Here is a 71,080-nt window from a genome sequence, read left to right on the forward strand (position 1 = left end):
TCAAGGCCCTGCAACAGACTGGTGTCCTGTCCAGGGGGTGTACCTGTGCATCAGCCCCCCCCCCCCCCTGCAACAGACTGGTGTCCTGTCCAGGGTGTACCTGTGCATCACCCCCCCGCAACAGACTGGTGTCCCTGTCCAGGGGGTGTACCTGTGCATCACCCCCCTGCAACAGACTCCTGTCCACCCCCCCCCCTGCAACAGACTGGTGTCCTGTCCAGGGGTGTACCTGTCATCACCCCCCCCCCTGCAACAGACTGGTGTCCTGTCCAGGGGGTGTACATGTGCATCATCACCCCCTGCAACAGACTGGTGTCCTGTCCAGGGGTGTACCTGTGCATCACCCCCCCTGCAACAGACTGGTGTCCTGTCCAGGGGTGTACCTGTGCATCATCACCCCCTGCAACAGACTGGTGTCCTGTCCAGGGGGTGTACCTGTGCATCATCACCCCCCCCCCCTGCAACAGACTGGTGTCCTGTCCAGGGGGTGTACTTGCCTCATGCAGGTAGTGCAGATACTGCAATATACATGGGACTACTGCACTCCTCTCTGCATCTTCTGCCAGCTGGATCATCTCCTGCTCTTCAAGGCTTATGTTCTCTGCAATTAAACACATTCCTTGGTCACCAGTAAATCAAGGTTTCATATTAATCCAGGTTTCGGAGATGTGTGAACATTTGTTCCAGCCAAGCAGTTACACCTGACTAAGTTTGTCCAGTGTGGCAGTGATCAGCTAGAATTCAAATGCCCCCCCTCACACACACACACACACACACCTCCCCAACCCTCTCTCCACACACTCACCCTTTCTTTTCCCCGCTTTCACTTTGGTAATGAAAATTAGGGCAAGATTTATGACTACACTGGTGAGAAATTCCATATTTTATATTAGCACCATAAGATATCATTTCTTGAACGCTCTATACCTGGTTGCGCAAGTCTTGTAGTACAGCCCAGAATGTTTGGGTGAAGGTACAGGTGAAGAATATATGGTAAGAATATATGTAGGCTTTATCTCTGCTTATTGTTGTTCCATACAGTCCTTTGTTATTATTGTCGTTAATAGCGGGCGCTCCGCACCACGTGTCTTGCTTTGAGCACAGCTGAAAGGAGCGATAACTGGGGTGGGTTAGAGTGTTGAGGTGGAGTCTGTGATGCACGCAGTTTAGTGCGACGCAGTCCCAGTGGCAAGCTCGAGACTGAGGAGACGCTGTCTATCCTTTTGAGTTTTGATGGTGAGTTTTTACCAGATAAAGTCATGCTAGGATATGTCAGGTATCCCATAAGAGCTTTTGTTTCAAACCCACTATGGTGTTTCAGGTACTAAGCTTATGGTAATATTGCAGCCGTATGTAGGAGGGAGATTTGGAAGTGTGAGAGGTGTACAGGAGGGCATGGGACAAAGGAGTGTGCAGTTTTGGTGGAAAAAGTGGTGTGTTTCTATTGTGGGGTTGCCCATGTTGCTTGGGATCAGACATGTCCTGTGCGAATGAGACAGGTTGAGGTTACCAGGGTTAGAGCAATGCAGAAAATGTCATATGCTGAGGCAGATCTTACCACATAGGTCGAGGACCTGAAAAACAATTTGCATTTCTCCCAGGGAGCACTTGATGTGATGAAAACAGGACAGCAGCAAGATGGCAACTAACTGTAAGTCCACGAGAAATGACATCTATGTTAACAATGACAGGGAAACAGGGTTATCTAGAAGGCTAATCAAGGCAAAATAACATTGTTGTGGATGAAATCCCAGCGTTTCCACATGAGACCTGGACGGAGTCTGTTATTTTCTTGCTTTGTTCTATTTTCTTCTTCTCAATATTATGTTCTCTCTGATAAGCTACCCAGTAAAGGGATAAAGATATCCCATATGAATATATAGCCTTAGAAATAAGGTTAGTGAAATCAATAACTGGCTTACATCAGATAATATTCATATATTGACTATCTCTGAGATTCACTTAGATAATTCCTTTGATAATAGAGTAGTAGCAATACAGGGATATAACATCTATAGAAGAGACAGGAATACTTGTGGGGGAGGTGTTGGTATATATATTCAGAGCCATATTCCTGTCAAGAGACGATCTCATGTCAAATGTTTTTGAAGTGCTGCGGTCGAAGGTTCACCTGCCTCATCTCAAGCCTATTCTTGTGGGGTGTTGCTATAAACCACCAAGTGCTAGCAGGCTGTATCTGGATAATATGTGTGAAATGCTTGATAGTGTATGTGATGTTAATGGAGAGGTCTATTTTCTTGGTGACCTGAATATAGATTGGTCTTGAGCGGACAGCTTGATGAAAACAAGGCTTCTTACTGTAACCAGTGCCTGTAATCTGGTTGAGGTTATCAACCAACCAGGGTGTTTACAAACACTACAGGAAATATATCATCCATGTGTATTGATTACATTTTTACTAATGCTGCAGAATGCTTTGTTCTAAAACTGTATCCACATCCATTGGACATAGTGACCATACTATACTGTAGTGGGCTATATCCAGAAACGCCAAAGTTCCAAAGGCTGGGCCTAAAATAGTGTATAGGAGATCATACAAAATGTTTTGTAGTGATTCCTAAGTTGAAGATGTAAAAAAGATTTGTTGGTCTGATGTGTGTAATGAGGAGTATCCAGACTGTAATAGGTCTGGGTGTAGCTGGTGCAGAGGAGTCAGGCGCAGGACAACAGAGATGAGTAATACATGTAAATTTACTCAAGACTTTCAAATACAAGTCGATAATACCGAGCCCACAATACAATAAACAAACACGCACAAAAATCATGGGGAAAACAGAGGGTTAAATAATGAACATATAATTGGGGAATTGAAACCAGGTGTGTAAAACAAATGAAAGTGGATCGGCGATGGCTAGAAGGCCGGTGACGTCGACCGCCGAACGTCGCCCGAACAAGGAGAGGGACCGACTTCGGCAGAAGTCGTGACACAGTGTAACGGTTTTTTTCCGTTGAAGAAGAGGACCGAAATGCAGCGTTGTTAGTGTTCAACATGTTTAATAAGGACAATAAACGTGAACACTACAAAATACAAAAAAAACAAATGTGACAAAACCGAAACAGTCCTATCTGGTGCATAAACAAAGACAGAAGACAACCACCCACAAAACCCAACAGAAAACAGGCTACCTAAATATGGTTCCCAATCAGAGACAATGACAAAGACCTGCCTCTGATTGAGAACCATATCAGGCCAAACAACAAACCCAACATAGAAACACAAAACATAGAATGCCCACTCAGCTCACGTCCTGACCAGCACTAAAACAAAGAAAACACAAAAGAACTATGGTCAGAACGTGACACACAGACACTGCACTTGATGCATTTATGACATTGTTTCTTCCAGCTATTGATAAGTATGCACCTGTAAAGAAAATGACTGTTAGAACTGTTAATGCTCCATGGATTGATGAGGAATTGAAAAACTGTGTGGTTGAGAGAGATGAAGCAGAATGAGTAGGCTAATAAGTCTGTGTGCACATCTGATTGGCAAACTTACTGTAAATTGAGAAATTATGTGACTAAGCTGAAACAAAAAGAAAAAGAAAATTAATCATGAAACTAAGATAAATATTATGAAGTATGAAGGAAAAAAAGTACTTTAAATGAAATAATGGACAGAAAGACATTCAACTCCATATATCATTGAATCAGAAGGCTCATTCATCACAAAACCTTTTGATATTGCCACTTATTTTAATGACTATTTCATAGGCAAAGTGGGCAAACTCAGGCATGAAATGCATAAAATACTTAATAATGAAAGGAAAGCATTGTCATTTTTTATTCTGTCAAGTTAGTGTGAAAATGTATTGTTGTCCATCAATAATGAGAAACCGCCTGGTATTGACAATTTAGATGGAAATCTACTGAGGATGGTAGCGAACTATATTGCCACTCCTGTTTGTCATACAGTGCATTCTGAAAATATTCAGTAACACAGTGGCCTCCATCATTCTTAAATGGATTAAGTTTGGAACCACCAAGACTCTTCTTAGAGTTGGCCGTCCGGCCTGACTGAGCAATCGGGGTAGAAGAGCCTTGGTCAGGGATGTGACCAAGAACCCGATGGTCACTCTGAAAGTCCTCCAGAGTTCCTCTGTGGTGATGGGAGAACGTTCCAGAAGGACAACCATCTCTGTAGCACCAATCCACCAATCAAGCCTTTATGGAAGAGTGGCCAGACGGAAGCCACTCCTCAGTAAAAGGCACATGACAGCCCTCTTGGAGTTTGCCAAAAGGCACCTAAAGACTCTCAGACCATAAGAAACAAGATTATCTGGTCTGAAGAAACCAAGATTGAACTCTTTGTCCTGAATGCCAAGCGTCACATCTGGAGGAAACCTGGCACCACCCCTACGGTGAAGCATGGTGGTGGCAGCATCATGGTGTGGGGATGTTTTTTAGCGACAGGGACTGAGAGACTAGTCAGGATCGAGGCAAAGATGAACGGAGCAAAGTACAGAGAAATCCTTAGTGAAAACCTGCTCCAGAGCGCTCAGGACCTCAGACTGGGGCGAAGGTTCACATTCCAACAGGACAACGACCCTAAGAACACAGCCAAGACAACTTAAGAGTGGCTTTGGGACAAGTGTCTGAATGTCCTTGAGTGGCCCAGCCAAAGACTGGACTTGAACCCGATCGAACATCTCTGGAGAGACATGAAAATCGATTTGCAGCGACGATTTGCATTAACTGTCAGTAGGACCTTTTTTTTGTTCTATTGCTCTTATTTTAAATGTGTGTAGTTCAGTCCTTGAGCTGTTCTTGTCTATTGATGTTATGTATTATGTAATGTTTTGTGTGGACCCCAGGAAGAGTAGCTGCCTCTTCAGCAACAGCTAATGGGGATCCTAATAAAATACCACAACAAAAAACAGTGAGGAAAGTAGAGGATGGTGAGAAAGGGTGAGGGAGCCTGAGAGGATCCCTGTGAATATTGGGACAGTACAGAGTAAACCAAACAGTTTGTGCTTTAGTAAGGTTGACTTCTTGGCATTTATTGCTATGGTCATTACTGCACAGATGGAAAGGAAATCCCAGAAGACTGATTTAGTGGTAGAAGCAGCAGAGACATTTTGGGTGTTGAGATTTTAGTGCAGAAGAACTATAGGGGGATTTGAGAGAAGGGGTTCCAGCTTCCCAGGGTGATGGCCTGGTGTAGGATGTTAGGGCCAAAGTAGTGTGAAGGGTGGTGGGTTTGTTGGGGATAGTGGTGTATATCTAGGGGTAGATGGTGGTGCAATAATTTTCTTTCTCCCAATTTCACTTTTTTTGAACAAAATGTGCAATTCACACTCCGACCTGTGAAAGGCAGCAATATGCCACAAAGCTTACAGTCTGCCGGAAACAACTCTTTACAGTACTTTTCCACTTCCTTTTTGTACGGCGCTTTTAGAAGAAAATTGTGACTCGGCTGATTGACCGAATAAAAGCTGCCGTTTGGTCGTCACCATCTCAAAGGTGAGATTCAAATAAGACATATAAAGATGTATGAACATGTCATGTTTAAAATGACGTTTAGGGTAAACATAATGTGAGATGTACTCGAGTGGATGTTACTGCCACCGCCGTTAGCTTAGCAGATTCCTATCTGCCACCTGGCTAACGAGCATGCTGGTTAGCTTGCCATAATGTCCATATGGAAACAGAACGTAGTTGCGCTCACTTGTTGATGTCCCCGATTAATGTCCCCTTACTAGATTTGGGTGTTGTGACATTTTTGGTTAGCTAAGTTATCTAACTTGGTCGCCCGTTAATATAATGCTAGCTGGCTAACGTTAGCAAGCTTAGGCTAGGGTATTGTAGATAACGACGTTAGCTATAACTTGTACATTGCAAAAGAAATCATCATGCAGAGAATCCAATATTCAAATAGTCTATCGTTGGCAGTTTCTTACTAATCCAAGAGTTATGTGTCCTGGGTCCGTGATGACTAGGCCACTGCGCAAACTGAAATGCCTATCTAATGTTAGTGCATTGCTGAGTGAAAACAGTGCTGTTCATTGTCTGAGACCCTGCGGCCTAGGTTACTAATCTTATCATCCACTTGCGTATATACATCAAATTTCTATCTAATATACATAGTATAAGGTAACTAGATATTGTTCAAATCTGCATTTCATTTGAAATGTTTGCAACATCTGCCCTAACCTCAGACCATGGCGAAGTTCCATGCCCCTGAGATCCAGGACAATCCCTCTGGGTGGGGTCCCTGTGCTGTCCCTGAGAAGTTTAAGGACATGCCCTACCAGCCCTTTAGCAAAGGAGACCGTCTGGGAAAGGTTGGTCTTCCTCTGCTGCCTCTCACCTTTAATTATAAACAGCAGTTTGCCCTGCGTCAAGAGGAGGAACTTAGGCTGACTGATTTACTTTTCTGTCCAGGTGGCTGATTGGACAGGAGCAACCTACCAGGACAAGAGATACACAAGTGTGTTAAATTGTGTTGTAGGATTCACGATAATAACATATGGTGTAAACATAATCCAGAATATATTGCCTATTCTAGATGTCTATATTCAATATTGATTTTGAGGTATTTCAGACCATGGATGCCATCATTTGACATTTGGTTGAATGTTTTGACAGACAAGTATTCATCTCAGTTTGGGGGTGGTAGTCAGTATGCCTACTTCCATGAGGAGGACGAGACGAGCTTCCAGCTGGTGGACACTGCCAAGACGCAGAAGACTGCCTACCAGAGGAACCGCATGAGGTTTGCACAGGTACAATACTAACCTGCTCGACCACACAGACAGTAAAGTATTTTCTGTGTCACCTTTTCTATAACAGGATGTTTTGTTCTGTTTTTACAGAGGAATCTGCGCAGGGACAAGGACCGCAGGAACCTGACCCAGTTCAATATGCAGACCCTCCCGAAGAGTGCCAAGCAGAAGGAGAGGTGAGCTGCCTGCAGTTGTTTAGCCAATCCACTGCTAATGTGGCTTTCTAAAACACATGTTGTTCTCTGGTTCTCTCTATAACTCTGTCTAATCTCACGTGGCTCTGTCCAGGGATCGCATGCGCCTACAGAAAAAGTTCCAGAAGCAGTTTGGCGTCCGTCAGAAGTGGGACCAGAAATCCCAGGTATGGGAAGATCAACAACATCAGTGCACCTCCGGACATCTGAACCGTATTGTGATACCCCTCAGATAATATCTGATGTAGTCGTATGAAGTTTCTGGCAACAGTCTTCCCAAACACCTGCTAATGCTACCATACGTGCGTGCCTGTCTCTCCTCCCTCCCCTTTCCCTTTCCCCCCTCATACCTTTCATTTCAAGGCCCAGTTGAAACCCCGAGACTCGTCGGTGGAGGTCCGGAGTGACTGGGAGGTGAAGGAGGAGATGGACTTCCCCAGGCTGATGAAGATGAGATACATGGAGGTGGAGGACCCCACTGACATGTGAGTGACTTATCAACACTGCATCTGTGCTCAATCCATGGGAGAATGAGTGCCCCCTCGCATTGAGTTCAGTCAGTTGATTTCCTTTCTCCCTCAGTGAGTGCTGTGGTGCGTTGGAGTACTACGACAAGGCCTTCGACCGTGTCACCACTCGCAACGAGAAGCCTCTCAAGAGCATCAAGAGGATCTTTCACACAGTCACCACCACCGACGACCCTGTCATCCGCAAGGTACACCCTCTCAATTCCACACTTACAGCACTGTGCCAGGTACAATAAGCCAGAGCAACATATTATTGATTCAGTCCTGTTGTTGTTTTGTCTGAACATTCTTGTCCAGAACTAATGGTTTCACACATTTCAGAAACAAAAACATGATTATTACAATGTCTACTGCCCTGTAGAGTGTGTTCTCTGCTCTGATGTAAATCCTTCCCTATACCTTCCTCTCTGCAGTTGGCTAAGACCCAGGGCAATGTGTTTGCCACCGATGCCATCCTGGCCACCCTGATGTGCTGCACGCGCTCAGTCAACTCCTGGGACATTATCGTGCAGAGAGTGGGCAACAAGCTCTTCTTTGACAAGAGAGACAACTCTGATTTTGGTGAGGCTTTCTCAAGTTAATCTATTCAGCTGTTGGTCCAACTCTGACTGAACAAGGAGGTTTTGTTTACTAGTGAATCAGTAGTTTACCTTATATCAAACTCTCTAATATTTAAGTCTTCTTGTCATAATGCCAATGTTTAGGGGTGCGTTTGGTTTTTGTGCATTCGGCTCATCTAATCATCTGTAACTGTACATGTCAGATCTGTTGACGGTGAGTGAGACTGCCAACGAGCCACCACAGGATGAGGGCAACTCCTTCAACTCGCCCCGTAACCTGGCCATGGAGGCTACCTACATCAACCATAACTTCAGCCAGCAGTGTCTGCGCATGGTAAGACCACTACGACTATACACCAATGTCTAGTGACATTCCTTCAATGTGAGTGTGATGTGGAAGAAGTCCAAGCATTTCTGCCATTGTAAAGAATACATTTAAATTGGATGTTAATTCTTTCAGTTCTAATAGGATGCCGTGTCTTTGTTTCCCCTCAGGGCGGGGAGAGGCACAAGTTCCCTAACCCCAACCCATTTGTAGAGGAGGACATAGACAAGAGTGAGGTGGCCTCTGTTGCCTACAGGTGGGTACTGACCCGTGCTGCTCTCACTACTGCAGACCATCTAATCACAGTTAGTTAATTCTCATCTGTAAGAAGTCTCTTACATTTGTTTGGGTACTCCTGTTTTTAAAAGGATCCATGTGATGTGTCCTGCTGGACTCTGGGTTAGTGTTGAGGGGTGTAGCCCTGTAAACTCACCTGTTTCTGTCTCAGGTACCGCCGCTGGAAGCTGGGGGAGGACATTGACCTGATTGTACGCTGTGAGCACGATGGAGTGATGACCGGGGCCAACGGAGAGGTGTCCTTCATCAACGTCAAGACCCTCAACGAGTGGGACTCCCGGGTAAGAGAAGGAACGAGTGATGACAGAAAATACAGTATCAAATATCTAGTACTATCTCTGGGGATGAAATGTAGTGTTAACTTCCCCTCTAATGCTTAATGTTGTTGAATGTTTTGTTCTTGTCTTAAGCACTGTAATGGAGTGGACTGGCGTCAGAAGCTGGACTCTCAGAGAGGAGCTGTTCTGGCCACCGAGCTGAAGAACAACAGCTACAAACTGGCCCGCTGGACCTGCTGTGCCATGCTGGCTGGCTCAGAGTACCTCAAGCTAGGGTCAGTGCCCCCCCCCCCCCCCCAAAAAACCCACACACAGGTCAAGTGCGACTATACTGTTCACAGCAAGCATTTTCCCCCTTCAAATTGTCCATAAATTCACCTGGTTATGACCTCCATCAGTTAAATCCCCTGCCCTCCCCTGTCTCTAGGTACGTGTCTCGTTATCACGCGAAGGACTCTGCGCGCCACGTGGTCCTGGGCACTCAGCAGTTCCAGCCCACTGAGTTTGCCAGCCAGATCAACTTGAGCATGGAGAACGCCTGGGGTATCCTACGCTGTGTCATCGACATCTGCCGCAAGCTGGAGGAGGGCAAGTACCTCATCCTCAAGGACCCCAACAAGGTGAGCCCGGGACTGCTGACCATTGAGACTCTGTAACCGCTGACCATGGAGCAGAGCATGCCCTTGACTGTTTCTGTAGAGCGCTGCCAATGACTTGAAAGACTAGTACTTGTCTCTGCAACTTGTAGTAGTTGATTTCCCCCATTGTCTGACAGTGTCTGCACACAGAGCCCTAGAAATGTTAGTGTTCCTTACAGAGAGTCAATATCATCATTGTGTGTTTGTGTGCTTTTGCCAACAGCAAGTGATTCGCGTGTATAGCTTGCCTGACGGAACCTTCAGCTCAGATGAAGATGAGGAAGAAGATGATGATGACGATGAAGAGGATGAGGAGGAGGAAGGTGAGGACCGCCACCATTGCACTATGCGGTACCTGTACTATGTTCACAGGGCATTTGGAAAGTATTCAGACCACTTCACTTTTTCCACATTTTGTTACGTTACAGCCTTATTCTAAAATTAATTAACTGTTTTCCCTTCATCAATCTACACACAATACCCCATAATGACAAATCGAAATCAGGTTTTTTAGAATTATTTGCAAAAAAATAGAGTAATACCTTTTTAGGTATTCAGGGCCTTTGGTATGAGACTTGAAATTGAGCTCAGGTGCATTCTGTTTCCATTGGGAAAAAATGAGCATCAGTAAATAACAATAGCGGGGCTATATACAGAGAGTACTGGTGCGGGGCACCAGTATTGAGGTAATATATACATGTAGGTAGAGTTATTACAGTGACTATGTATAGATAGTAACAGAGTAGAGGGGGGGCAGCAATGCAAATATTCTGGGTAGCCATTTGATTAACTGTTCAGGAGTCTTATGGCTTGGGGGTAGAAGCTGTTTAGAAGCCTCTTGGACCTAGACTTGGCGCTCCGGTACTGCTTGCCGTGCGGTCTCCGAGAGAACCGTCTATTTTTAGGGCCTTTCTCTGACACCGCCTGGTATAGAGGTCCTGGATGGCAAGAAGCTTGACCCCAGTGATGTACTGTGCCGTACGCACTACCCTCTGTAGGTCAGAGGCCGAGCAGTTGCCATACCAGGTACCATGCAACCCATGCCACATCTTTTCAGTCTCCTGAGGGGGAATAGGTTTTGTCGTGCCCTCTTCACAACTGTCTTGGTGTGCTTGGACCATGTTAGTTTGTTGGTGATGTGAACGCCAAGGAACTTGAAGCTCTCAACCTACTCCACTACAACCCCGTAGAGGTCGAGTTTGCCTTAAGGCACCTAAAGGCTCTCAGACCATATAAAACAAGATTCTCTGGTCTGATTTAACTATTTAGCCTGAATGTCAAGCGTCACGTCTGGAGGAAACCAGGCACCGCTCATCAACTGGCCAGTACCATCCCTACAGTGAAGCATGGTGGTAGCAGCATCATGCTGTGGGGATGTTTTTCAGGGCAGGGACTGGGAGACTAGTCAGGATCGAGGGAAAGATGAACAGAGCAAAGTACAGAACCTGCTCCAGAGCGCTCAGACTGGGGAAAAAGGTTCACCTTCCAACAGGACAGCAACCCTAAGCACACAGCCGAGACAACGCAGGAATGACTTCGGGACAACTCTCTGAATGTCCTTGAGTGGCCCAGCCAGAGCCCGGACTTGAAGCAGATCGAAAGTCTAGAGACCTGAAAATAGCTGTGTAGTGACGCTCCCCATCCAACCTGACAGAGCTTGAGAGGATCTGCAGAGAAATGGGAGAAACTCACCAAATGCAGGTGTGCCAAGCTTGTAGCATCATACCCAAGGCTGTAATCGCTGCCAAAGGTGCTTCAACAAAGTACTGAGTAAAGGGTCAGAATACTTATGTACATGTGAAATTCCAGTTTTACATTTTTTATACATTTGCAGAAAGGTCTAAACCTGTTTTTATTTGTCATTAAGGGGTATTGTTTGTAGATTGAGGGGGGGAATGATGTTACAGCCTTATTCTAAAATGGATTACAATGTGGAAAAGTGAAGGGGTCTGAATACTTTCCGAAAGCCCTGTATATATTACAATGTGTGGGCAGTGGTCTCTGAACACTTTAAAATATTTATGTGATTGTAAGTCGCTCTGGATAAGAGCGTCTGCTAAATGACTTAAATGTAAATGTATTCTAATGGTTTGTAAGTAATGTGATTAATAGTTGAGTTTTTGTACAATACATTAACATGTTCTGAATTACTTATGTTTACTGGTTTTAAAGTCCTTTTCTCTCCCCCCTTATTTCTTTCTACTCCCTGTCCTCTTTTTCTAGATGAACAAGAACCCTAAGGTGTGGCAATTGCACTAGTTACCAGGTGGCCTGCATCACACAGAAAATCTTCCTCGTTACATTCAAATAAAGATCTGAGATACTGGCTCTTGTTTCCATTTATTTTGTATTTTCTCCTACTGAAAGGAGAGATCGTTATTTTCTTACTGAAAAATAATCACTAAGCAGGCGTGAGTCATCAAAATGAGTCATAATGAGGATTCCTATTCTGCTCATCTGTGAAGTGTATATATTGTTGATAGCAATTGAATATTCTGGTATATTTAGATACTTGACCTTTCTGTATAACGGTTGAGTGAATGGTTACTGGGTAGTTCAAATCAAATTTAATTATATAGCCCTTCGTACATCAGCTAATATCTCAAAGTGCTGTACAGAAACCTTGCCTAAAACCCCAAAAATCAAGCAATGCAGGTGTTGAAGCACGTTGGCTAGGAAAAACTCCTAGAAAGGCCGAAACCTAGAGGAACCAGGCTATGAGGGGTGGCCAGTCCTCTTCAGGCGGTGCCAGGTGGAAATTATAACAACATGGCCAAAATGTTCATAAATGACCAGCATGGTCAAATAATAGGTCTGGGACAGGTAGCACGTCCGGTGAACAGGTCAGGATTACATAGCCGCAGGCAGAACAGTTGAAACTGGAGCAGCAGCACGGCCAGGTGGACTGGGGACAGCAAGGAGTCATCATGCCAGGTAGTCCTGAGGCATGGTCATCCAAGAAAGGGAGAATTAGAGAGCGCATACTTAAATTCACACAGGACACCGGATAAAACAGAAGTACTCCAGATATAACAAACTGAACCTAGCCCCTGACACAAACTACTGCAGCATAAATACTGGAGGCTGAGACAGGAGGGGTCAGGAGACACTGTGGCCCCATCTGATGATACCCCGGACAGGGCCAAACAGGAAGGATATAACCCCACCCACTAGTCAGTGGGCAGAGCTACATAAATCTGCCTGCTGATCTATGTCCCCAGATTACTTCTGAAGGGGTTAAACCAAGGCCTCATACCTTTTAAGGGTTAATACATTGTGTTATGATAAACTGTAAGGTCTCCTCTTTAGGAGACCTGTGTGTGTTTAACACTTGTTTTGAGTGTTGTGCCCTTCAGACACTATCAGAAGGCGGAACCGCCTACGCTCAGACTCCTGTCTGGACCATGGCTGATGCTCTGAGAAGGCCTGAAGAAAACAGCCACCTGTCAGAAGATGCTTAGACTCGTTCACCTTGATTCACGTTTGGGAGGGTGTTCTTCGGCTTGCAAGCCCCCCTTTTCCCTCCAAACATAATGATGGACATTATGGCCAAACAGTTCAATTTTTGTTTCAACAGACCAGAGGACATTTCTCCAAAAGTACGATCTTTGTCCCCATGTGCAGTTGAAAACCGTAGCCAGGCTTTTTATGGCGGTTTTGGAGCAGTGGCTTCTTCCTTGCTGAGCGGCCTTTCAGGTTATGTCGATATAGGACTTGTTTTACTATGGATATAGATACTTTTGTACCTGTTTCCTCCAGCATCTTCACACGGTCCTTTGCTGCTGTTCTGGGATTGATTTGCACTTTTCTCACAACCTTCCTGAGTGGTATGATGGCTGTGTGGTCCCATGGTGTATATACTTGCATACCATTGTTTGTACAGATGAACGTGGTACCTTCAGGTATTTGGAAATTGCTCCCAATGATGAACCAGACTTGTGGTCTATCATTTCTTTTCTGAGGTCTTGGCTGATTTCTTTTGATTTTCCCATGATGTCAAGCAAAGAGGCACTGAGTTACATCCACAGGTACACCTCCTATTGACTCAAATGATGTCAATTAGCCAATAAGAAGCTTCTAAAGCCATGACATACTTTTCTGGAATTTCCAAGCTGTTTTAAAGCACAGTCAACTTTGTGTTTGTCAACTTCTGACCCACTGGAACTGTAATGCAGTGAAATAATCTGTAAACAATTGTTGAAAAAGTTACTTGTCTTGCACAAAGTAGATGTCCTAACTGATTTGCCAAGACTGTAGTTTGATAACAAGAAGTTTGTGGAGTGGTTGAAAAACAAGTTTTATTGACTCCAACCTAACTGTATGTAAACTTCTGACTTCAACTGTATATATATCACTTGACCAACACTTCCAAGCCATGTCACCTGTCTGCTCCTCAAACACCTGGTCAAAGCTGAGCCACTGTAAAGGGGTTCAAGTCGATGCATTTATCTGCTAAATAAAGAATATGTAGCTGTTTTAGATAGACCTTCAACAATCAAACAACCTTCATTCTTTACTCATCTTGTTTGCCAGAGATGTGTTACTACTGATAAGTGAGTCTGTTTCGTTATTGCCAGGGCCCTGTCCAGAAACAACCCCTACCAATTCATCAGGCTTTGAGCCAGTGTCCAAAAGTCGAGTCTTCAGGCACAATAAAGAGGCTGTTCCCATGCAGTGTCACAGACAGACTGTTATTTCCTGCCATGGTAGTGTTGTCAAGCTGGATGAACATTCAAGCAGTCCCACTGTGAACTTTGGATCGCTCGGATTAGTAGGGTATGGCTATAGACCGTAAGCCATTCAGACAAGACATCCCAAGATGGGAGGGGAGAGGAATGACTGGGGAAAACTGCTACTGTGTACATTCAGTTCTGATGAAAGTGGAGTATTTTTGAAGGCACTGGTTGTGTGTTGCCATATCATACAAGTATGATAAACAGTGGATTCAGATGAGGTCATGGTGGAAATGGAAGACACTGGAAGATCAGATTCTCAACCAGGTCAGTTTTTGATCAATCCTGGCAAAACTAGAAAAAGGAAGTGAAAACGCACACTGCAGTCAGATACTCTCTCAATACAATGATTGTAGTGATCTCATGAGTGATTTTCATTCACAGCTATAATACTGTGAGAAAAGGTTGGTTAGAGATATGCAATAAAATATAATTGTTATTCTCTTTGTTCATTTCGGCCAAGCATTCCCTCTGTGGTCTCAGGGAAGGCCACAGAGGAGACCACGAGATGGAAGAAAGGGAGATACACAGATGAAATCAGACAGTGAGTAAAACACTATACCTAAAGTACTCACTGAATAAGTTGTTTTATGTGATGCCTAAATATGCCCATCAGTTGTCAAATGAGACAAACAATATATACTGTATGTCTGCCAGTATTTCCTCAATGTGTGAACATTATAAAGAATGGAATGTAAAAATACATTGTACTTACACATCTTGTGGTTCAACAGCAGGTCTGGAAAGCAGACCTTGCTGACTTGATTACGGGGCGGCAGGGTAGCCTAGTGGTTAGAGCGTTGGACTAGTAACTGGAAGGTTGCAAGTTCAAACCCCCGAGCTGACAAGGTACAACTCTGTCGTTCTGCCCCTGAACAGGCAGTTAACCTACTGTTCCTAGGCCGTCATTGAAAATAAGAATTTGTTCTTAACTGAGCTTGCCTAGTAAAATAAAATGTAAAAATACTTTATACCTACTAGAGTCAAAATACATTCATATCTTCCACTATTTATTTTTAATATGGACTGCCAATATAATTGTCCATGTCCATCAGGGCCACATCTAGGCATAAGTCTCTTAGGGGGCCCCGACCCCAAAAATTGTGCTGAGAGTTAGAATAGAATACACTAGGTGCAATTTTGAAATTTGGTTGTGCATCAGCAGCGGTTTTCTTATGTCAGTCACTATCAATCAAATTAGCCATGTCAGCGAACAATTTTTAGATTGGTAAATTAGGCTAGCTAGCTATCTTAACTTGTGGTAATCATGGCTGAATACCAACCGGGCATAAGGCATGTGCCCAGGGCCCTGACCTCCATGGGGCCCTCATTGATTTTGTTAATCACGCTCACTCCGATATCATTAACATGGCATAAATCTTTGAAAAATTTGTAGAATTACTGGAGATTAGCTTTAAAATGGAAAACATTTCTCTCCACCCAATGGAAATTTGGATAGAATTGAAGGAAAGTTGCTGTAAAACTTCACATTTGTTCTCTGCCCCATGGCAAAATGTTTAGAATTGCATAAAGCTTGCATTAAAAATGCAATAATTAATTTACTTTAAAACTTACATTTTTCCCTCAGCCGCAAGAGGGGGGACCACTAAAATGTTTTGCCTGCGAGGGTGGGGGGTGGGGCCCAACAAAATCTTAAGGCCCCCAAAAGGATAGGGCCGGTCCCGATGTCCATGGACAAATACTGTATCATCAGTTTTAGGTATCTCTGAACTGGATGGAAATGTATCATTACTGGCTCGTTACTGTTTGATAGAACTTATCTGCATGAATACAACACAGTATTCACATTATTTGTTTTTAATGTATGATCAAGTTGCATGATTTTCTGTTATTAATGTGAAAATAATCATTATAGCCGCAATCCCTACTACTTCTGAAAATAGCTCTGATTATCACAAGGTACAGTGTGTGTGTGTGTATATAGCTGCCATTGATTACCACACTTGACTGTTGCCAAGGCTACACTGGGGCAAAACACTGGCTGTAAAATATATTGCCTCACAGGCTGTCCTATGTGTGTCCTCCTGCTTTTGTTTCCTTGTATGCAACATTTTGAAAAGTAATTCCTTTTCCAGGACTAAGTCCAGAGATGAATGACATGGGCAAGGGATTTAACACTTTCTGTACATATAGGATTAGAGATCAGGAACTCATGTTTTAGGATTATTTATAATCACCATTACAATAAGTTGTGTGGAAGCAGAACATATCAGGTGAAACATATGGAGTGTTCTTATTGTGTTCTGTTGTACAACATAATGGCCTTGTCTTGCTGTACACATGACTACAGACTGCTTCACTCTCACGTCCCGTATTAAAATGTTATGATGAAAATTAAATAATTGTTTTACAAAGGTATTTCAGAACACCAGAAACTAGGCCTATTATTATTGACACAAATAAGACCAGACATAATCAGTCCCTTTCCATTTCATAAAGTCTCATAGAAATCTTTTCACACAAGTCAACCTGCCCTCACACAAGTCAACCTGCAATCCCCTGCCCTCCCCTGTCTCTAGGTACGTGTCTCGTTATCACGCGAAGGACTCTGCGCGCCACGTGGTCCTGGGCACTCAGCAGTTCCAGCCCACTGAGTTTGCCAGCCAGATCAACTTGAGCATGGAGAACGCCTGGGGTATCCTACGCTGTGTCATCGACATCTGCCGCAAGCTGGAGGAGGGCAAGTACCTCATCCTCAAGGACCCCAACAAGGTGAGCCCGGGACTGCTGACCATTGAGACTCTGTAACCGCTGACCATGGAGCAGAGCATGCCCTTGACTGTTTCTGTAGAGCGCTGCCAATGACTTGAAAGACTAGTACTTGTCTCTGCAACTTGTAGTAGTTGATTTCCCCCATCTGACAGTGTCTGCACACAGAGCCCTAGAAATGTTAGTGTTCCTTACAGAGAGTCAATATCATCATTGTGTGTTTGTGTGCTTTTGCCAACAGCAAGTGATTCGCGTGTATAGCTTGCCTGACGGAACCTTCAGCTCAGATGAAGATGAGGAAGAAGATGATGATGACGATGAAGAGGATGAGGAGGAGGAAGGTGAGGACCGCCACCATTGCACTATGCGGTACCTGTACTATGTTCACAGGGCATTTGGAAAGTATTCAGACCACTTCACTTTTTCCACATTTTGTTACGTTACAGCCTTATTCTAAAATTAATTAACTGTTTTCCCTTCATCAATCTACACACAATACCCCATAATGACAAATCGAAATCAGGTTTTTTAGAATTATTTGCAAAAAAATAGAGTAATACCTTTTTAGGTATTCAGGGCCTTTGGTATGAGACTTGAAATTGAGCTCAGGTGCATTCTGTTTCCATTGGGAAAAAATGAGCATCAGTAAATAACAATAGCGGGGCTATATACAGAGAGTACTGGTGCGGGGGCACCAGTATTGAGGTAATATATACATGTAGGTAGAGTTATTACAGTGACTATGTATAGATAGTAACAGAGTAGAGGGGGGGGGGGGCAGCAATGCAAATATTCTGGGTAGCCATTTGATTAACTGTTCAGGAGTCTTATGGCTTGGGGGTAGAAGCTGTTTAGAAGCCTCTTGGACCTAGACTTGGCGCTCCGGTACTGCTTGCCGTGCGGTCTCCGAGAGAACCGTCTATTTTTAGGGCCTTTCTCTGACACCGCCTGGTATAGAGGTCCTGGATGGCAAGAAGCTTGACCCCAGTGATGTACTGTGCCGTACGCACTACCCTCTGTAGGTCAGAGGCCGAGCAGTTGCCATACCAGGTACCATGCAACCCATGCCACATCTTTTCAGTCTCCTGAGGGGGAATAGGTTTTGTCGTGCCCTCTTCACAACTGTCTTGGTGTGCTTGGACCATGTTAGTTTGTTGGTGATGTGAACGCCAAGGAACTTGAAGCTCTCAACCTACTCCACTACAACCCCGTAGAGGTCGAGTTTGCCTTAAGGCACCTAAAGGCTCTCAGACCATATAAAACAAGATTCTCTGGTCTGATTTAACTATTTAGCCTGAATGTCAAGCGTCACGTCTGGAGGAAACCAGGCACCGCTCATCAACTGGCCAGTACCATCCCTACAGTGAAGCATGGTGGTAGCAGCATCATGCTGTGGGGATGTTTTTCAGGGCAGGGACTGGGAGACTAGTCAGGATCGAGGAAAGATGAACAGAGCAAAGTACAGAACCTGCTCCAGAGCGCTCAGACTGGGGAAAAAGGTTCACCTTCCAACAGGACAGCAACCCTAAGCACACAGCCGAGACAACGCAGGAATGACTTCGGGACAACTCTCTGAATGTCCTTGAGTGGCCCAGCCAGAGCCCGGACTTGAAGCAGATCGAAAGTCTAGAGACCTGAAAATAGCTGTGTAGTGACGCTCCCCATCCAACCTGACAGAGCTTGAGAGGATCTGCAGAGAAATGGGAGAAACTCACCAAATGCAGGTGTGCCAAGCTTGTAGCATCATACCCAAGGCTGTAATCGCTGCCAAAGGTGCTTCAACAAAGTACTGAGTAAAGGGTCAGAATACTTATGTACATGTGAAATTCCAGTTTTACATTTTTTATACATTTGCAGAAAGGTCTAAACCTGTTTTTATTTGTCATTAAGGGGTATTGTTTGTAGATTGAGGGGGGGAATGATGTTACAGCCTTATTCTAAAATGGATTACAATGTGGAAAAGTGAAGGGTCTGAATACTTTCCGAAAGCCCTGTATATATTACAATGTGTGGGCAGTGGTCTCTGAACACTTTAAAATATTTATGTGATTGTAAGTCGCTCTGGATAAGAGCGTCTGCTAAATGACTTAAATGTAAATGTATTCTAATGGTTTGTAAGTAATGTGATTAATAGTTGAGTTTTGTACAATACATTAACATGTTCTGAATTACTTATGTTTACTGGTTTTAAAGTCCTTTTCTCTCCCCCCTTATTTCTTTCTACTCCCTGTCCTCTTTTTCTAGATGAACAAGAACCCTAAGGTGTGGCAATTGCACTAGTTACCAGGTGGCCTGCATCACACAGAAAATCTTCCTCGTTACATTCAAATAAAGATCTGAGATACTGGCTCTTGTTTCCATTTATTTTGTATTTTCTCCTACTGAAAGGAGAGATCGTTATTTTCTTACTGAAAAATAATCACTAAGCAGGCGTGAGTCATCAAAATGAGTCATAATGAGGATTCCTATTCTGCTCATCTGTGAAGTGTATATATTGTTGATAGCAATTGAATATTCTGGTATATTTAGATACTTGACCTTTCTGTATAACGGTTGAGTGAATGGTTACTGGGTAGTTCAAATCAAATTTAATTATATAGCCCTTCGTACATCAGCTAATATCTCAAAGTGCTGTACAGAAACCTTGCCTAAAACCCCCAAAAATCAAGCAATGCAGGTGTTGAAGCACGTTGGCTAGGAAAAACTCCCTAGAAAGGCCGAAACCTAGAGGAACCAGGCTATGAGGGGTGGCCAGTCCTCTTCAGGCGGTGCCAGGTGGAAATTATAACAACATGGCCAAAATGTTCATAAATGACCAGCATGGTCAAATAATAGGTCTGGGACAGGTAGCACGTCCGGTGAACAGGTCAGGATTACATAGCCGCAGGCAGAACAGTTGAAACTGGAGCAGCAGCACGGCCAGGTGGACTGGGGACAGCAAGGAGTCATCATGCCAGGTAGTCCTGAGGCATGGTCATCCAAGAAAGGGAGAATTAGAGAGCGCATACTTAAATTCACACAGGACACCGGATAAAACAGAAGTACTCCAGATATAACAAACTGAACCTAGCCCCCTGACACAAACTACTGCAGCATAAATACTGGAGGCTGAGACAGGAGGGGTCAGGAGACACTGTGGCCCCATCTGATGATACCCCCGGACAGGGCCAAACAGGAAGGATATAACCCCACCCACTAGTCAGTGGGCAGAGCTACATAAATCTGCCTGCTGATCTATGTCCCAGATTACTTCTGAAGGGGGTTAAACCAAGGCCTCATACCTTTTTAAAGGGTTAATACATTGTGTTATGATAAACTGTAAGGTCTCCTCTTTAGGAGACCTGTGTGTGTGTTAACACTTGTTTTGAGTGTTGTGCCCTTCAGACACTATCAGAAGGCGGAAACCGCCTACGCTCAGACTCCTGTCTGGACCATGGCTGATGCTCTGAGAAGGCCTGAAGAAAACAGCCACCTGTCAGAAGATGCTTAGACTCGTTCACCTTGTTATGACCCTGTACTTAGGATGAAAGATCAAGTTTTGGTCAAACCCACTTCTGAGCTTTTAATTGCTGACAAGATGGTTGCTGCTGTCGGGGAGGATAGATTTATTAAAACGTTGACAGGGAAAGTCACGCAAGGAGGACTGGGGAGGCTATATGAGTTACAGGATGTCTTAGATATTTTGCAGAACCTGGGGAGAGCTATTATATACTGTACTCTACCAACTTCTGCCTACAATTGTATTACTAAAGGAGAATTTAAAAAATGCTTCCTTTTTACTACCAATATACAGTTGAAGCCGGAAGTTTACATACACCTTAGCCAAATATATTTAAACTCAGTTTTTCACAATTCCCGACATTTAATCCTAGTAAAAATTCCCTGTCTTAGGTCAGTTCGGATCACCACTTTATTTTAAGAATGTGACATGTCAGAATAATAGTAGAGATAATTATTTCTTTCAGTTTTTATTTCTTTCATCACATTCCCAGTGGGTCAGAAGTTTACAAACACTCAATTAGTATTTGGTAGCATTGGGTCTTGGGTCAAACATTTCGGGTAGCCTTCCCACAATAAGTTGGGTGAATTTTATCCCATTCCTACTGACAGAGCTGGTGTAACTGAGTCAGGTTTGTAGGCCTCCTTGCTCACACACGCTTTTTCAATTCCGCCCACAAATTTTCTATAGGTTTGAGGTCAGGGCTTTGTGATGGCCACTCCAAGACCTTGACTTTGTTGTGCTTCAGCCAATTCGCCACAACTTGTGGAAGTATGCTTGGGGTCATTGTCCATTTGGAAGCCCTATTTGCAACTGTTACGGATACCAGTATCCTGTGTGTGTATCCTGTGTTCTTTTCTCTCCTCTCCCCTCACAGGTGAAAATCATCACTCCCCAATCAGTCACCAATCATCAATCAGAAGACACACCTTCTCCTGTTTCCTACCCTATCACAGTTCCTTTCCCTTGGTTTAAAAACCATGTCAGTTGTTTGCTCTAGAGCTCAATCTCTCTGTAAATGCCATGTCTGTAGATCTTGCTGTTTCACTCTTTTTATGTATTGAGCTATCTTTTGTTTGAGCAACTCCATAGCACTTTCATCACCTGTGAGTATTGTTATGGTGTTTGTTTGCTGGTGTGAAAAGGGGAAACCAAGACAAGTCGCCCATGGGCATACACTACCCGTAGGTAGACTTTGTTAAATACACTAGTTAGAACTGGGCGGACCACCCACTGTATTTTTGGTTAGTTAGCTGTTGTTAAAGTAGGCTAGTCTAGCTTAGGGGTGTTTTTGAATACTTATTATTTCTTTCCTTTCGTCCAGCTCTGCCCCTTTTCCTGCTCTCCCCCCCCATTACCGTGTGTTTTCAAATAAACTTTGAGTTTGACGGTAGATTTCAGTTGTCGTGGTTATTTCGTTCACACTTTTACTTTGTCACTATTATAATTTGCATGAGTTATGTTACGGGTCTCATTACCATCCCCCCTAGACTGTCGGGCCAAAAGGGATTTGTAACAGCAACCAAGCTTTAACTTCCTGACTGATGTCTTGAGATGTTGCTTCAATATATCCACATAGTTTTCCAGCCTCATGATGCCATCTATTTTGTGAAGTGCACCAATCCCTCCTGCAGCAAAGCACCCCCACAACATGATGTTGCCACCCCCGTGATTCACGTTTGGGAGGGTGTTCTTCGGCTTGCAAGCCCCCCTTTTCCCTCCAAACATAATGATGGACATTATGGCCAAACAGTTCAATTTTTGTTTCAACAGACCAGAGGACATTTCTCCAAAAAGTACGATCTTTGTCCCCATGTGCAGTTGAAAACCGTAGCCAGGCTTTTTTATGGCGGTTTTGGAGCAGTGGCTTCTTCCTTGCTGAGCGGCCTTTCAGGTTATGTCGATATAGGACTTGTTTTACTATGGATATAGATACTTTTGTACCTGTTTCCTCCAGCATCTTCACACGGTCCTTTGCTGCTGTTCTGGGATTGATTTGCACTTTTCTCACAACCTTCCTGAGTGGTATGATGGCTGTGTGGTCCCATGGTGTATATACTTGCATACCATTGTTTGTACAGATGAACGTGGTACCTTCAGGTATTTGGAAATTGCTCCCAATGATGAACCAGACTTGTGGTCTATCATTTCTTTTCTGAGGTCTTGGCTGATTTCTTTTGATTTTCCCATGATGTCAAGCAAAGAGGCACTGAGTTACATCCACAGGTACACCTCCTATTGACTCAAATGATGTCAATTAGCCAATAAGAAGCTTCTAAAGCCATGACATACTTTTCTGGAATTTCCAAGCTGTTTTAAAGCACAGTCAACTTTGTGTTTGTCAACTTCTGACCCACTGGAACTGTAATGCAGTGAAATAATCTGTAAACAATTGTTGAAAAAGTTACTTGTCTTGCACAAAGTAGATGTCCTAACTGATTTGCCAAGACTGTAGTTTGATAACAAGAAGTTTGTGGAGTGGTTGAAAAACAAGTTTTATTGACTCCAACCTAACTGTATGTAAACTTCTGACTTCAACTGTATATATATCACTTGACCAACACTTCCAAGCCATGTCACCTGTCTGCTCCTCAAACACCTGGTCAAAGCTGAGCCACTGTAAAGGGGTTCAAGTCGATGCATTTATCTGCTAAATAAAGAATATGTAGCTGTTTTAGATAGACCTTCAACAATCAAACAACCTTCATTCTTTACTCATCTTGTTTGCCAGAGATGTGTTACTACTGATAAGTGAGTCTGTTTCGTTATTGCCAGGGCCCTGTCCAGAAACAACCCCTACCAATTCATCAGGCTTTGAGCCAGTGTCCAAAAGTCGAGTCTTCAGGCACAATAAAGAGGCTGTTCCCATGCAGTGTCACAGACAGACTGTTATTTCCTGCCATGGTAGTGTTGTCAAGCTGGATGAACATTCAAGCAGTCCCACTGTGAACTTTGGATCGCTCGGATTAGTAGGGTATGGCTATAGACCGTAAGCCATTCAGACAAGACATCCCAAGATGGGAGGGGAGAGGAATGACTGGGGAAAACTGCTACTGTGTACATTCAGTTCTGATGAAAGTGGAGTATTTTTGAAGGCACTGGTTGTGTGTTGCCATATCATACAAGTATGATAAACAGTGGATTCAGATGAGGTCATGGTGGAAATGGAAGACACTGGAAGATCAGATTCTCAACCAGGTCAGTTTTTGATCAATCCTGGCAAAACTAGAAAAAGGAAGTGAAAACGCACACTGCAGTCAGATACTCTCTCAATACAATGATTGTAGTGATCTCATGAGTGATTTTCATTCACAGCTATAATACTGTGAGAAAAGGTTGGTTAGAGATATGCAATAAAATATAATTGTTATTCTCTTTGTTCATTTCGGCCAAGCATTCCCTCTGTGGTCTCAGGGAAGGCCACAGAGGAGACCACGAGATGGAAGAAAGGGAGATACACAGATGAGAAATCAGACAGTGAGTAAAACACTATACCTAAAGTACTCACTGAATAAGTTGTTTTATGTGATGCCTAAATATGCCCATCAGTTGTCAAATGAGACAAACAATATATACTGTATGTCTGCCAGTATTTCCTCAATGTGTGAACATTATAAAGAATGGAATGTAAAAATACATTGTACTTACACATCTTGTGGTTCAACAGCAGGTCTGGAAAGCAGACCTTGCTGACTTGATTACGGGGCGGCAGGGTAGCCTAGTGGTTAGAGCGTTGGACTAGTAACTGGAAGGTTGCAAGTTCAAACCCCCGAGCTGACAAGGTACAACTCTGTCGTTCTGCCCCTGAACAGGCAGTTAACCTACTGTTCCTAGGCCGTCATTGAAAATAAGAATTTGTTCTTAACTGACTTGCCTAGTAAAATAAAATGTAAAAATACTTTATACCTACTAGAGTCCAAAATACATTCATATCTTCCACTATTTATTTTTAATATGGACTGCCAATATAATTGTCCATGTCCATCAGGGCCACATCTAGGCATAAGTCTCTTAGGGGGCCCCCGACCCCAAAAAATTGTGCTGAGAGTTAGAATAGAATACACTAGGTGCAATTTTGAAATTTGGTTGTGCATCAGCAGCGGTTTTCTTATGTCAGTCACTATCAATCAAATTAGCCATGTCAGCGAACAATTTTTAGATTGGTAAATTAGGCTAGCTAGCTATCTTAACTTGTGGTAATCATGGCTGAATACCAACCGGGCACGCAAGGCATGTGCCCAGGGGCCCTGACCTCCATGGGGCCCTCATTGATTTTGTTAATCACGCTCACTCCGATATCATTAACATGGCATAAATCTTTGAAAAATTTGTAGAATTACTGGAGATTAGCTTTAAAATGGAAAACATTTCTCTCCACCCAATGGAAATTTGGATAGAATTGAAGGAAAGTTGCTGTAAAACTTCACATTTGTTCTCTGCCCCATGGCAAAATGTTTAGAATTGCATAAAGCTTGCATTAAAAATGCAATAATTAATTTACTTTAAAACTTAAATTTTTCCCTCAGCCGCAAGAGGGGGACCACTAAAATGTTTTGCCTGCGAGGTGGGGGGTGGGGCCCAACAAAATCTTAAGGCCCCCAAAAGGATAGGGCCGGTCCCGATGTCCATGGACAAATACTGTATCATCAGTTTTAGGTATCTCTGAACTGGATGGAAATGTATCATTACTGGCTCGTTACTGTTTGATAGAACTTATCTGCATGAATACAACACAGTATTCACATTATTTGTTTTTAATGTATGATCAAGTTGCATGATTTTCTGTTATTAATGTGAAAATAATCATTATAGCCGCAATCCCTACTACTTCTGAAAATAGCTCTGATTATCACAAGGTACAGTGTGTGTGTGTGTATATAGCTGCCATTGATTACCACACTTGACTGTTGCCAAGGCTACACTGGGGCAAAACACTGGCTGTAAAAATATATTGCCTCACAGGCTGTCCTATGTGTGTCCTCCTGCTTTTGTTTCCTTGTATGCAACATTTTGAAAAGTAATTCCTTTTCCAGGACTAAGTCCAGAGATGAATGACATGGGCAAGGGATTTAACACTTTCTGTACATATAGGATTAGAGATCAGGAACTCATGTTTTAGGATTATTTATAATCACCATTACAATAAGTTGTGTGGAAGCAGAACATATCAGGTGAAACATATGGAGTGTTCTTATTGTGTTCTGTTGTACAACATAATGGCCTTGTCTTGCTGTACACATGACTACAGACTGCTTCACTCTCACGTCCCGTATTAAAATGTTATGATGAAAATTAAATAATTGTTTTACAAAGGTATTTCAGAACACCAGAAACTAGGCCTATTATTATTGACACAAATAAGACCAGACATAATCAGTCCCTTTCCATTTCATAAAGTCTCATAGAAATCTTTTCACACAAGTCAACATCAGAATAAATTGCACGAACATGTTTCATTGCCTGTTAGCAAGACGTCTTCAACTACTGGTGAAGGGAGGAAGATAAGTCTTCTGTGCATGTACATGTCAGCAGCACAATCATAGAAACATTATTACATTTAATCAAATCACATTTTATTTGTCACATACACATGGTTAGCAGATGTTAATGCGAGTGTAGCGAAATGCTTGTGCTTCTAGTTCCGACAAAGCAGTAATAACCAACAAGTAATATAGCTAACAATTCCAAAACTACTACCTTATAGACACAAGTGTAAGGGGATAAAGAATATGTACATAGAGATATATGAACTCACTACCCTCACTACCCTCTGGAGAGCCTTACGGTTGTGGGCGGAGCAGTTGCCGTACCAGGCGGTGATACAGCCCGACAGGATGCTCTCGATTGTGCATCTGTAGAAGTTTGAGTGCTTTTGGTGACAAGCCGAATTTCTTCAGCCTCCTGAGGTTGAAGAGGCGCTGCTGCGCCTTCTTCATGATGCTGTCTGTGTGGGTGGACCAATTCAGTTTGTCTGTGATGTGTACGCCGAGGAACTTAAAACTTACTACCCTCTCCACTACTGTTCCATCGATGTGGATAGGGGGGTGTTCCCCTGCTGTTTCCTGAAGTCCACAATCATCTCCTTAGTTTTGTTGACGTTGAGTTGTGAGGTTATTTTCCTGACACCACACTCCGAGGGCCCTCACCTCCTCCCTGTAGGCCGTCTCGTCGTTGTTGGTAATCAAGCCTACCACTGTGTCGTCCGCAAAATAACGGAGAATCAAGTAAAATGCATAATCAAAATGACTGTCAGATAGGCAATGTACGGTATGTGCAACTGTACAGTATGTTTGACAGCCCCTAACTTCAAACTGGTCATTGATGTTGTCTGACATTGATTTTTTTCTCTTTCAGATTCCCCTCCAGGAGGGGAAAAAAGGCTGCGCCAGGATTCTCTGGCACTTCCTGAACTTCCAAATTCCTCTACACAGCGAGTCGTAGATCCTCTGCCAGGAGCCTAGCTCTGTGCGCCACAATGCCGCTCTGGCACGGATGAGCTGGGAGAACTCACTCTTGCTGCCTTTGGCCAGGCACACACTGTCTTTACAGATGAAGAAAACATCCAGGCCAATGAAGAGGGCGTTGAGAGTGATAAAACCAGCCCGCGCCGAGCTGGAGAGGGCTAGTGGGGTGCCTTTGGCCACCTGTCCAATGTCTGGGATGTCCCCTGCTAACTTGGGTAGGTTTCGTGCTGCTTTGCCTTCCTGGAGCGCCAACTTACCAGCGCTTGCAATCAGATCTTCCTTTGCAAGGGTCTTAACACTCAGAGCCGAGGCACAGTCCACTATGGAGTCGATGCCTTTTCCAATGGCCCCGGCTGTGGCAATCACCTTCCCTGCCCCCAGCACGCCGTCCACCATGCTCTGCCCCTGGGTGGGCTCCATATTAGTGGCCACATCCTCCAGACACTCCTGGAGACTCTCCACGTCCTCCATGAAACTCTGGAAGACTTTACTGGCTTTCTTCTCATGGATGCTATTGACCGTCATCTCTGTGATACCAGTGGCTAAACTGTTGACCCCACTGGTGACCCCCAGGCTGACCCCTGTAATGGTGAGAGCCAGTGACACCCCAGCGGTAACAGGGGATAGAGCTAAGCCCACGATGGATAGGATCCCTCCAGCTACCCCCACTGAGCTGCCTGCCACACTGGAGATCTTAGCCCCCAGCTTCATCCTGTCCAGCTGCACAGCATTCTCCTCCAGATCGGTCAGAAACTGCTCCATCCTGGGTCGGCGCTGGCTGAACCGGCCAATGAAGCGCTGAGCAGCCTCTTGGAACAGGAATGTTAGTCTGAGGTGCTGGTCCATCCTGACAGAGGGGAGACAGATTCAACATCTATTTACTGTCTACCAATAAAATACAAATATCAACAGAAGTTTAAAGACAACAACCAAACTAACCTTACCTGATATCATTCAGCTGATTCAAATGGTCCATCATCTTTTCTATGGACTTTTCACTCACATCACCAAGGTTGACCACAGGGATGTCATTCTTCTTTTTCCAAAACAGCATTTGACTGATGGAGCTACTGTAACAATGCATATTAATTTCAACATTACATTATATTCATTACATTTATATGTGGATTTTGAATCACATAAGCCAAAGAACCTTGTCAAATGACATCTGAGAAGGGTAAAAATGAAGGAAAATAGTACAACTATGCTAATATAAATTATGATATTAAAACAGTGTTTTAAGATTACTCCCAAACTGTTGTCTGATCTGTAATCTAGAAGAAAAAATGGACATCAAGTGTTTGTAAAATGGCAATAAAGAACATTACATAAGTTAATGTTGAAGCAATTGTGATGGTAGCTCCACTTACACTATGTCCATCCTCTTACAGAGCTGCTGGCTGATTTGTGTGTATCTGTCCAGCTGGAGGGTCAGCACCTCTACATTGAGGAGGCTGGGCATAAAGAAGGCCTTAGCATCCCTCTTAAAGTAAATGAGGAGAGGGCAGGATATTCTGGCAGCAGTGATGACAGCCTGAACACTGGCAGGGCTCATCCCCTGAGGCAGACAGAGGAATCTGTTCTCCTCAAACACCAACAGACAGGTGACCGCCAGACACTCCACAGCATTCAGGAAGTAATCCAGCTTCTCCAGGCCTCCCAGAGTGTCCTTTAGTACAGCTCCCAGCTCCTTCTCCAGCTCCTCACGCCTACTGTCTGCAGTCCCCTGGGTCAGACCGCTCCATACGAACTCCCCAAACGCCTTGGCCTTGGTCTCAGAGTTACGGACATGGTCGAACTTAAGGTCAATTCTGTCTGCCCTCTGCTTGATGTCCCTCATCATTTCCAGTTCTGTCTCCCTCTGATGGGCCCATTTGGAATGCCTGTCACAGAACTCCCTCACTGTGTGAATGTTGCTGAGGGTGTCAGAGATGTACTGGCCCAAGAGCTCCCTTGTTAACTCTGATCTGGAAGAAAACTAGGCTTCAGTCAGGAGCTTCACTATTGAATTCAGGATAATCAGTATATCAAATTACAAAGTTGTAGATACAGAGTGCCTATCCACCAACTTTACCCTTTTATTGAACTACCTTTATTGAATACCTTGGATTCTCTGTCAACATTGCCCTCTGCTGTCAATTTAAAGTAGCCCAGCAACACTCTCCTTTCTGCCCCAGTTATTAAACCTCTTAGATGTAAGGTCCCCTGTTTAGGTTCTAGTTCTGGTACTGGTTCCGACTGACATTTTTGCTTATAAATCGATCTGTGGACACCGTTGATTGAAATGGCTTGCATTGAGCAACAGCCCTGGTTCCCACAGACACAGTAGTATTTTTTCTGAGTCTGTGTGATGTAGGATGAGAACTGAAACCACTTGAAGCTAGGATGTCCCTCCTACCATTTAATTCGCTCTTCCGACTGTCCATCAACCCCTGAACCCTACATCACAGCCACTGACAAAGCACATGCCTGCATGTCGTAGTGAAGCAAGAGAGAGTGGTTTCATCATGGTAGCACATTCAGAGATCAAATAATAGCCATAAATCTAAAATAATGTATAGATTAAAAAATACTTAAAAATAACACGTTCTGTTTGTCATAGAGGACCAGGATTGATATGAGATGAAAGGGGAATTCCTAACAAGTTCAGGAAGCCAAGCTACAGCAGACAGTTTGATCAAGAGAGACCTTGCAACAATATGCATTTTCTCTAACACTAAACATACAAATATGTAATTTACAGTTATAAGGAAGGTGAAATCTTATAGTTAGTCATTTTTTAATATGATTATGCTATGTTTAGAAAGCATATGTAACTTCAAGCCATATTCATACGATTTTGTTGAACAGGAAATACATCATAAAAATATTAAATATTTGTACTGTGAGCTTGTGTCCTGAAAATGCAGCATTACTAGTTATTTTTATGGCCTTCATGATGCATAATTACATTTGGGGATTAAGTTGACGTTTTCGATTACATTTAGTTACAATTAACTGGTTAATAGTCTCACCGTGACATGACGCTCTCCCTGTGTTTGGACATTTCCTGGTTTGGTTGATATCGTTACTGAACAGTGTTGACTTGTCCCCAAGGCATGTCCAATGGAACTGTGGATAATTCAAAAGAAAAATCACAGCCATTACATTTCTATTCTGATATAAATTTAGAAACAGGATTCACATACATCACATAGCTACATGGGCAAACACAGTGATTAATTTGTACATCGGGAGGTCCCGCGAACAGAGTGAGCGCGAGAGCCTAACTTTCTAGACATCAGTGTACAGCAACAATTTCAGACGTCACTGCAGAACACCCGCCATATGCATATAAAACACACTCAGCTGGAAGGTTTACAAGACCCGAATCAATGTAGTAGCAGAACAAATATCACAATATCCTAATATTATAACTTCAAATAAAATAAATCAATATAGGCTACAGCAGAACACACATATGATAATATATAGGCCTATACATATTCGGATTAATTTCACAGTACAGAACAAGTTTGTGAAGGACAACAGTTTTCCTACCGTAGTTTTCAAAACCTCCCACAATGACTCTCCCCATGTCAAGTCCATGTATCTCCTGACAGTCAATTTCTTGCTCAAAACCATGAACGAGCCTGTGCCTATGACGTTTAGTCTCGTTCTAAAGCTGTTCGGAAGACTCGGGCTGTATAGTCTATTTTTTCCATTTTGAGTGTTAACTATAACCTGGGTGTCGTCTTTAGCCGTGTCTGCAAGGCTTGCTACCAACAAATGCGCCTTGGTTCGGGCATGTTCAGAAAACTTTTTTTCTGAGGGCTCTCTTCAGAGGCAGAGGATGATACTGTACATTCCACCCACACTTTTGTTATCTAGTATCCCTCCAGTCGTTTCTAGACCTAAACACCCTACCTTTTTGCATGTTGTACAGCCCAAATTTGAATTCTGCATGACAAGCCAGGTGTTATACGTTTGCTTGTTCTTGCAATGCAAATTGCACCTGCTCCGAGAACTTCTACGGTGGATTTATAAAGTAACGATAACCTTATGTACCCATTATCTCTTGAAGAATATAATTTACTGCCTCATTAGCTTAGTTCAACTCTTGTACCCCATCAAAACCCAAAATATAAGCTTGTTTTACTCTAATGTTTACAAAGAAAGTAAACGTAAACAAACACTATACCTTTAATACATAGTTAAAATTATAATTTTGATATCATGGATGGTCAGTCCTTGCATCCATAGGTCTGTCTGTGAATTTAAGAGTGATTACAATCTCCAATTCTATCCCTCAGTTTTAACCTGATACAGGGGCGGGTAAAACGCTTTGTTATTGTTTCAACTGGTTCATTTGTGTAAAGAAATATGGATGTATAAAGCTCACTCACCTTGACAAAGAGGGTGAATGCTGTTCAGTCTCCCTACACCGGAATGTTGTCTTCTCAGTTTCGTTTCCCTTACTTCACCAAACTCAACATTGAGCTATGATAAGAACGCTTGTACACGTCCCCACCACTCCTTTGAATGGCGAGAAAGAAACGCCCAAAACAGAGCAAATCCTTTAGTAAACAAATCTGTTGCGTGGAACAATATTGTGAATTATTTACTTACATGTAAACTAATGTTTAAGTTTTATTTGGAAGGATGGCGAGACTAAATGAAATGTTCTGTAGCGACCCGCACAGACAGCTGTGTGTTATGTGCTAGGCTAGGAGGTGGTTGTGTTGTACTGACCAGTACCCGGTGTTCGCGGGGTCCGACATGTCAATCAACCTGCTATCTGCCAATCACGGGAATGCCTGGAATGTTCTGATGCCGGGCATCCTGGTGGTTGACGGAGTGGCGTGGAGGGGGGTTGGGCATTGGAAGTTAAGACCAGGTTCAGCCTTTGTTCTCTCTCTCTTACGTCTGGGCTTCACAAGAGAAGGTCACGATTGGCTTGTGGGTTATCTGTCATCTATTTGGCGTGTGCTACGGCCCAAACAGTAGCCTGTGTAAAGTTGGTTCAATAAACCGTCAATTCGTAAACTCAAGCCTCTGTCTGGACAATTGTTCATTTATGATCTAGTCAGGTCATTACATTGGTGTCAGAAGTAAAAACGTTGATACAAGTTAGCCAGCTAGCTAGCTGACTTATGTGGCTAGCTACCGTAGGTGAGAACGGGGATTGAAAATGCTTCGAGGGAATCCGAAAGTGAAGGTGGAGGTAGGGGACGATTATGGCCAAGGAGGTGCGTGAATGGACGTCGGGGTTCTGTCTGAGGAGGTCAGGGCGTCGGAGCGCAGAGGCCGCTTGAGGGAGGACGTTAGAGTGATGGCCGCTGAAGCGGGCATGAGTGCTTCGTCGAGTGTATTTCGCGCGGATTCTGGTGGGCGGACCGAAGTGGCGGCGTGACGAGGAATCTGGGGCTCAGGATGTAAACAAACATGGCGGCGCCCAGTTCCCGGCTGCGTCCGTATCTGTTAAGACCCAAGTATTCCGGTAAGGCGGATTGGGAAGCTTTTCATGCTCAGTTTGAACTGTTAGCTCATTTTAGGGGGTGGTCGGATGAAGAAAGGGCACTGCAGTTGGCTTTATGCCTCACGGATGAAGCTCTGGCCTGTTTGATATTGATTAGCCCCGAGGACAGGCATGATTATGGTGCTCTAGTGGGAGCACTGAGGAGGCGCTATGGACAGTGTGTACAGCCCGGGCTACTGCGCTCCGAACTGAGGAATAGACGCAGGCAGCCTGGAGAGCCTCTACGGGTGCTAGCTAATGACATTGAGAGCCTCTCTCGGCGGGCATATGCTCACATGCCCCCTCCGTGCAGAGCGAGCTAGCACGGGACCAGTTCATACAGGCGCTCTCCCTACGGAGCTGCGCATACAGACCCAGCTGGCTCATCCTGAGTCATTGCAGACAGCCTTGGAGATGGCTTTGGAGAGGGAGCTGGTGTGGGCTGGGGCTTCAGCTGGGGCTTTGGTGGGGGTGCAGGGAGACACACCCTCTGTGCGAGCTGGGGGGCAGAGCAGCCCGGAGCCGGAAAAGCCTGCTTGGGTGGCCGAAATGACAGAACTCATTCGGGCTGTGTCGCTACAGGCGGCACGAAACACAAGCCCTGGTCCCAGGGTCTGCTGGGGTTGTGGCCAGCCAGGCCATCTGCGCCGAGATTGCCCCATGTCCCCCAGAGCTCAGGGAAACGGCTCGGGGTCCGCATAGACCGGGTAGTGCGGACCCCTGGCTTTCTATCCCAACCACCATCATCTTCAGGAGGAGGCTCCACTTCCCCCAGAAGCAGACGAGGGCAAGCGGATGGAGCCTGTTGTTGTGGTGGGCCGGACCTGTGTTGGGGACTTTTGTCATGTCCCTGTCACTGTGGAGGGGGTGCCCTGCTCCGCCCTGGTGGACACTGGGTCCACAGTAACCCTGGTGAGGCCAGATATTGTGCCAGGTTGGACTCTGACAGTAGGGGGCAGGACTGTGCGTCATCCTGTGTGGGTGGCGGCTGTGCAGGACCCTTGTATCCTGGGGTTGGACTTTCTTAGGAGCACAGGCTGCCAGTTAGACCTAAATAGGGGCACACTGAGCTTCCAGGGAGGGACGGAAGTCACCATGGCCCCCCCTAATGTCACATTCACTCAACCCAACAAACCCTTTACTCCAACAGTTAAAGCAGCAGAGACTCATGGCTGCGCCCCTTCCCCCACAGCTGTGTGTGACTTTTCCCCAGTCCCTCTGTCACCTACGGCGGTGTGTTACATTCCCCAGCTACCTCCATGACACAGCCCTCTGTGAGCCCGGGCCGCACCCCCAGCCCAGCTACCCCAGATGGGAGAGGAGAGGACACTGTCTGCAGTGAGGGAGATATGGGGAGGAACTGTGTTGGTCTTGACCCCGAGCAGCAGGAACGGTTGTGGCAGTTGCTGTTTGAATTCAGAGACAGCTTTGCGTTGAGTGAGGAAGAGGTGGGTCAGACCCATCTGGTGCAGCATGAGATCGACACAGGTGATGCTCGACCCATCAAGATGCGTCCCCGCCGTATCCCGCTGGCACGCCAGGAGGCGGCAGACAAGGCTGTGTTGGAGATGCAGCGGGCAGACTTCATTGAGCCCTCAGACAGCCCCTGGGCGGCGCCAGTCGTCATGGTTTCGAAGAAGGGGGGCAAGCTGAGGTTCTGTGCGGACTACAGGCGGCTGAATGAGGTAACCAGGAAGGACTCATACCCCATACCACGTATCGATGAGTCGCTGGACCTGGTTAGGGGTCCTCCTGGTTCTCCTCACTAGACCTCCGCAGCGGCTACTGGCAGGTGCCCCCTCTCCCCAGAGGCCAGAGCCAAAACTGCGTTCTCCACTAACAGAGGACACTGGCAGTTCAAGGTCCTGTGCTTTGGCCTGTGCAACGCTCCAGCTACTTTTGAGCGTTTGATGGACAGGGTGCTGGATGGCATCCCCCGACAGCAGTGTCTGGTATACCTCGATGACATCCTGGCCCATGGCAGCTCCTTCCAGTCAGCCCTGGGGCGCTACGGCGTGTGCTGGAGAGGGTGGCTGCCGCAGGTCTGAAGCTCCACCCCGAGAAGTGCCACTTCATGAGGAGAGGTGTCCTTCTTGGGCCACCGAGTGGGGAAGGAGGGGATCAGCACCATGGAGGACAAGGTAGGGGCTGTCAGAGACTGGCCCACCCCCACCGACCAGCGTCAGCTGAAGAGCTTCCTGGGCCTGGCCTCGTACTACAGGAGGTTTGTACGGGGCTTCTCAAGCGTTGCTGCTCCACTGAACCGCCTGCTGCCGAAGGACAAGGCATTCACTTGGACAGTGGAGTGTGAGGAGGCGTTCAACACCCTCAAACGTGCACTGATCGAGGCCCCCGTGCTCGCCCCCCCTGACCTCACCTTGCCCTTTATCCTGGACACAGACGTGAGCAATGTGGGCATGGGTGGGGTGCTGGCCCAGGTGGGGCCAGAAGGGGAGAGAGTGGTGGCGTACTTCAGCAAAACATTTGACAAACATGAGCGCCGCTACTGTGTCACCCGGCGGGAGCTCTTGGCTGTTGTGGCTTCCGTCAAACACTTCAAGTACTACCTGGGTGGTCTGCCATTTACTGTAAGGACTGACCACTCTGCTCTCCAGTGGCTCATGTCTTTCAGAGAGCCAGAGGGGCAGGTGGCACGCTGGTTGGAGGAGCTTCAGCCGTATGACTTCACGGTGGTGCACAGGGCAGGGGCACGCCACCCAACGCCGACGCCATGTCCCGTCGGCCCTGTACTGCAGACGGCTGCCGCCACTGTGAACGGAGAGAGGGACGGGAGAGAGAGCTGCGGGCAGAGGAGGGTGTCTGTGCCACAGTGTGTCGGGCGAGCGGGCCTGTCTGCTGTGAGCTGCAGACTGTCGACGTGGCTGAATGGCGGCAGCAGCAGGGACGGGACACAGACCTACAGCCAGTGCTACAGTGGGTAGAGGCGCAGGTGAGGCCACCATGGGAAGAGGTGACAGCGCTCTCACTCGCGACCAAAGGGTTGTGGTCAAGTTTGAGAGACTGCGGCTGGCTGATGGCGTGCTACAGCGGGCATGGAAGGAGTCAGCTACGGGAGAGGAGAGGTGGCAGGTGGTGGTCCCAAAAGCATTGCGGGAGGCTGTGCTCCAGAGTACTCATGGGGACTGGACACTGGACACTTTGGGGTCACAAAAACACTGCGCCGTCTCCGTCAGGGCTTCTACTGGGGGCAGCACAAGAGGGATGTGGAGGACTTTTGTCGCCGCTGTGACAACTGCACAGCGAGAAAGGGCCCCCAGGCCGCTCTCATGCTCAGCTCCAACAGTTCCCAGTGGGGGCTCCCATGGAGAGGGTGGGAGTGGATGTAGTTGGGCCGTTCCCACCACAGACAGTGGAAACCGCTGGGTGCTCACGGCCATGGACTATTTCACAAAATGGCCCGAGGCCTATGCTCTGCCTGACCAGGAGGCAGAGACCATCGTCGACGCCCTGACAGCGGGGATGTTCAGCAGGTTTGGAGCTGCAGAGTCCATCCACAGCGACCAAGGCAGAAACTTTGAGTCCCGTGTGTTCGCCACCATGTGTGAGAGGCTGGGTATGCACAAGACCCGCACTACTCCTCTCCATCCTCAAAGTGATGGCCTTGTGGAGCGCTTCAACAAAACGCTTGGACAGCAGCTGGCCATCGTCTCTTCCAAACACCAGCGTGACTGGGACAAGCACCTGCCTATGGTCCTCATGGCATGCCGCTCCGCTGTCCAAGACTCCACCTCCTGCACGCCTGCCCTCCTCATGCTGGGGAGAGATCCGCACCCCTGCGGAGATGGCGTTTGGTCGGCCCCTGGATAGCCCTCATGTTCCTCCGGGTCCGGAGTATGCCCGGAGACTCCAGGACCGCCTGAGACAGCCCACACCTTCGCCAGAGAGCAGCTGGTGAATGCAGGTGTGAGGCAGAAAAGGAACTATGACGTGCACACCCGGGAAGGCACTTTGTGGCTGGGGAGCTGGTCTGGGTCTACAGCCCCTAAGGAAAAAAGGCAGATGCCCCAAGTTGGAGAGTCACTGGGTGGGACCCTGCAGTGTCCTGGAGAGGGTAGGGGAGGTTGTGTACCGGGTGCAGCTTCCTCCCAGGGGGAGAAAGGTGGCACTGCACCGGGACAGGTTAGCCCCATACAGAGGGGCCTCTTCTCCCCAAACCCCAGGAACCCCCACAATTCCCCTCTCTGGCAATGACATTCTCCAGGCACCCACCCTCAGGTGCCGCAGACAAGGCTCCAGACAGCCCACTCCCCCTGTCTCCCCCTGTGTCACCGCGTGGTTCCCCAGAACCACGGACTGTATTACCCGTTCCCGCTTCCTTGTCCCCCATATCCCTGCCTTCATCCCCTGGTTCCCAGAGGGGCACTCTGCGACCATCACGGCCACGCAGGCAAAGGAGACCTCCGGGTCGCTTCAGAGACTTTGTTTGTTCCCTCGGGGACGAGGGACTTTGTGGTGGGGGGGCTGTGTAGCGACCCGCACAGACAGCTGTGTGTTATGTGCTAGGCTAGGAGGTGGTTGTGTTGTACTGACCAGTACCCGGTGTTCGCGGGGTCCGACATGTCAATCAACCTGCTATCTGCCAATCACGGGAATGCCTGGAATGTTCTGATGCCGGGCATCCTGGTGGTTGGCGGAGTGGCGTGGAGGGGGGTTGGGCATTGGAAGTTAAGACCAGGTTCAGCCTTTGTTCTCTCTCTCTTACGTCTGGGCTTCACAAGAGGTCACGATTGGCTTGTGGGTTATCTGTCATCTATTTGGCGTGTGCTACGGCCCAAACAGTAGCCTGTGTAAAGTTGGTTCAATAAACCGTCAATTCGCAAACTCAAGCCTCTGTCTGGACAATTGTTCATTTATGATCTAGTCAGGTCATTACAGTTCTGTAAAATCCTAGCGACTCCAGAGGGTATCTGACACATGTAGTAACCATTTCAGACATATGTTGTATGTTACCTGTAAAATTAATATAAGGTCATGTTTATATCCCATGTAAAGCAAGTGAACAGCAAACCTAGTTTTAAAAAGCAATTAAAGCAACATCTCATGGCACAACGCCTCTCACTCATGTGGCCTACTTTAGTGTGTATGTACTAACATGTATGGGTAACTGATAGATGAACACACGTGCGGACTACATGTTGATGTTTTAGATGTATGTCAATTGTGAAGTCTTTCGTCTGTAATGTCTTTTTCGTTATGTGTCAGACCCCAGTACGACTAGCTGTCACCACTGACATTGGCTAATGGGGATCTTAGAAAAGTCCTAAATATTACCCTTTCTAACAGTGCCTTATTTACAACTTATTTTACGAGGTGTAACCCTTTTATACTGGGTGTAACCCTTTTATATCAGCGGGTAACTGGCAAATTGGGAGGGGTGGGGAGTGGGGGGTGTTGCATGGGGACTGTTTGCAGTTCAAATGAGTTAATCAATGGAAAAGTGAATGAATTTACCTGTAAAAAAAAACAGAACTTTTCACACAGACCTGATACCTGCATTTTAGTGATAGGGTCCGTTGAAATGCAGGATCAGGACTAGGGTTTTCCATGTTTCAAAAAATCTGATATACGAAAAAAGCTAGGATAAAACTGCAGGCATGGTAAATGAGTGGGATTTTGGTCTGTTTTTGAAAGAGAGATAAGACTGTCATGCTAAAAGTTACTGCAGTATCTTTGCCCTGCAACAAGAGGGGGCATGGCAACAACCTGAGTGACTGGCGTAAAGCATATGATCCTAGAGGTTGTAGTGTTGTGATCATATACCTCTGTGCTTGTTTGTGATGAACACGTGGCCTTCATTAATATGCATAGAATCATCCAGAAAGAATCGAATGAGTCTGATGATGAGTGTCAAAGGATATTTCAAATGGGCTTATTGTTTCATGTTTTATGTGTAAGTCAAAGCGAAATTTGTTCTCTGTTTGAGCCAATAATAACCATTAAACCATTAACTCACTCATGGATTCATTTTTATGCATGTTGCATGTTTTTATTATTATACCTGCAACCAAATTGGCCAGCAATGGGTCAAAGAGTTTCTGATTTAATAGTTTCTTTCCATTTATCCCACCTCAATCAAATCAAATCAAATTGTATAGGTTGGGTACACATATTTTGCATATCATATCATATCTTATTTAACAGGTGCAGTGAAATGCTTATATGCTTGTTTCTAGTGCCAACAGTGCAGTAATACCTAACAATACAAAACAATACACACAAACCCCAAAAAAGGTATTATAAATATCAGAACGAGCAATGTCAGAGTCCAGAATATAAATATCTATGTATATGATGGTGTGTCTAGACAGTATGGACAGCATATGAATATAAAATGTGTGTACAGCAGTAGTTATATAGGATGAGCCTTGACTAGATTACAGTATATGCACTGTGTATGAAGCATTAGGACCACCTTCCTAATATTGAGTTGCACCCCCTTTTGCCCTCAGAGCAGCCTCAATTCAGCGGGACAGGGTGTCGAAAGCATTCCACAGGGATGCCGACTCCAATGCTTCCCATAGTTGTGTCAAGTTGGTTGGATGTCCTTTGGGTGGTGGACCATGTTGATACACATGAGAAACTGGAGAGTGTAAAAAACCCAGCAGAGGTGCAGTTCTTGACACACTCAAACAGGTGCGCCTGGCATCTACTACCATACCCTGTTCAAAGGCACTTAGATCTTTTGTCTTATCCATTCACCCTCTGAATGTCACACATACACAATCCATGTCTCAATTGTCTCAAGGCTTGAAAATCCTTCTTTAACCTGTCTCCTCTCCTTTATCTACACTGATTGAATTTAATTTAACAGATGCCATCAACATATATATTTTTTATTTAACTAGGCAAGTATGTTAAGAACAAATTCTTATTTACAATGACAGCCTACCCCGGCCAAACCCAGATAACTTGTGCGCTGGGCCAATTGTGCGCTGCTCTATGGGACTCACAATCACAGTCAGATGTGATGCAGCCTGGATTCGAACCAGGGACTGTAGTGACGCCTCTTTCACTGAGACGTAGTGCCTTTGACCGCTGCACCACTCGGGAGCCCAAGGGATCATGGCTTGCACCTGGATTCAACTGGTCAGTCTAGAGAGTGAGGTTCAATATTCCCCTGTAAATACTGCATATTTCCCTGTGTCTCTAAGTCACGTGTCTCTGTGCTTCATCTTTCCTCCACAAGACACTGGGTTCAGGGAGATTAAATATGGGCCCTGCTTTCACATTGGAATTCCCCAGCATGTTCACACCGCACTGCTTTGGTGGTGAGACATTGCTAAACTAAAGCAGTTTGACTGGGAAATCTTCCAATACCAGAATCTGATTCAGCTCCCCTGCTTTAAGCTGGTGCTGGGCTGGCAGACCACTCCCCAACTCCTACTCTCTTCCTACTAATACCATAAAGCTGGGTTCTCTGTGTACCAACACCCAGACATACTGAACAGATACAGATGTAATAATATGTAATAAGAAAGTCAAAACTGATGGATGAAATTACAACAATATTATAACTGATTGGTTTTGTAGGTTGGTGTAGGGTGGCCTAGCCCCCAAAATTACTCATCAAATAGGAAGAAATTTTATTTTTATTGTCTTAGAAATTCAGCATTCTATGTGATTCTCTTGCCAATCCCCCATTTTGTAACACTTCTACGATGCAGAGGTTCTGTTGTCTTTACATAATGTAGGTCTGATATCTGGTTGGAAGTTAACTCGACAGTAATGCTATTTCAAGGAGTGGGACTCTAACCCGGAAGCTATAAGAAATCCCGCTATGCCCTCCGACGAACCATCAAACAGGCAAATCGTCAATACAGGAATAAGATCGAAGGCCGCAGGGCCAGACGGATTATCAGGATGTGTACTGCGAGCATTCGCTGACCAACTGGCAAGCGTCTTCACTGACATTTTCAACTTCTCCCTGTCCGAATCTGTAATACCAACATGTTTTAAGCAGACCACCATAGTCCCTGTGCCCAAGAACACTAAGGTAACCTGCCTAAAGGACTAGCGACCCGTAGCACTCACGTCTGTAGCCATGAAGTGCTTTGAAAGGCTGGTCATGGCTCACATCAACACCATTATCCCAGAAACACTAGATCCACTCCAATTTGCATACCGCCCTAACAGATCCACAGATGATGCAATCTCTGTTGCACTCCACACTGCCCTTTCTCACCCAATGTCACAGGAAGGCCAAAAAGATCATTAAGGACAATAACCACCCAAGCCACTGCCTGTTCACTCCACTTTCATCCAGAAGGCGAGGTCAGTACAGATGCATCAAAGCTGGGACCGAGAGACTGAAAAACAGCTACTATCTCAAGGCCATCAGACTGTTAAACAGCCATCACTAACATAGAGAGGCTGCTGACAACATACAGACTCAAATCTCTGGCCACTTTAATAAATGGACTTAATAAAGGTATCACTAGTCACTTTAAATAACACCACTTTAATAATGTTTACATTTCCTACATTACTCATCTCATATGTATTTACTGTATTTTATACCATCTACTACATCATGCCTATGCCGCACGCCATCGTTCATCCATATATTTATATGTACATATTCTATTCATCCCTTTACATTTGTGTGTATTTGTGTGTATAAGGTAGTTGTTGTGAATTTGTTAGATTACTGTTAGATACTACTGCATAGTAGGAACTAGAAGCACAAGCATTTCGCTACACCCGCATCAACATCTGCTAACCATGTGTATGTGACCAATATATATATATATTTTATTTGGACTAAAGGAACACCTATGTGAGAATGCTATCCATTGACTACAGCTCAGCGTTCAACACCCTAGGACCCTCAAAGCTCATCAATAAGCTAAGGACCCTGGGACTGAACACCTCCCTCTGCAACTGGATCCTGAACTTCCTGATGGGCCGCCCCCAGGTGGTAAGGGTAGGTAACAACACATCCGCCACGCTGATCCTCAACACTGGGGCCCCTCAGGGGTGCATGCTCAGTCCCCTCCTGTACTCCCTGTTCACTCATGACTGCACGGCTAGGTACGACTCCAACACCATCATTACTTTTGCCGATGACACAGCAGTGGTAGGCCTGATCACAGACATTGATGAGACAGCCTGTAGGGAGGTCAGAGACATTTACATTTTTACATTTAAGTCATTTAGCAGACGCTCTTATCCAGAGCGACTTACAAATTGGTGCGTTCACCTTAAGACATCCAGTGGAACAGCCACTTTACAATAGTGCATCTAAATCTTTTAAGGGGGGGGGGTGAGAAGGATTACTTTATCCTATCCTAGGTATTCCTGAAAGAGGTGGGGTTTCAGGTGTCTCCGGAAGGTGGTGATTGACTCCGCTGTCCTGGCGTCGTGAGGGAGTTTGTTCCACCATTGGGGGGCCAGAGCAGCGAACAGTTTTGACTGGGCTGCGCGGGAACTGTACTTCCTCAGTGGTAGGGAGGCGAGCAGGCCAGAGGTGGCTGAACGCAGTGCCCTTGTTTGGGTGTAGGGCCTGATCAGAGCCTGGAGGTACTGAGGTGCCGTTCCCCTCACAGCTCCGTAGGCAAGCACCATGGTCTTGTAGCGGATGCGAGCTTCAACTGGAAGCCATATAATAATAATCACAGTGGTTGTCGAGGGTGTAACAGGTCAGCACCGGTCCTATCAATAGATCGCTAGAAGATGCATATCGTTACTTCCTGCGAGAGGGGGCTCGACAGAAACTTAAATGAAAAGTAACCTAGTTAATATGATTTTGAAGTGGACAAAGTAGTCAGCTGAAAATTTGTCTAACAAGTTGATTAGGCGACACTAGTGGAAAACACTGCATTTACATAAGATTCAAGACTTAAAAGAGAACAAAATAAAAGTAGGAACCTTAGTGTGGCGTGGAGGGTGTCTGGGTCCACGGGGACACTGATCATAGATACACAGGCTCTGATGAGCACCGTGGTCATGTCCTCTGTCAGGCCCTGCACCACGATGGCTCCTCCTGCCCCGGTGCGTTCAGACGTGGGGTCCAGGGGGGTTGCAGGAGGGGGGGCAGGAGGAGCAGAAGGACCAGAGAAGGACTCCTTTAGTTGAGGGATAGAGACCATGCTGTGTGGCGCCAAGACAAAAACCTCTACCTCAACGTGATCAAGACAAAGGAGATGATTGTGGACTACAGGAAAAGGAGGCCCGAGCACGCACCCATTATCATCGACAGGGCAGTAGTGGAGCAGGTTGAGAGCTTCAAGTTCCTTGGCGTCCACATCACCAACAAACTAACATGGTACATGCACACCAAGACAGTCGTGAAGAGGGCACGACAAAACCTATTCCCCCTCAGGAGACTGAAAATATTTGGCATGGTCTCCTCAGATCCTCAAAAGGGTCTACAGCTGCACCATAGAGAGCATCCTGACTGGTTGCATCACAGCCTGGTATGGCAACTGCTCGGCCTCCGACCGCAAGGCACTACAGAGGGTAGTGCGTACAGCCCAGTACATCACCGGGGCCAAGCTTCCTACCATCCAGGAACTCTATACCAGGCAGTGTCAGAGGAAGGCCCTAAAAATGGTCAAAGACTCCAGCCACCCTAGTCAAAGACGGTTCTCACTGCTACCGCACAGCAAGCGGTACCGGAGCGCCAAGTCTAGGTCCAAGAGGCTTGCTTATGAACAGCCTTTTCCCCCAAGTCATAAGACTCCTGAACATCTAATTAAATGGCTACCCAGACTATTTTCTCTCCCCCCAACCCCTCTTTTACGCCGCTCCTACTCTCTGTTGTGACCAGTTCGTCACTTTAATAACTCTACCTAAATGTACATATTACCTCAATTTCCTCGACTAACCGGTGCTCCCGCACATTGACTCTGTACCGGTACCCCTGTATAAAGTCTCGCTATTGTTATTACTGCCGCTCTTTAATTACTTGTTCCTTTTATTTCCGATTCCAGGCTTTATCACAACCGACTCTGATTGGGATTCTCATAGGGCGGCACACAATTGGCCCAGCGTCGTCCAGGTTAGGGTTTTGTCCGGGGTAGGCCGTCATTGTAAATATGAATTTGTTCTTAACTGACTTGCCTAGTTAAATAAAGGTTAAATAAATACAAATAAAATTCAATCTCCACCCCAGGGACTCTTGGGGCATGGCCTTTCAGGCTATGGTTTTGTCTTTCTCACTCTCCATCTGATCATGCCTAGAAAAACACGTGTAATGCTTGTTAATGCTTTGTAACTTAAACGTATGCCTTATATGTCAATCCATTTAGCAAAGTAATTAAATGCACTTGTAATTAGAATTCCATTCTGCAGGATTTGAGTCCCTGGCGGCATAGTGTGTTACTGATGGTAGGCTTTGTTACTTTGGTCCCAGCTCTCTGCAGGTCATTCACTAGGTCCCCCCGTGTGGTTCTGGGATTTTTGTGATCATTTTGACCCGACGGGGTGAGATCTTGCGTGGAGCCCCAGATTGAGGGAGATGGTCAGTGGTCTTGTATGTCTTCCATTTCCTAATAATTGCTCCCACAGTTGATTTCTTCAAACCAAGCTGCTTACTTATTGCAGATTCAGTCTTCCCAGCCTGGTGCAAGTCTACAATTTTGTTTCTGATGTCCTTTGACAGCTCTTTGGTCTTGGCCATAGTGGAGTTTGGAGTGTGACTGTTTGAGGTTGTGGACAGGTGTCTTTTATACTGATAACAAGTTCTAACAGGTGCCATTAATACAGGTAACGAGTGGAAGACAGAGGAGCCTCTTTAAGAAGAAGTTACAGGTCTGTGAGAGCCAGAAATCTTGCTTGTTTGTAGGTGACCAAATACTTATTTTCCACCATAATTTGCAAATAAATTAATAAAAAATCCTACAATGTGATTTTCTGGATTTTTTTTCTCATTTTGTCTGTCATAGTTGAAGTGTACCTATGATGAAAATTACAGACCTCTCTCATCTTTTTAAGTGGGAGAACTTGCACAATTGGTGGCTGACTAAATACTTTTTTGACCCACTGTATATAAAATATTAACCCACTACATTTTCATAACATGTGGTCTATTATAATAGGCAAATTATGGTCACATATGATATACCCTTCGGAATGCATTTAACTGTGAAAATTATATATATTTTCTCAAAAATTATTTTATCTGCCAAAGATTAAACATACATTTACAGCCTTAATTCAAAATGTATAAAACTTATTTTTTTCTCACCCATCTACACACAATACCCCATAATTACAAAGTGAACACATGTTTTAAGACACTTTTGCAAATGTATTGAAAATGTAATACAGAAATATCTAGTACTCACACCCCTGTGTCAATACTTTGTAGACACACCTTTGGCAGCGATTACAGCTGTGTCTTTCTGGGTAAGTCCCTAAGAGCTTTCCACACCTGGATTGTGCAACATTTGCCCATTATTCTTTTCCAAATGATTCAGCTCTGTCAAATTGGTTGCTAAGCAACCATTTTCAGGTTTTGCCATAGATTTTCAAGTAAATTTAAGTCAAACTGTAACTGTGTTTTAGGTCATTGTCCTGCTGAAAAGTGAATTAATCTCCCAGTGTCTGGTGGAAAGCAGATTGAACCTGGTTTTCCTCTAAGATTTTGCCTGTACTTAGCTCCATTCCGTTTCTTTTTTTATCCTGAGAAACTCCCCAGTCCTTAATGATTACAAGCATACCCATAACATGATGCAGCCATCACTATGCTTGAAAATATGGAGAGTGGTAGTTCAGGAGTAAAACAGTAATGTGTTATATTGGATTTTCCCCAAACGTAACACTTTGTATTCATGACAAAATGTGAATTGCTTTGCCACATGTTTTTTTGCAGTGTTACTTTAGTGCCTTGTTGCAAACATGATGCAAGTATTCTGTACAGACTTCCTTCTTTTCACTCTGTCAATTAGGTTAGTATTGTGGAGTAACTACAATGTTGTTGATCCATCCTCAGGTTTCTCCTATCACAGCCATTAAACTCTAACTGTATTAAAGTCACCATTGGCCTCATGGTGAAATCCCTGAGCGGTTTCCTTCCTCTCCGGCAACTGAGTTAGGACGTGACTAGGTGTATTGATACACTATCCAAAGTGTAATTAATAATTTCACCATGCTCAAAGGGATATTCAATGTCTGCTTTTTCTTTACCCATTTACCAATAGGTGCCCTTCTTTGCGTTGGTAAACCTACCTGGTATTTGTGTTTGAATCTGTGTATGAAATTCACTGCTTGACTGAGGGACCTTACAGATACATTTTATGTGTTGGATACAAAGATTAAGAAGTAATTCAAAAATCATGTTAAACACTTTTATTGCACACAGAGTGAATCCATGCAACTTATTACTTGTTTAGCAATTTTTTACTCATGAACTTATTTTGTCGTGCCATAACAAAGGGGTTGAATCCTTATTGACTCAAGACATCTAAATTTAATCTATTTTAAATACAGGCTGTAACACAACAAAATGTGGAAAAAGATAAGGGGTGAGAATACTATCTGAAGACACTGTGTATAGCTGTTGGTGAAGGATCTTCAACAATCAAACACATAATGCCAACTAAATATGACTTTCATTCATTACTAAGGAGGGGCTCTCGCATTTAATCAGATTTGCCAGTGATATGTGTGGTACTACTGATAAGTGAGTCTGTTCAATATCTCCAGGGCCCTGTCCAGAAACAACTCCTAACTCATTAGAACCATTTCCCTTATCTCCAAAATTGTCCAAAAGTTTCAAGTCTTCGTCAGGCACAATAAAGAAGCTGTGGTCCCATACAGTATCGCTTGGGGCAGGGTCAAAGCCAGACTGTTGATTCCTGCCAAGGTAGTGTTATCTAGCTGTGCGAACATGCAGGCAGTCCCACTGTGAACTTTGGATCCCTGGGACAGTAAAAGGGGCTGTAAAGAATGATTAGCAGAGGGTGACTATAGACCGTAAGCCATTCAGACAACAAAGTGTCCCGGGAGGGGAGAGGAGTGGGGAAGATATTCTTCCTTTGACAAAATAGCTACTGTATACTTTAAGATCTGATGAAAGGGGACAAGCATGAAGTAGCATTTTAGAAGGCACTGGTTGTGTTATCATACAACAGTGATAAACAGTGGTTTCAACATGGATTCAGAGGAGGTCATGGTGGAAATGAAAGAAACTGGAAAGTCGCCAGATTCTCAACCAGGTCAGTTTTTGATCTATCCTGGCATATGGGAAACAGGAAGTGAAAATTCAATGCAATTCATTTGTGTTATTCTGTACATTAATTTAGCTTGATGTGATACTTGTTACAGGCCAAGCAGTCCCTCTTTCTGTAGTCTCAGGGTTGCGAATAATCCTGATCGGAGAGCGAGAGGCAGGGAAAAGTGCTGTGGGCAACGCCATCCTGGGCAGTGAGGTGTTTGACACGGTGGGGGTGAGAACAAGGGAGGCGGTAAAGCGGCAAAGAGAGGTGGCTGAGAGGCAGGTGACGGTGGTGGACACGCCTGGTTGGGAGTGGTTCCCCTCCAGGGGCTCCTCTCTGGGGGTCCGGAGGGAGATCGTCCGGGGCGTGTCGCTGTGCCAGCCTGGCCCCCACGCCGTGCTCCTGGTGGTGCCCCTCTCCTTCTCCTTTACCAAACGGGAGCGGCAGGCGGCCGAGGAGCATGTGGAGCTGTTGGGGGAGCGGGCTTGGGGGCATACCGTGGTGCTGTTCACGGTGAAGGGTGGGCGGCTGAAGGATGCCACCTTAGAGGAGGAGGTGGAGGAGAGCGAGGAGCTCCAGGGCCTGGTGGAGCGATGTGGGGGCCGCTATCATGCCCTGTATGGCAGGTCCAGGAAGGGCCACGATGCCGTGGCGGAGCTACTGGAGAAGCTGGACAACATGGTGGCCAAGAACAGAGGGGAGTTGCTCTCCAGCGAGGAGGTACTGGAGGAGGCCAGGGAGAAGGAGGAGGAGGAGGAGAGGAGGCACCAGGAGGAGGACAGGGAGAGAGAGGAGGATCTGAGGAGGGCCAAGGAGGCTTTGAGAGAGCTGGAGATGGAGGAGGAGAAAGAGGATGTGCAAGGGGAGGGAGGGAAGGCCACAGAGGAGTCCACGAGACAGCAGAGAGGGAGGAGGAGGTACACCGATGAAAAATTAGACAGTGAGTAAAACACTATACTATACCTACAGTACTTAATGAGAAAGTTGTTTTATGTGATGCCTAAATATGCCCATCAGTTGTCAAATGAGACAAACAAAATATTATGTATGTCTGCCAGTATTTCCTCAATGTATGAACATTATAAAGAAAGGAATGTTAAAATACATTGTACTTACACATCTTGTGGTTCAACAGCAGGTGTGGAAAGCAGCTCAGCCGATCCTACATCAGCCCCACCACACCTCACCTGGTCTGACCTCAGGGCCATTAGAGATCAGAGATGTAAGACACAATAAAATAGGGGAGAAGACACAGAAAGACGAAGAACTTGCTGACTTCCTGATGGTCTATAACATTATACTGACTACAGTCCAAAAGATATTCATATCTTGGATATGGACTGCCAATATACACTGAGTATACAAAATAATGACTATCTTTCCATGACAGACTGACCAGGTGAATCCAGGTGAAAGCTATATTCCCTTATTGATGTCACTTGTTAAATCAACTTCAGTCAGTGTATATGAAGGGGAGGAGGTTAAATAATGATTTTTAAGCCTTGGACTGTATATGTGTGTCATTCAGATGATGAATGGGCAAGACAAAATATTGAAGTGCCTTTGAACGAGTTATGGGAGTAGGTGCCAGGCCCACTGGTTCATGACAAGAACTGAAACTCTTCTGTGTTTTTTGTGCTCAGCAGTTTCCTGTTTGTATCAAGAATGGTCCACCAACCAAGGAAGGGGGGGGGGGGGTCCTAATGTTTGGTATACTCAGTGTAATTGTCCATGGACAAATATCATCAGTTTTGAGAGTCTTAAGGTATCTCTGAACTGGACTGAAATGTGTCATCACATGTTCGTTAACTATTTGATATAACTCATCTTCATGCATACAACACTGTGTGAAGGATTTCCCATCAATCTGCATGTTCAAATCAAATCAAATTTTATTGGTCACATACACGTGTTTGGCAGATGTTATTGCGGGTGTAGCAAAATGCTTGTGCTTCTAGTTCTGACAGTGCAACAATATCTAACATGTAATATCAATATAACAATTTCACAACAAATACCTAATACACATACATCTAAGAACAATGAATGGAATTAAGAATATATAAATATATGGACGAGCAATGTCAGAGCGGTATAGATTAAGATACAGTAGATAGTATAGAATACAGTATATACATATGAGATGAGTAATGCAAGATATGTAAACATTATTAAAGTGACATTATTAAAAGTGACTAGTGTTTCATTTGTTAAAGTGGCCAATGATTTAAAGTATGTATGTAGGCTGCTGCCTCTCTGTGCTAGTGATGGATATTTAACAGTCTGATGGCTTTGAGATAGAAGCTGTTTTTCAGTTTTTCTGTTCCAGCTTTGATGCACCTGTACTGACCTCGTCTTCTGGATGATAATGGGGTGAACAGGCAGTGGCTTGGGTGGATGTTGTACTTGATGATCTTTTTGGCCTTCCTGTGACATCTGGTGGTGTAGGTGTCCTGGAGGGCAGGTAGTTTGCTCCCGGTGATGCGTTGTGCAGACCGCACCATACCAGGCGGTGATGCAGCCCGACAGGATGCTCTCAATTGTGCATCTGTAAAAGTTTGTGGTGGAGTGGTGACAAGCCAAATTTCTTCAGCCTCCTGAGGCTGAAGAGGTGCTGTTGAGCCTTCTTCACCACACTGTCTGTGTTGGTGGACCATTGCAGTTTGTCAATGATATGTACACCGAGGAACATTCCACCTTCTCCACCTCTGTCCCGTCAATGTGGATAGGGGGTGCTCCCTCTGCTGTTTCCTGAAGTCCACGACCATCCCTTTCGTTTTGTTGATGTTGAGTGAGAGGTTATTTTCCTGACAACACACTCCCAGAGCCCTCACCTCCTCCCTGTAGGCTGTCTCATTGCTGTTGGTAATCAAGCCTACTGCTGTTGTGTCGTCTGGAGGCGTGCATGGCCACACAGTCATGGGTGAACAGGGAGACACAGATGCTCATGCTTGTTGAGTATTATAGGCAAGTTGTTCAATTCGCAGTAACCGGCTCTTGTCCTCATGCTGTCGCTGGTGGAGAACAGCAGGCAGGGGAAAGCGGTAGAGTTGGCTGCTTCATTGATACCACTCAGATTGAAAGGATCTTGTTATTTTCTGTCCCTTCCTTTTATGTAGGTCCCTAAGTTCAGGTGTTGGTCAACTATCCTTCATCGCTAGAAAATACAACTTTGAAAACTGTTTCATATGCAACATGTAAGCCATCCTGATCAGCTTACTTTAACTAGAAGTAAAACGAACTTCACCGCCTGGCAGATGACGTGGGAAGTCCATAGGCAGGAGCGAGCTCAGCCTATCCCAATACTTCTTCACCCCAATATGTATTCACATTTATTATTTTAACATTATAACAGTCAAATGTTATCATGCATAAAAAAATCATGAAGAGGACAAGATTATTATTGATAAAAAATGTATTTATTTATCATTACAGGTATGTTTTCATTCATTTTCACAGGCACTGCCAACCCTGCCAAACCTGACCGCACGTCGTGGATGTTCCCTATAGGGGGCTTATTGGAGCTGTCATTTGTTACTGAGACTTGTAAAAGTGTGCTTTAAACATAGTAGGCTGCATTTGTTGATTGCTTTGCATTGCCTAAAAATAAGATTATTTGAAAACAAAGGTCTAGTTATGGCAGTAGCAGAGCCAGAAATTCGTTGGTGAGCCACCAGAAATTTGTGTGGGCCCCAAAAAACATTTAAAAAAAAAAAGACAACAGCTCAACTTCATGCAATTCAACACATTTAGCCATTGGGGCAAATAGAAAAATGTGCTGTTTTGAAGCACATTTCCTACAATTCACACATTTTGCCATGGGGCAGAGAGGAAAATGTGAAGTCTTGTAGCTAATCTCATGCTATTCTACACATTCTAATTCAAGCTAAATTATACATGTGTTGACTGTGATAAAGGCACTGGATTATGAGCTGTCTTGTTTGATAAATGAAAAATATAAGTAGTCAGTGGCATGGTGCATATAAACATAGTGACATTTGCCTCAATGCTGTCATATTTGTGGTTTATTGCGTCTTATTGGGTGTGTGGCTTTCATCCACCCATCCCATGAGAGTGAATGTCCTTCCAGTTTATCTGAATGTCATTCCAGTGCACTGCTTGCTATGAATTGTATCTGATGGTGATTCCATATTTAGGTTAAAAGACAAATAATGTCCCGTTTGGAACACTGACAAGTAGAGAGCAACATTTTCTATTTATTTTTTGCTCAATCCACACTTTTTTGAAAGACGTTAATCAAATACAACCACCGACTGTTTCCTTATTGAGATTCAATTTGTACATGAACATTTGCGCTGAGTTGCCATCTTAGAGCAACAAAAATGAGCAAACAGTCAGTAGTTGTAATTGATTAATGTTTTTCAAAAAAGTGTGGATTTCAGCAATCAAAGAAAGGCACGAAACTACAGAGGACAAGCAGGTACAAGGTTGACATTTCATAATTTAAAAAAACGTTTTTATATTGTCATTTTGCAAATTGATGTAGTCATAGCTAGGTTCCACAAAGCCTGGTCTTTACTCCTCTCAGTTGATGAAATTCATCAGAAACTTCCTTCACCGTGGAGTTTAGCCTGCTAAGGAACAATCAACTCCATTATCTTAATCTTATATCGAGAAGTAGTAGTTGAGTTTTGATAACTGGTCACTCGATTTGCTAGCAACAACATTGAGTCAGGCTTACCTGTACCTGTTTGTCCTGTACAACTTTTTCTAATTTGTGTTGCTCAAGCGGAGACATATCAGCCTTGACATAAGACTACTAACAACTGAGATGATATTGGCACATGTGCATTCACGCTGAGTTGAGCAACACAAATGAGGGACAAACTTGGTTGTAATCTATCAAATTTCACCAACCCGTTGAAGGACCCCTGTTGTACAAGCCAAACATAGGTACAGGTAAGCATTTTCAAAATTTACATTTTTACAAGTATTGATTTACTTATTGTGACTCAATCTTGATGCTAGCAAATCGCACGACCAGTTATCAAACCTCCACTCCACCCTGATATAAGAGAACAGTTGAGCATTCTTCAGCAAAATTGGGTAAGGGTTATGGTTCAGGTTGGGTTAGGTTAGGTAAGATTTAGGTAGTGATGTCCCAGGGATGAACGGAGGAACATGGAGGAACATGTGTAGAACTGTGTAGGCCTCAATTGCGGCCAGCAGATCAAACAAACAACTAAAATTAACGAATCACTTAGAAAAACAAATCCTGACTTTTGAGTCATTAAATAGTTGTTCAAAAATAACAAATCGTTTGCGAACTACAAGTCAGACTCCGAAGATGACAAAGACACCAAAGATACTGTGAGGAAATGCTAATAATTATTCATGCATTTTTACAGTAGGCCTATTTTGTTTAAGTGGTAACCATCTTTACCAGTCATGTCCTTTGCCTTTATTTATCCGTACATTTATTTTCATCAAGTTACTAAACTGTGTCAAAGAGGGACAACATGAAATCCAAAATGATCAACAATAAGCTGCGCATGACTCGGACTTGGAACTCATAGGCCTACTAGTCAGTGAGTTACAAAATATATAAGGTTTTACTTTAAGGTTACTCGAAGGTGTCAACAGGAACATGACTCAAATGTGTAGGCTACGTGCATTATGAATTTGATCTCCTTAGAGGGCCTACATCAGTCACCCTTGTACAAGGATAGATTCGGGTATGCCTAGGCCTACACTGTGATGGATCGTAAGAAACCCTCTGTCTGCATTCAATTTTTTACAAAGTCACTCGTTTTAGCAATAAAGTGATATTTAAAAGATGTGGACACTGTTGTAAGGGACTGTAATAGAAGTATGGATTGTGTCGTGTCTTTGGCTATACCGGATTAAGTGATATGACATGCTATTCTATAAAATAATTTATCTGTAATTAATATTACCTGATTAAGCTAATCAGGTAAATGCAATTAACTAGAAGGTCGGGGCACCACTAAATAATGTTTATAGAGCTTCCGAATAAACTCTTAAAGACCTAGTAATCTTTTACATCAGTAGCAGTCAATATTTAATCATCACTTTATTCAGTCTCATCTGAAAGTTGTAAATTCTTGGTTATCTTCACGAACACTGGCTAACAAGTTGAATCAGCAATACAAAATGTGGTTTAATTATTTATTTACTAAATACCTAAACAATCACACAGAATTACATCTACACAGAATGGATCATACATTGATTACAAATTATGTCATAAAGGAAAACGTCCCTAGCGGACGGAACAGATATGACGGCTGGTTACACAAAGAAACGGGGTTGGGTTTTGAATGAAAGAGCGGAAAAACTGAGGAACAAAAATACTTTTTGTCTCTATCTTGCCGTAGGCAGCTGTGCTATCGTAAATACAGTATCTCATGCATTCTAAATAACCGCCCATTTGAAAAAGGAAAATGCAATAAATATTTACTCCGAGTTCCGCTTCAGTAGATTGGTCGTAGATAGAAGGCGGGGTGGTCCAGCATGGATCTCTGGTCCTCTGAAGAATGTCTAGTGGTAAACTGGAGCGTGGTAGAATGAATACTCTGTCCATCCTCTCCTAGCCCACGTTTAGCGGGCGGAGAGGGTATCGCTTCTTTAGTGAATAAGAGTTCAAAGTTCATACCAAGTTGCCATACTTTTAAGCTTATGCTATATTCTGGCTGGTATAGTCAAAATTCATCCTGATCGTCATCTTCACGTTGAAATTCGATGCTAATTTCATTACGTTCTTGTCGTTCAGCTCACGCTGAGGTTGGCTTAGTTCTTTAGGTGATCTTTGTCCTTTCAACGTGGGGACCGCAAGTCCGCACGTCCTTGGAACAGGAAGTCGAGTTTTCGTCAACGGGTTTATATAGTGGTGAAAGAAGGGCGTGTTTCATAGTTTACAACCAAAGTCTGTTCACTTGGGCGGGGCCTCTGAGTGCGCAGAGTTTCTCTATGACAAACCGTTCTCTCATTTAAGAAGCTAAAATGACATTTCCTCTTTTCACAAATAGTTTCATATTTAAACATTTAAATTGCACAACAATTCCATGTGAATCTGATAACTAGAATGTGTTGATTTTCCAAGATACAGTTTATGTCATCCTGTCATTAGTAATAATTTCTCAGACGCCAACTGGTTTGACATCATATTCATTAAGTACCAACGCATATTTTCAACTGGTTGGAATGCCGAAATAGGGTTCCATTTCCCACCTTTTGATGTTCCCAGACTCTCTATGTTAACAAAGGGACTTTCAGTAGTCACATCGGTAGTGTAGAGAGAGGAAAAAGGGGAAAGGTATTTATGGGGGTCATAAACACCGATACCGATAACAATTATTGGAGGACCAAAAAAAGCCGATACCGATTAATCGGACGATTTTTATATATATATTTGTAATCATGACAATTACAACAATACTGAATGAACAATTAAACTTTTTTTTTAGAATATACATAAATAAAATCAATTTAGTCTCAAATAAATAATGAAACATGTTCAAATGGTTTAAAAAATGCAAAAAAAAAATGAAGTTGGCTGTCTTTGTTAGGAAGAAATGGTCTTCACACAGTTCGCAACGAACCAGGCGGCCCAAACTGCTGCATATACCCTGACTCTGTTGCACAGAATGCAAGAGAAGTGACACTATTTCCTAGTTAAAATAAATTCATGTTAGCAGGCAATATTAACTAAATATGCATGTTTAAAAATATATACTTGTGTATTGATTTTAAGAAAGGCATTGATATTTATTGTTAGGTACACATTGGTGCAACGACAGTGCTTTTTGAGTAAATGCACTTGTTTAATCACCCGTTTGGCGAAGTAGGCTGTGATTCAATGATAAATTAACAGGCACCGCATCGATTATATGCAACGCAGGTCAAGCTAGATAAACTAGTAATATCATCAACCATGTGTAGTTAACTAGTAATTATGTTAAGATAGTTTTTTATAAGATAAGTTTAATTCTAGCTAGCACCTTACCTTGGCTCCTTGCTGCACTCACATAACAGGTAGTCAGCCTGTCACGCAGTCTCCTCGTGGAGGGCAATGTAATCGGCCATAATCGGTGTCCAAAAATGCAGATTACCGATTGTTATGAAAACTTGAAATCCGATTAGTCAGTCGACCTCTAGTGGACACGCCTTCAAATGAGTGGATTCTGCTATTTCAGCCACACCCGTTGCTGACCGGTGTATAAAATTGTTAGTCAGGAGATCATTAAATGGGATTCCATGGTCGAGCAGCCGGACACAAGCCTAAGATCTTCATGCACAATGCCAAGAGTTGGCTGGAGTGATGTAAAGCTTGCCACCATTGGACTCTGGAACAGTGGAAACGTGTTCTCTAGAGTGACGAATCACGCTTTGCCATCTGGCAGGTCGACGGACAAATCTGAGTTTGGCGGATGCCAGGAGAACATTTACATTTAACATTTAAGTCATTTAGCAGACGCTCTTATCCAGAGCGACAATGCATAGTGCCAACTGTAAAGTTTGGTGGAGAAGGAATGATGGTTTGGGGCTGTTTTTCATGGTTCATGTCCCCATGGTTCCAGTGAAGGGAAATTTTAACGCTACAGCATACAATGACATTTCAGATCAGTTTGTGCTTCCACCTTTGTGGCAACAGTTTTGGGAAGGCCCTTTCCTGTTTCAGCATAACAATATCCTTTTGCACAAAGCGAGGTCCACACAGAAATGGTTTGTCGAGATCAGTGTGGAAGAACTTGACTGGCCTTCACAGAGCCCTGACCTCAACCCAATCGAACACCTTTGGGATGAATTGGAACTCCAACTGCGAGCCAGGTGTAATTGCCCAACATAAGTGCCCAACCTCACTAATGCTCTGGTGGCTGAATGGAAGTCCCTGCAGCAATGTTCCAACATCTAGTGGAAAGGCTTCCCATAAGAGTGGAGGCTGCTTTGGCAGCAAAGGGGAACACATACTTTTGGTGTCCACATACCTTTGTCCATGTAGTGTGAGGTCCAGAAACACTGTGCTCCTGACATTGACAAAACTGTCAAACAAACAGGTATTGCAATGAATGAAATTCTTAAATAAAACATTATTTTATGAACTGATATGGAAAAATTCCTTGAGTCTGTGTTGCCATTAATAGCCCAAACTGGTGCACTCATTAGTGCAACAGCAATATAGTTTTTAGAAATGTAAATGTTTCTAGGCTACTTGGCACTTGTGGTAAATGAAGAAAGGTAGTTCGACGTGACAAGAGAGGAGCAGAGAGCTCGCACCATGTAAGGGATTTCCTCCTCTTCGTCTGAAGAGGAGAGAAGGATCGGAGGACCAATATGCAGCGTGGTAAGTGTCCATGGTTCTTTTAATAAGAAATACTTAACATGAACACAACTGAATACAAAAACAATAAACGTGGAATGAACGAAACCCAAAACAGTACCGTGTGGTGAAAAACACAGACACGGAAACAAACACCCACAAACAAACAGTGAAACCCAGGCTACCTAAGTATGATTCTCAATCAGAGACAACTAGTGACACCTGCCTCTGATTGAGAACCATACTAGGCCGAAACATAGAAATCCCCAAATCATAGAAAAACAAACATAGACTGCCCACCCCAACTCAATAAAGGTCAGAACGTGACACACCATCACGAATACCAGGTGATAATAATATTCTAAAAGGTTCTATTTTCATACAGAGAGCAAACGAGGGGGTTATTAGTCCAATACATCTCAGACACCCTCAGCCACATTCACACAGTGAATGAATTCTCTGACGGGCATTTCAAATGGACACTTCAGAGAGAGACAGAAGCAAAAATGATGAAAGACATCAAGAAAGAGGCCAACAGAATCAACCTGAAGTTTGACCATGTCACCATGTATGGAGCAGCCTGAGCCAGGTGACTGCAGACAGTAAGATTGAGGAGCAGGAGAATGACCTGGGGGCTGTAATGAAGGATACTGGGGGATGGAGAAGCTGGACTATTTCGTAGATGCGGTGGAGTGTCTGGCGGTCACCTGTCTGTGTTTGAGGAGAACAGGTTCCTCTGTCTGCCTCAGGGGATGGGCCCTGCCAGTGTTCAGGCTGTTATCATCTTTCTTCAGAGCTCGTGCTGCTAGGTGACCTATACTGGGACATGCTTAACACCCCGGCCATCCTACAATCTAAGCTTGATGCCCTCAATCTCACACAAATTATCAATGAACCCACCAGGTACAATCCCAAATCCATAAACACGGGCATCCTCATAGATATCATCCTAATCAACTTGCCCTCCAAAATACACCTCTGCTGTTTTCAACCAAGATCTCAGCTATCACTGCCTCATCGCCTGAATCCGTAATGGGTCTGCGGTCAAACGACCACCCCTCATCACTGTCAAACACTCCCTAAAACACTTCAGCGAGCAGACCTTTCTAATCGACCTGGCCCGGGTATCCTGGAAGGATATTGACATCATTCTGTCAGTAGAGGATGCCTGGTCATTTTTTAAAAGTGCATTCCTCATCATCTTAAATAAGCATGCCCCTTTCAAAGAATTTAGAACCAGGAACAGATATAGCCCTTGGTTCTCTCCAGACCTGACTGCCCTTGACCAACACAAAAAGATCCTGTGGTGTTCTGCATTAGAATCGAATAGCCCCCGTGATATGCAACTTTTCAGGGAAGTCAGGAACCAATTTACACAGGCAGTTCGGAAAGCTAAGGCTAGCTTTTTCAAGCAGAAATTTGCCAAAACTGTTGCAACCCCTATTACTACAACCCCTATGTCTCAGCCTCCAGTATTTATGCTGCAGTAGTTTATGTGTCGGGGGGCTAGGGTCCATTTGTTATATCTGGAGTACTTCTCCTCTTATCCGGTGTCCTGTGTGAATTTAAGTATGCTCTCTCTAATTCTCTCTTTCTTTCTCTCTCTCGGAGGACCTGAGCCCTAGGACCATGCCTCAGGACTACCTGGCATGATGACTCCTTGCTGTCCCCAGTCCACCTGGCCGTGCTGCTGCTCCAGTTTCAACTGTTCTGCCTGTGATTATTATTATTTGACCATGCTGGTCATTTATGAACATTTGAACATCTTGGCCATGTTCTGTTATAATCTCCACCCAGCACAGCCAGAAGAGGACTGGCCACCCCTCATAGCCTGGTTCCTCTCTAGGTTTCTTCCTAGGTTTTGGCCTTTCTAGGGAGTTTTTCCTAGCCACCGTGCTTCTACACCTGCATTGCTTGCTGTTTGGGGTTTTAGGCTGGGTTTCTGTACAGCACTTTGAGATATCAGCTGATGTACGAAGGGCTATATAAATGAATTTGATTTGATTCAACCGATCACTGCCCGCACTTGCCCGCCCGTCCACCATCACTACTCTGGACGGTTCTGACTTAGAATATGTGGACAACTACAAATACCTAGGTGTCTGGTTAGACTGTAAACTCTCCTTCCAGACTCACATTAAGCATCTCCAATCCAAAATTAAATCTAGAATCGGCTTCTTATTCCGCAACAAAGCATCCTTCACTCATGCTGCCAAACATACCCTCGTAAAACTGACCATCCTACCGATCCTCGACTTCGGCGATGTCATTTATAAAATAGCCTCCAACACTCTACTCAGCAAATTGGATGCAGTCTATCACAGCGCCATCCGTTTTGTTACCAAAGCCCCATATACTACCCACCACTGCGACCTGTACGCTCTCGTTGGCTGGCCCTTGCTTCATATCCGTTGCCAAACCTACTGGCTCCAGGTCATCTACAAGTCTTTGCTAGGTAAAAGGCGTGGCTTTACCTAGCAAAGATTGTAGATGACCTGGAGCCACTGGTCACCATACCAGCACCCACCCGTAGCATGCGCTCCAGCAGGTATATCTCACTGGTCACCCCCAAAGCCAATTCCTCCTTTGGCTGCCTTTCCTTCCAGTTCTCTGCTGCTAATGACTGGAACGAACTGCAAAAATCACTGAAGCTGGATACTTATATCTCCCTCTCTAGCTTTAAGCACCAGCTGTCAGAGCAGCTCACAGATCACTGCACCTGTACATAGCCCATCTGTAAATAGCCCTTCCAACTACCTCATCCCCATACTGTATTTATTTATTTATCTTGCTCCTTGGCACCCCAGTATCTCTACACATTCATCTTCTGCACAATCTACCATTCCAGTGTTTAATAATAATAATAATAATAATTGTAATTATTTCACCACCATGGTCTATTTATTGCCATACCTCCCTTATTTGACCTAATTTGCACTCACTGTATATAGACTTTATTTTCTTGACTGTATGTTTGTTTATCCCATGTGTAAACTCTGTGTTGTTGTATGTGTCGAACTGCTGTGCTTTATCTTGGCCAGGTCGCAGTTGTAAATGAGAAGTTGTTCTCAACTAGCCTACCTGGTTAAATAAAGGTGAAATAAAAATAATACAATTGCTGCCAGAATGACCTGCCCTCCCCTCATCTATTTTAAGAGGGATGCGAAGCCCTTCTTTATAACCAGCCTCCTCAATGTAGAAGTACTGGCCTTCTAGGTGAACAGTTGCATACAGATCAGCCAGGAGCTTTGTGGCAGGATAGAAGAAAGGTAAGTGGAATGCCCATCACAATCCACCTCTGTAGCTTGCCTAGTAGGCCATAGAGTGGTGAGGAGGAGTCTACCGTGTCTGGAAGCAACTTCGCTATTCATTATCTGGATTCAGGCTAACTCAAAACATAGTTTTAAGCTTTGTCTGACTATTTACAGTCACCGCTGATTTTCGGGTCATGTTGATTCGCTCTCCTTAAATATTTGTCATCTGATGTATTCGTTTCAGTCTCTGAATTGTTTAGCCAAAAAGTTTCATGGAAGATGTGGAGAGTCTCCAGGAGTCTCTGGATGATGTGGCTAGAAAGGAGGCGCTCTTGGGGCAGAGAGGGTTGAATGTCTTGGTTGGAACAGGGAAGGCTATTGGCACTTCTGGGGCCATCTGAAAAGGTATCGACTCCATAGTGGACTGTGGCTCTGGTTTGAAGGCAGTGAAGGCCTTTACAAATGAAGATCTGATCACCAGCACTGGTAAATTGGCGTGCCAGGACGGCAAAGCTCTTTCTATCCCTGCCAATGTCTTATTCATTGGCCTGGATGTCGTCTTTATCTGTAAAGACAGAATTAGCCTGGCAAAAGGCAGCAAGAGTGAGAGATCCTAGCTCATCCTTGCACTGTGGCGCACAGAGCTGGACTCCTGCCAGAGGATCCATGACACGCTGTGTAGAGGTCTATTAATGTTCCAGAAGAGTCAGAGAATCCTGGTACACCCATTTGACCATTTGGATGAAATGCTGAGAGTAAATAAGTCTGAGCTCTATTCAATCTGTATTGCTGAAAAGTTACAGATTACGCAATAGAAATGTAAAGAATTTCCCATTGAGCCGATATATGCAACTTTTACTGTGAATGCAGTCTCCACTGCCTTTACATTTCAATCACGCTGTAACGCTGAACCTCCGCGATACGGATTGAATAGAGCCCTAGGATGAGTATAACATTGGCCAGTCTTTGAGGTCTTTGAAGAGGGGAGTTTGTGCCCCTGCAGAAGCAGTTTTCATCAATAATTCAGTATGTTAAAGCTGTTCATTTAAAATCAATTATACAATTTGATGTAAAGCAACAATTTTAAAAATGTATTGATTTACCAGATTGGTCTGTAATTCATTTAGGAAGATAATCCACTGGTTATTGGAAGTAAACTAATTCTCAATCCGACATTAAACAATAACAGTGATTGCATTATCCACAGCATAGTCATCCTATTGAATTATGATCCCTTGTAGTGATTTCCTTTTTATGTACTACTGGAAATGGTCTGCATGTCATCTTTAAGCCGTCTCTGGGATTTACTTTTGAAATGCTATATGTATCAGTAGAAACTGAAAGCTTTGTTTGGTGTTACAGGTATGATTTCAAGGCCACTCAGAGTGACAATATACTGTATGTTATGGTGGACCACCAGGTAAAGGAAGTAATACTTAATACCGCTTCTCCGACTTAGCAGGGTATCTTCTAGTTCTCTATATTTCAGAAAATGTTCTTGGGAATTGTGTATTAATCCTGCCTTTTGATAATAAAGACAACTTGATCGACAACCTATTTTCAGTCTCTCATAGAGAGGGAAAGGGAGTAGAGGAAGCAAAGCCGAGGAGGATCTGAAAAGCTTTGAGAGGAAGCTAGCTTCCATATGAAGGATAGGGTAGCCTAGTGGTTAGAATGTTGGACTAGTAACCGGAACGTTCCAAGTTCAAATCCCCGAGCTGACAAGGTACAAATCTGTCGTTCTGCCCCTGAATAGGTAGTCAACTCACTGTTCCTAGGCTTTCATTGAAAATAAGAATTTGTTCTTAACTGACTTGCCTAGTAAAATAAAGAAATATGGAGCAAGAGACAGCTAGAGTAGGGAGGCCAGAAGAGAGATCACATACCCACTAGATTGAGAGATGTTGATAAATTAAAACCTATCAGCTCTCCACCAGACCACGTAATGAGCCAACAGTGACTATTTCCTCATAGTATTTTCTCATCATTAAAGGATCCAATTGCATTCTCATGTTTCCTAAATAGTTTTTTGTTGTTGTCTAGAAACCGTGTAAATACACTGCACTTAAACAACATTGTAATGTTTTTTAAACTGTACATATTTATCAACAATTGATAATGTACTCAATTAAATGTAAATGTACAAATGTAGCTAGCTACATGCTCTATGTGTGTGTTTCAACAGCATGTGTGGTGAACAGTTCAGATCCTACATCAGCCCCACCACACCTCATCTGGTCTGACCTCAGGATCATTGTCAGTCAGAGTTGTAAGACACAATAAAATATAAGAGGGAGATGAAGACTTTGCTGACTTCCTGATGACACACGCATAATGTGTATACTTACTGACATGTACTGTTTGTGAATGTGAATCATTATAATTGCTATTACCAAGCATTCCTGAAAACAGACCAATCAATCACAAACGGGCTCTGATTATCACAGGTACAATATGTGTATATAGCTGCCTTTGATTACCATGCCTGTTGACTGTTTCCAAGGCAACAGGGCATGGCACTGGCTGTAAAAAGCTATTGCTTCTCAGGCTGTCCTATGTGTGTCCTCCTGCTTTTGTTTCCTTGTATGCAACATTTTGAAAAGTGATTCCTTTTCCAGGACAAAGTCCAGAGATGAATGACATGGGCAAGGGATTTAACACTTTCTGTACATATAGGATTACAGATCGGGAACTCATGTTTTAGGATTATTTATAATCACCATTACAATAAGTTGTGTGGAAGCAGAACATATCAGGTGAAACATATGGAGTGTTCTTATTGTGTTCTGTTGTACAACATAATGCCTTTGTCTTCAAATCAAATCCAATTTTACTGGTCACATACACATGGTTAGCAGATGTTAATGCGAGTGTAGCGAAATGCTTGTGCTTCTAGTTCAGACTACGCAGTAATATCTAACAAGTAATCTAACAAATTCAGAACAACTACCTTATACACACAAATGTAAAGGGATGAATAAGAATATGTACATATAAATATATGGATGAGCGATGGCGTGCGGCATAAGCAAGATGCAGTAGATGGTGTAAAATACAGTAAATACATATGAGATGAGTAATGTAAACATTATTAAAGTGTCGTTATTTAAAGTGACTAGTGATACCTTTATTAAGTCCATTTATCAAAGTGGCCAGAGATTTGAGTCTGTATGTTGGCAGCAGCCTCTCAATGTTAGTGATGGCTGTTTAACAGTCCGATGGCCTTGAAATAGAAGCTGTTTTTCAGTCTCTCAGTCCCAGCTTTGATGCACCTGTACTGATCTCGCCTTCTAGATGATAGCGGTGTGAACAGGCAGTGGCTCGGGTGGTTGTTGTCCTTGATGATCTTTTTGGTCTTCCTGTGACATCAGGTGCTGTAGGTGTCCAACTGCACAGCCTTGCATTGAAGGCTGTGCAGTTGCCGTACCAGGCCGTGATACAGCCTGACATTTCTTGCTGTACACATGACATAATTTGCAAATAAATTCATAAAAAATCCTCAATGTGATTTTCTGGATTTTTTTCCCTCATTTTGTCTGTCATAGTTGAAGTGTATCTATGATGAAAATTACAGGCCTCTCTCATCTTTTTAAGTGGGAGAACTTGCACAATTGGTGGCTGACTAAATACTTTTTTGCCCCACTGTATTTCTTTAACTGACAAATAAAATCAATCAATCTAAATTGTGCAGTGGCCATTTGATGACTGGAGCGCCAACTTACCAGCGCTTGTGATCAGATCTTCGTTTCTAAGAACTTCTGCTGACTTAAAACCTGAGGAAAGGTCACCTAGGGAGTCAATGCATTTTCCGATGGTCAATGCATTTTCCGATGGTCCAATCACCTTCCCTGCTCCAACCATGTCCACCCTGCTCTGCCCCAGGATGGGCTCTATGTTCCTGGCCACATCCTCCAGACACTCCTGGAGACTCTCCACGTCCTCCATGAAATTCTGGAAGACTTTACTGGCTTTCTTCTCATGGATGCTATTGACCTTCATCTCTGTGATACCAGTAGTTAAACTGTTGACCCAACTGGTGACCCCCAGGCTGAACCCTGCAATGGTGAGAGCCAGTGACACCCCAGCAGTGACAGGGTTCAGAGCTAAGCCCATGATGAATAGGATCCCTCCAGCTGCCCCCACTGAGCTGCCTGCCACACTGGAGATCTTAGCCCCCAGCTTCATCCTGTCCAGCTACACAGCATTTTCACCCATCTCCGTCAGAGCTGGCTGAACCTACCAATGAAGCGCTGAGCAGCCTCTTGGAACAGGAACGTTAGTCTGAGGTGCTGGTCCATCCTGACGGAGGGGAAAGATATCTATTTACTGTTTTCCAATAGACTAGTTCTTGAATCTTGTTAAAAAATGTCAACATAAGTTTTAAGAGAAGAACCAAACCATGGCAGAATAACCTACCTGATCTCACTCAGCTGATTCAAATGTTGGAGCATATTTTGTATGGACTCTTCACTCACATCACCAAGGTTGACCACAGGGATGTCATTCCTCTTTTTCCAAAACATAATTTGACTGACTGAGCTACTGTAATAATTCATATTCATTTCAACATTAAATTATATTCATTACATTATTTTGTGGCATTTGAATTATATCACATAAGCCAAAGAACCTTGTCAAATGACATATCTGAGAAGGAGAAAAAAGAAAGGAAAATAATACAACTATGCTAATATAATATAAATGCTGATATTAAAACTGTGTGAGGGATCTTACCCAAGTTTACTCCCAGGCTGTTGTCTGATCTGTAATCTAGAAGGAAAGAATGGACATCAAGTGTTTGTAAAATGGTAATGAAGAACATGACAAGTTACTGTTGAAGAAATGGTGATAGGAGCTCCACTTACCCCTTCTCCATTATTTTACATAGATGCTGGCTGATTTGTGTGTATCTATCCAGCTGGAAGGCCAGCACCTCTACATTGAGGAGGCTGGGCATAAAGAAGGCCTTAGCATCCCTCTTAAAGTAAATGAGGAGAGGGCAGGATATTCTGGCAGCAGTGATGACAGCCTGAACACTGGCAGGGCTCGTCCCCTGAGGCAGACAGAAGAACCTGTTCTCCTCAAACACCAACAGACAGTTGACCGCCAGACACTCCACAGCATCCAGGAAGTAATCCAGCTTCTCCAGGCCTCCCAGAGTGTCCTTTAGTACAGCTCCCAGCTCCTTCTCCAGCTCCTCACGCCTACTGTCTGCAGTCCCCTGGGTCAGACCGCTCCATACGAACTCCCCAAACGCCTTGGCCTTGGTCTCAGAGTTACGGACATGGTCGAACTTAAGGTCAATTCTGTCTGCCCTCTGCTTGATGTCCCTCATCATTTCCAGTTCTGTCTCCCTCTGAAGGGCCCATTTGGAATGCCTGTCACAGAACTCCCTCACTGTGTGAATGTGGCTGAGGGTGTCTGAGATGTACTGGCCCAAGAGCTCCCTTGTTAACGCTGATCTGTATCAAAAGAGGGCCTCAGTTAGGAGCTTTACTATTGAATGCAGGATAATTAGTATATCAAATTACAAAGTAGTAGATTTAGAGTGCCTATCCAACTTTACACTTTTATTGAATGGCCTTTATTGAATTCCTTTGATTCTTTGTCAACACTGCCCTCTGTTGTCTATGTAAAGTAATCCATCAACACTCCTTTCTTTGCCACAGTAATTTATTGGCCCAGTTATTAATAGTCTCACCGTGACATGGCACTCTCCCTGCATTTTGACATTTCCCAGTTTGGTTGATATTGTTACTGAACTGAATTCTAATTGCCTTGGTCATGTCCATTAACTGTAGATCAAATAGTCAACAATCATGAAAAATTGAAGTATACGTTTCTCTTCTGAAATCATTTAGAATCAGGATTCATAGACATGGCATGGCTTACGTGGGCAAACATGTTTAGATACTTTTTGAAGAACAACATTTCATTTGTGTAAAAAAAAATGGATATATTAAACCTCACACACCTTGATAAAGACCCTACTGCACGCAGATAAAACTGAAATGTAGTCTCTTTAAATGGGTCAACATGCTTTGATTCGACTGGGGAATAGCCAAGTACCAAACGAGCAGGGTTGCCAGGTCCGATTAAATAACTAGATCAATGACCAGTCGAAACCTGCCCACAGCTCCTGAAAATTAACCCACATGTTGCAGCAAGAGAGGAGTTGCCACATTTATCCAATAAAGCTTTTTTTTTCATAACATTATATAGCGAATTAAGAAGGAATATCGACGCAATTTGTAATGACCTAGGCTAAGAAGCAACATTCGGTTTTCCATCAAAATAATAATTCTTCCAAGTTTAAGAATATGTCACCATATACCACAAACCTCTGTGGTGACTTATTGCTATTATAATCATGTTACCAATGTAATTAGAGCAGTAAAAAGTAATTTATTGTCATACCCGTTGTACACGGTCTGATATACCACAAAGTTCAACCAATCAGCATTTAGGGCTCAAACCACCTAGTTTATAATTGTACAGTAAATAAATCCAGTTTGCGCATGTGCATAACTATAGATAAATCCAACAGGAGAGTTTGAGGAGAGTTTGCGTGATGTAAATTGGACAGAGGATCTCGAAATCTCTGTGTAAGAAACACTTGGACAAACTTCAAAAATATTATATTAGGCTATTTTCTGGCAATTGTGCCATTATTATGTGCCAGATGTTAAGATTACAAAACAATCCGTGGTAATTTTAGCATGTAAATCTATTGGTGGGGCAACAACAACAAAAAGTGGGATGCATGCCAGCAAAGCCACTACACAACACAACACTAAACAATACATTAACTGCACTATACCACTGCTACACCTGGCTGTCAGCGGAGACTTGTCTGGCAGCGAAACAGTTCATTCAGCCTAATTTACTACCTTTAAAAAATATATAGCTGATGTGGCTGTCTTGCTTAAAATAATGTGGTTTCTACCGACAATTAAGATGTACAAGCTATGGCATAAGGGGACGACAAGCGGATAAGAGGCAATCTATAAATTCGATTAAGACATTAATGAGCGAGCTAGGACGGAAGTTCAGCACTTTTGAAATGTACTGTGACAGAATTCAGAACATGCACCGTTCTTACAGTTTTCTCCCTGTACACCAAGTCAGAACCGTAGGATAAGTAAAGGGGGAATATAAGCTGACAATGAAAGCTCTTACAACATTCAATGATTACGTTTCTCAAAAACAGGTCATAGGCTACATGTGCACCACCAAGTCAGAACTGTAGGTGAAATTAAGAGGTGAAAATAGACTAAATTATTAGGGTGAGGCACATGGGCTACTAACAGCTCACTACACAACACACACTTGGTATTACTTTCTTAGTTACAGTATACATATCTCCCTGGCATATTATATCATTTATGCAGCAGCATAGTAAACGTTTTTGGACTCACCTTGTTGTGCTGTGCTCACTTGAACAGGAAGGAGCGCGGCGGTCCTTTGTGGCCAATTTGTTTTAAATCAAACTTTGTCTTTAAAGTCTGGAATTCTCTTGATTCATGATGCTTTTAAGACAACTGGGAACTCTAAGAAGAAGAAAAAATCATGGTGATGTCAGTAATCTTCAGGTCGTAGCTCTAGAAAGAGGCCCAAGTTCCCGATTTACAATTCCAAGTTGAATGAATGTTCAAAACCTATTTTCCCAGGCGTAGCTCGTTTTTCCTGAGTTTCCAATTGTCTTGAACTCATTAAAGTCCGAATTTGCAGTTTCGAGTTAACAGTTGTTTTGAGCGCGGCACAAATGATGCATCATTGACATCATGGCCAATTTTTTATTCAACTAGGCAAGTCAGTTAAGAACAAATACTTATTTACAATGACATCCTAGGAACAGTGGGTTAACTGCCTTGTTCATGGGCAGAACGACAGATTTATACCTTGTCAGCTCAGGGATTCAATCTAGCAACATTTCAGTTACTGGCCCAACTCTCTAACCACTAGGTTACCTGCCGCCCCATATGACAAGGATGAAAAAGGATTTGCCAGTAGATTGTCGACTTGATTTATGATGATTACAGCTAGCTAAGATTTTGAAAGTCCAATCAAAGCTACTGTAGACATAACATTATTTGATGTCATTTTATCTGTGGCCAATGACCTTGAGCCTTCTTGGATGGGCACTTCTAATGTAAATCTATGGCAGCACCCAAGGGGCTCAAATTTTATAGATCTACCCTTAGACTTGGCAGTGACGTAGTGTCCCCATGAGTGACAGAACACTGAGCCAATCACGGTGCAACGCTCTGTATTTCCTGCTGGCTTGCCCCACCACCACAGAAAACACGGAGCTAGGCTGAAACACCTGCATTTTGGAGCTGCCTTACTCAAGAAAACAAAAAAGAGACCATGTTTGTATGCAGCTTTATTAACGCAATGATATATATTTTTTAACATTATTTACAAACTGATATGTGACACATATTAATGCCAAAATAACATGCAAAACAGGCAAATCCCCCCCAAAACATATTTATTGTAATATAATTTTTTTGCTAAAAATGTGGGGCTCAAAACAGGTGGGGCTCTGACCCCCCTGCCATGAATGACGGGTTGCCACTGCAAACAATTATATATTGCCTATTTACGAGATTGACTTGTTAAGTCAATAGGCATAGACTACTGACTAAAATCTGGGTTTATAATTGCAATTCAACTTTGCCATGGTTTGTTGAGCTAGATGCAGATAGCCTAGCCCCTGATAGGCCAACATCTCATTTCAGGGAAAGTCCATAATGAAACTGACATTAAATGTGGAGGATGATACATTTGCGACAGAACTGTGACCATGAATACAATTGCTAACTTCCAATTTAATCAACTAAACATGGCTGAAGTAATAGACAATTTATTAAACCTGTTTGCCAGCTCCAGGTAGGCTACACAAGTTGCACAAATCTATTTACAATGACTCCAGTAATATCTTCATTTCAACATATTTATTGTATCAAATGGTAGGCTACAGTAGTCTACATAGGCATATAAATTAATAGGCTACTTGGTGGCCAACAGATGCAAATGTATCATTCTACACATTTAATGTCAGTAGCATGCGAGGGAGTTTCCACCTGAACAGCACTTGAGACCCAAGAACTGAGCATGAGTAAAACCCTTCCCATGATACTGTTTTCTATAAGAAAAGTCCACACTGATCAAATTTATCTAAAGCGCTCTCGTGCGACTAAAGTCGTTTTCCAATGCTTTGCTGCCAATATATCAGTTCTGGCAGGTTTATATGTCTTATGGAAAAGGGTTGGAAATAGGTATCCCCATAATGACGACCAATCTAATTATCCTACCTACAATTATCCTACCTACAATTATCCTACCAACAAGTTATCGCACTCTCTCAGCCAGTGCTCTGAACACACACACACACACACCCCTATGGCCCTCCCCTCCACACCACTGCCTCAGTCAGCAACAGCCTGCTTGCTTACTTCCTGATAGTCAGTAGCAGCAGGTCACAGTAAAATCTACTTTATATATCGTTTTGTTAAGAGAAATGCCATGGCGGCAGCGGTGCAATTTAGAAGCAGCGCTGATGCGCTGACCCCCTTAAATAGCTGCCACTGCACTACTTCCACCTTGTGTCCCTTTCGAGGCACCGTTGATCACAGACAAAGAGGATATGGTATCACAATACCAAATGAATCTGTGAACTAGGTAAGGGCCAGACATAGAGCAAAGTGCTGTAGGACTGAGCTCAGGGCAGTCATAGTCATGTCCCTCTTTCCCCACTCAGGGAAGCGGAGGCAACAGCCGTTCTGACCTCATTGGCGGGGGCAACAATAGTTGATAGTGCCTAGAAAAAGGTGCTAGATGATGTAGCTACTGCTCTCGTAGAATGTGCCACTACTACACACGGCAGAGGATGGCTGGCCAGCCGATATGCTGTAGTAATAGTGTTCACAATCCAATGTGAGAGTCTATGTATCGATAGGCTCTGAACTCTCTCACCTAGCAAATGAATAGCCAATCAGATTGTCGTATTGCCTGTGTCTGTGTAAGTGTCCAAGGCCCTGACCCGGGCAGAGCACACTTGGGGAAAAACACACCCAGCGGGAGGAGCATATGCTGACAAGTGTCAAATCAAATTTGATTGGTCACATACACATGGTTAGTATATGTTAATGCGAGTGTAGTGAAATGCTTGTGCTTCTAGTTCCGATAGTGTAGTAATATCTAACAAGTAATCTGACAATTCCCCAATATCTACCTAATACACACAAATCTAAAGGGTGGAATAAGAATGTGTACATATAAATATATGGATGAGCGATGGTCGAGTTCAAACTTGATGATTGTAAGGGCCGGTTCACATGTCTGTCAAACAGGACCTTCAGCAAAAATGAGGGGTTAAGATGGAGGATGACACTCCTCTTGTCTGGACCCATTCTGAAAAACATTCAGTGCTCACTGAAAAGGCATGAAGTTCACTCACCCTCTTAGTGGAGGTAATAGCCAACTGGAATGCCACCTTCACGAATAGGTGCTTCAAAGTAATCAACTCTTGGAGTTCGAGAGTGGCTTAGCAAGCGCTGACAGCACCACGCCAACGTTCCAGTTTGGCACCGAGGGGGCCACTGCTGGACACGGACGTCGAACTCCCTTCATACATTTGGAGAGCAATGGGTAGTCAGCCATGGGTCCCTCTTGGCATCCGTCTTCCATGAGGGGGTCAGGTGACTCTTCTCCTCGTTTAGGGTAAGGCCCAGAACTCTAATGTGGTTCAAGAGGGTCCTCGTGTCTGTTGTGGCCTGTTCCCTGGATGGGGCAGACTATCCAATTGTTCAGGTAAGGCACTTACTCCTCCAGTAGAATGTGCCACCACAGCAAAAGTCAAAGGCTGGTGGACCAGCTGAAATGCTGCAGTAACAGTGTCCAACATGCAATGTGAGAGTTCGGTCAGATAGGCACTGGCCCAAAACTCTCTAACCATAATTAACAAAAACTGACAAAGCTTTCGTATTGCCTGCGTCTGTGAAAAGTGTTCATTGCCCAAGCCGGGCACAACACACTGGGGGAAGCCTCTAGTTCACCTGCAACAGCGAGAGGAGCGTGTGGACAACTGTAATGGCCGGTTAACGTGTCTGTCAAACAGAACCCTTGGCCAGAATGAGGGGTTTGGGTGTAGGTTGACTCCTTCATCTGAACTCATTTGGAAACATTCAGTCAACCAGGGCTTCAACATTAGAAGACCCTGAGACATTATTATAGTGGTGGCCAGCATCGGAATTGGAGTTCGCAGCCTTCCATCACTGTGTTCCGTGCCCATGGGGATTCCACTTACCTCTCTGACTTTGGCCTTTGGACCTGTGAGAAGCTGCCAATGCCAGCGGCAAGCACCTCAGGGTGACAGCAGACACCACCCTTCTTAGATGCAGTCCGCTGCCTGTGGGCAGGGACTCCTCGCATTTCTCAAGGCGAAAAGCCATACTGGACATGGTAGTTTCTCACTGTGGGAAGAAGAGATGGATAGTGTATACCCTGCAGTATATCAAAATAATATGGCAACCCCATCTATACACCGTGTAAGACCAGCAGTGTATTCTAGCTGTTATGTGAGTTTCTAAGGGAAACTAGGATAGTTACTGTCTGTACTGTAAACTAATGTAACAAAAATATAGTAAACCCAGCTATATATTGAAACCCTCAGTGTAATAGATCTGAGATGTGAGTTTCCAGTGGAAACTAGGATAGTTACTGTCTTAACTGTAAGTAGTTTATAGTGTGTAGTCTTAGAGTGATAATTGCGTAATTATCGTATTTCGTCGTCCTCCTATCTGCCCAGCAGCTAGCCAGCTAGCAAACGTTCACCGTCTACCATAGCACT

At 44.1% G+C, this 71,080-nt stretch overlaps 3 protein-coding genes, 1 long non-coding RNA gene and 2 pseudogenes across 9 annotated transcripts; 4 read left to right on the forward strand and 2 right to left on the reverse strand.

Annotated features, from left to right (window-relative positions):
• Positions 1–5,393: 5,393 nt before the first annotated feature.
• On the forward strand, positions 5,394–11,891 carry LOC115104324 (eukaryotic translation initiation factor 3 subunit D). 2 transcript variants are annotated; one of them, XM_029625731.2, is made up of 16 exons: positions 5,394–5,484; positions 6,180–6,305; positions 6,406–6,451; positions 6,610–6,746; positions 6,837–6,922; positions 7,035–7,107; positions 7,304–7,425; positions 7,523–7,655; positions 7,881–8,028; positions 8,231–8,361; positions 8,523–8,608; positions 8,801–8,930; positions 9,060–9,202; positions 9,355–9,547; positions 9,789–9,888; positions 11,789–11,891. In XM_029625731.2, exons 2-16 carry the CDS (start codon positions 6,183–6,185, stop codon positions 11,803–11,805), a joined length of 1,668 nt encoding a protein of 555 aa, XP_029481591.1. In that variant the 5' UTR covers positions 5,394–5,484; positions 6,180–6,182; the 3' UTR covers positions 11,806–11,891. The 2 variants fall into 2 exon arrangements, with proteins under 2 accessions (XP_029481591.1, XP_029481592.1); XM_029625732.2 differs by having other exon boundaries at positions 7,310–7,425.
• A 4,935-nt stretch (positions 11,892–16,826) lies between these two features.
• LOC135563634 (uncharacterized) lies at positions 16,827–19,375 on the forward strand. The gene is made up of 3 exons (XR_010460420.1): positions 16,827–17,031; positions 17,270–17,369; positions 19,273–19,375. It is a non-coding gene; the product is annotated as an uncharacterized LOC135563634 (long non-coding RNA).
• Positions 19,376–25,635: 6,260 nt separating this feature from the next.
• Positions 25,636–31,707, reverse strand: apol (apolipoprotein L). Of its 4 annotated transcripts, none has more exons than XM_065006668.1 (5): positions 31,377–31,707; positions 30,006–30,102; positions 28,362–28,958; positions 27,936–28,058; positions 25,636–27,838 (listed from the first exon to the last, which is right to left on the reverse strand). In XM_065006668.1, exons 2-5 carry the CDS (start codon positions 30,035–30,037, stop codon positions 26,878–26,880), a joined length of 1,713 nt encoding a protein of 570 aa, XP_064862740.1. In that variant the 5' UTR covers positions 30,038–30,102; positions 31,377–31,707; the 3' UTR covers positions 25,636–26,877. The 4 variants fall into 4 exon arrangements, with proteins under 4 accessions (XP_064862740.1, XP_029481593.2, XP_029481594.2 ...); XM_029625733.2 differs by having other exon boundaries at positions 27,936–28,061; positions 31,377–31,706; XM_029625734.2 differs by lacking the exon at positions 31,377–31,707 and adding an exon at positions 30,532–31,149 and having other exon boundaries at positions 27,936–28,061.
• A 14,707-nt stretch (positions 31,708–46,414) lies between these two features.
• On the forward strand, positions 46,415–48,863 carry LOC135563688 (GTPase IMAP family member 4-like). 2 transcript variants are annotated; one of them, XM_065006783.1, is made up of 3 exons: positions 46,415–46,668; positions 46,778–47,608; positions 47,807–48,863. In XM_065006783.1, the coding sequence occupies exons 1-3, from the start codon at positions 46,605–46,607 to the stop codon at positions 47,902–47,904; spliced, it is 993 nt and encodes a 330-aa protein (XP_064862855.1). In that variant the 5' UTR covers positions 46,415–46,604; the 3' UTR covers positions 47,905–48,863. The 2 variants fall into 2 exon arrangements, with proteins under 2 accessions (XP_064862855.1, XP_064862854.1); XM_065006782.1 differs by having other exon boundaries at positions 46,416–46,668; positions 47,804–48,863.
• A 6,033-nt stretch (positions 48,864–54,896) lies between these two features.
• On the forward strand, positions 54,897–62,603 carry LOC115103514 (uncharacterized; annotated as a pseudogene).
• Positions 62,604–62,901: 298 nt separating this feature from the next.
• On the reverse strand, positions 62,902–64,956 carry LOC115103515 (uncharacterized; annotated as a pseudogene).
• Positions 64,957–71,080: the final 6,124 nt, after the last annotated feature.

The sequence above is a fragment of the Oncorhynchus nerka genome, linkage group LG21, assembly GCF_034236695.1.
Source record: "Oncorhynchus nerka isolate Pitt River linkage group LG21, Oner_Uvic_2.0, whole genome shotgun sequence".
NCBI classification, from domain to species: Eukaryota; Metazoa; Chordata; class Actinopteri; order Salmoniformes; family Salmonidae; genus Oncorhynchus; species Oncorhynchus nerka.

What these genes read in the sequence shown, in the direction of transcription:
- LOC115104324 (XM_029625731.2), top strand. Translation starts at nt 6,183, where the DNA reads ATGGCGAAGTTCCATGCCCCTGAGATCCAGGACAATCCCTCTGGGTGG. An exon ending in ACCGCATGAGGTTTGCACAG is followed by an intron (nt 6,747 to 6,836) that starts GTACAATACTAA and finishes CTGTTTTTACAG; the next exon opens with AGGAATCTGCGCAGGGACAA. An exon ending in GTGGAGGACCCCACTGACAT is followed by an intron (nt 7,426 to 7,522) that starts GTGAGTGACTTA and finishes TTTCTCCCTCAG; the next exon opens with TGAGTGCTGTGGTGCGTTGG.
- LOC135563688 (XM_065006782.1), top strand. Translation starts at nt 46,605, where the DNA reads ATGGATTCAGAGGAGGTCATGGTGGAAATGAAAGAAACTGGAAAGTCG. An exon ending in GTCGCCAGATTCTCAACCAG is followed by an intron (nt 46,669 to 46,777) that starts GTCAGTTTTTGA and finishes TACTTGTTACAG; the next exon opens with GCCAAGCAGTCCCTCTTTCT. An exon ending in CACCGATGAAAAATTAGACA is followed by an intron (nt 47,609 to 47,803) that starts GTGAGTAAAACA and finishes GTGGTTCAACAG; the next exon opens with CAGGTGTGGAAAGCAGCTCA.
- apol (XM_029625733.2), bottom strand. Translation starts at nt 30,037, where the DNA reads ATGTCCAAACACAGGGAGAGCGTCATGTCACG. An exon ending in TGTAAGAGGATGGACATAGT is followed by an intron (nt 28,062 to 28,361) that starts GTAAGTGGAGCT and finishes GCATTGTTACAG; the next exon opens with TAGCTCCATCAGTCAAATGC. An exon ending in AATCAGCTGAATGATATCAG is followed by an intron (nt 27,839 to 27,935) that starts GTAAGGTTAGTT and finishes CCCCTCTGTCAG; the next exon opens with GATGGACCAGCACCTCAGAC.